We start from the raw sequence: 72,089 nt of genomic DNA, 5'->3' as shown, positions 1-72,089 counted from the left end.
TAAAGGTCCCGCCTCGCATCAGTCTAGTGGCCGAGTCAATCCATTTTGGCTTTGGGCCGTGCGAGGCTTCTTGCAGCCCTCGACCGTCGACTGTTTCGTATAATTGGCTTTTCCAATTGGTAATGTCACTTGGCTGCGCTGCGCGTAGATGGTCTTCAGCTATTGTTGCTACGAGCTGGTCGGGTGACTTGGTAAGACGGGTGAAGCATTTGTTGATTTCTCTTGGGGTCTCTGAGGTGAAGTTGTACAGCCCCAAACCACCGTCTTGAACGTCAGCGTAGAAAGCCGGTAATGGGGTGTCACCCGGTAGATGAAGAGCCTTCCTTATAAAGTTTCGTACCTCCAGATCCAGTTGTTTCAGGTGATACTTATGGAGTTCACCGTGGAGGACAAGGTGGCGAAGTCGGGGAATCGCCACGTTCTTTACTGCCCAGAGCTTCTGCTGGGGTTTAAAGGGGGCCTTTTGTAGATGTCCTAGCTCACTTCTTATTTTCCCGACGGCCTTTTTCCCATTGGTGTTAAGTTGGGTCCCGACTTCTATTCCTAAGTACTTATAGAGGTATTTAATCAGTTCATCCTTTAGGTGCACCCTACACCATGGGGAAGATTCTTGAGAGCCTTGTTAGCACAACATTAAAGAGTAATGGGGAGAGTGGGTCGCCCTGCATCACCCTCGGTTAATGTTGGCCTTCTGGTCGAGGATTTCAGTAGAAATAGTATCATAGAATGATGAGAGGTATTCCAGGGACTCACTGTCGAATCCACTTCATCTAAGGCCTCGATCAGTTGCGGGTGTCCAACTGAGTCGAAGGCCTTTTAAAGTCTATATTGCTGAAGTATGTGGTCTTGGACTTCGTCTTGGCTTCCTTAATCAGCTCCTTGAGTAGCATGATGTTTCAGCTGATCCTCCTCAGCCTTGAACCCTTTTTGTCGTGTAGATGAGGGGAATCATTCTTGAGAGCCCGTGCTAATATCTTGTGTAACCTCGAGTCACTACAGAGGTGACTGTTATAGGTCTATAGTCCCCGGGCCCACGGGGATTGTCGATTTTAGGAATAAGACTAGTTCGGCGCTCGCCCAGTCGGCCGTTGAGGTTCGATGTTCCAGTACATAGTTGTAAAATCCAGTGATGAGTGGGGTCTCGGCATTCCAAGATCAGATGGGCGAATTCCGTCTGGGCCTGGAGCCGAGTTCAGTTTCGTTAAGTCTCTTCATCCACTCTATTTCTTCATTAGTTATGGGTTCCAAAATAGTTGTCCTAGTAATGGTAGTTTGTCTCCTATGTGGATAGCTAGGCGGTCTTGCGTTTCGAAGAGGGACACCCAGAAGTCAGCAGTCCCTGGCGGATAAGACGTCCTGGTTAGGGGTCCCCTGCTCAGCGCATTCTGTACGACTCTACCTCGATGCTTCATCCATCCTCGCTGTACGACTGCATAATTGTCTCCGCCAGCGCGTGGAGGAGCTTCATTGCTGTTTGTTGATTCCTGATGTTGTTACAGAGGGGCTCGTACTCCATTTCTTCCAAAAGATCGTATTTCCGTTGATTTATCTGATCTTGAATAAGATCGTTAGAACTGGCGTCGCTGGAGCTATGCGGGGTGGTGGGTGGCGACGATGACGGTTCGCTGGGGTTGCTTGGTGGCTGCCCTCTCCATGCATCGAGGTATTCGTTCATACCGTCGTGTGGCCTGATGTTAGTAGGATCTCGGGTTAAGTTCAAATTCCGTTGGCTCGCTGTTAATACTTTCCCTAGTGGGCTCCCAGATGGAAGTTTCCTCCTGATCAGACTGAGTTGAGACGATGTCCTGGTTGTTGTTAGTCCTTCCTGAAGTCGTAGTAGGTCTCCGTGTACTCCTCCTAATTGCTCCAATTCCACAACTTATCTCTTCCGTTTCGTCGGTTGACTTATACATCGTCTCAAATTTCTGTATTTGTTCCGTAGTAAGACGGGTCAGCCTGATTTGGATGTTACCTGGTCTTGGTAGGCTCAATTTTCCTGCTGATGTTGTTGGTTCGATGATGGTCTTGTCCTCTTCGGCTTCTTTCTTGATGGTCGTATGGTTATCCACGTCGTCCTTCCCGCTAATGGATATAGATTCGACGGTGGTATTTTCCTCATCATCCTCAGCTATCAATTGGAGGTGGGGGGCAAGTCTGGTCTTATATGCGGTGGTCTTTCTCTTATTTCTAATACTCTCCGCTGTCCGCCATGGGAGCACATTCTCTTGTATCAATATATTAATTCTAGGGTGACTGGCTTTTGTTGCTTCATAGTTTAACATTAGAGCCATTTCTTCGTCGCTCCACTCAGCTCTTCCTTGTGGGGTGACAGTCTTCTTCAATGTTTGGTCATTATCCTGTGGGGTCTCAATCGGTGTACTGGCTGTATTTCGTAGTTCTTGAAGGATTCGACGATATTCCTGGGATTTCCTCTTTCCACTGATGCTGTTAATGGTTCTATGTGGAAAAAGGGCCTCTCTAATTCGTTGATTGATAAAGGGTTCGCTGCTATTCTGCGTTTCGTAGATTCCCATCATTTGAAGTTCCTCGTAACTCCATGCCTTGTTTCGTTGTTCTTCCAGGCGACGAATGTTGTCTTGATGGAAGTTCTCGGGGTGCAATCGCCTCTGATGTAATCTACGCCCATTATATGTCTTGAACGTGGAGCCGCAGTCCGGGCACGTCGAAGGGGTTTCGGGGCGTCCTCCAGCGTCGATTGTCTCGCTGCTAAGACGCACAGCACCATTGCTATCGGCACAGATGGCATTTCCGATAGGCAGGGTGACTGCGATTATGCTGCTTTCCTCACTTATCTCGACGCTGGGTCCAACCTGGTTTTGGTTGGATCCTGTGGCAAGGGTTGAGCCAGATTGTCGAGTTTCACTCCTCTTCGGGAGGGGGCACTTTGATGGCATGTCCAGGATTTAACCTGGAGGCCCGGTACACCCCCTACCTCTCTCAGTAGGGGGGTGAGCTTCAATTTAGCCTTGCTGTGCAAGCACAGCAAGTTACCAGCGGGAACCACGTGGAGGTATGAAGCTCTGTAACGTATGACTCTTTCTACGGCTTCGGCCAATAGCGTTCACTTTCAAAGAGAGTCATAGTTACTCCCACCAGTCATAGTTACTCCCGCGAGATGTTACTAGTCCTCTTGAAGGCGATGTTACTAGTCCTCTTGAAGGAAGCAGTCAAGAAAACACAACTTGTTGAGTAGCCACCACAGGACCAAGGACAAAGGTTCCAAGGGCCTGTGGACAAGAGCACAGGAAGACAAGAGTGTGACCTATGAGACAACGTCTTGCTTCCAGACCGACAGAAACTTCGGGAATGCAAGGGATGGACCAAGCCACTGACTTTGTGAGTTCTTGGGTGGAAAGTACTGGTATCGATGTCGCCAGCTGCTAAGTACCTCCTTTGATCATTTCATGAAGCCAGGAGAAAGATGTGTCCTAGACACTTCTTCCTTGGGAAAGATAGTACTAGTGAAAACGTCAATGACATCCAGGTTAGGAATGACGAGCCTTTTTGGAAAGTACCACAGATCCCTAATAGGACAAAGTAACGATTGATCTGGGTCATCGATACAAAGTCCAAGGAGGAGGGGAACAAGAAGGACTCAAACCCGACAATAGATCTCAATGGATTCGGAGTCCACCTATGACATCCGAGAAGGAGTCGAGGTATTGATCCAATTACCGGTTCTTCCATCTTCTACGCCAAGGCCGGAGTGAGATGAGAGATGGTCCTAAGAGGGCACAGCTCTATCTGATGACTCTCGTAAGGGTGCGTGCAGAGCATGGGACAGGAACCCTAAATGGGAGTCACATGCCACACAGGGAACAGTTCCCTGGGACAGCAATACCGAAGAAGCTTCTCATTTGTACCTAAATTTTGACTGAGGAGAAGAAGGCTACTTCAGAGATAAGACTAGGTCCCAAGGGCCTATGTTCTTCACAAATGAAGGGGAGAGAAGCAACCCTCGGTGGCGAAGACAAGGAAGTCCAGATTTGAAGAGCGACTCTGACCCGAGAAGAAGTTCCATCAATGACACCCAAGAGAGAAGAAGGGTTCAGTCACTGGAACAGTGTTGCAGAGGACTTGAAGAGATATCCAGCTATATCCGTTGCTGCTCGGCGAGAAAGCCTATGCTTGCAAGGAAAACTGGAAGGTCTCCCAGTCCTGAACACACAGGGATGTACTGACTGAAGAACCGCTACAGGAGGTTGGGTCAGGCAGAACTCTTCACGATGCCTCGGAAGCAGAGCTATCAGGTCGGGCAAAAGGCAAAGTCTTACAGCATTTGTCTATAACTCGGGGTGAGCAATGTTTGTGAACCCCTAGCGAAATATATAAATACGGAAGGAAAACGTAGATATCGAGTTTTCCCAAAAAGACAGCATGCATCACTGTAGCGGCCCCTGGGTCTGGTATGAAGGAGCGAGAAACAATACTGACTTTGTTGTGCAGGGAGGCAACGGAAAGAAGGTAGGGATCTCTCAGTCGAGCAGTCTCTTCACAGAGAAAAGAGTGAACAGCATGTTTCATCCCAATCACACAAACCCGAGGCCAAGCTTGCCTACCAATACATCCCCACCAGGAATGCATCTGGCTAACTGAGCTGTTGAGAGCACTATAGAACACTTGGGTACCTGCAAATGTCAACAGATGAAACAGGAGGAAAAAACTATTCCCTTGTTTGTCGACAAATGCCACCACTGTGGTTTTGTTGTTCAACGAAACCACTGAGTGTCCCAAAACTCATTCTGAATTCTCAGAAGGCCAAAAGCTGCCTTGAGCCCAGGATGTTGATGAGAAGGTACTAATTGTCTCGGTCAAACAACTTCAAGACAAATTGACGAAGTCTTACAGGTGTGCACCTATTCCTCGATCGGTGAATCAGGAAGTAGACACACAATGTGAGGGGAATATGCAAGCATATTCGAAGGTTCCTTCAATCAAGCATTAGCCTAACTCTTTCCTCATACTTTGAAGAGGAAAGAAGGACTCCATTCTCCACCATGGGAAGCTTCTGCAAGATGACAGGATACCAAGACGACTAGCTCTAGCCGGGCTGGCATTTCCCAAATCGGGAGCACAAGAGGAAGCAGGATGGAAGTTTGCTGAAAAGAGTTGCCAAGACCCAAGGGAAATAGATACTTCTATTGAAGGAATCCATTCCCAGCTCTCGGCAATGTCTCTGCCAGCTCCAGAGACTTGATAAGTATCATTTCATCCAAGCATCAGCAGTATAACTTTTTCCCGGTCGATACTTCTTTCTCTCTTCCCTTCTTCCCTCCTCCCTTACAGAAAGAGGGTGGAAAGGGACACAGTTACGTGCACTTTTCTAGAAGGGAAGACGAGGGCTACATGTTCTGCAATCTTCTAACAAAGCCTGGGACTTCTTAGAGTTTGAGTGGGGCTGGCTTGAACTCAAGGTCGAGTCAAGATGACTAAGAACCAAAGGCCTTGGCCATTGTCCAAGGGACAAGGCAGTGCCCTGCTACGAACCTTGATTACCAAGGTATCTGGCAAATCTCTGCAAGAGAAAGGCAGAACCAAGTAAAGGTTTGTTCCTAAGGGTTGAGCCAACTTGTGACATAAGAAACTGGAGATCCGAATTGGGACAAAGTCCTTCTTCTTAGCATCAGAACTGCCCACAGAACTGCAGTCGGCAAGACCCTCCGAGGCAAGAATTCATACTCTGTTGAGGCAGGGGAGAAGCTTTGTGTCTTGGCCTGAATGAACTCCTTCTCCGAAGAAAAGAATGCATCTGGCTGAGAACGCTATCGGAAGCAAGGACCGCAGCAGCCCCCGACACTCTAGGTCCCCCGGGAACTGCAAGGGTTGCGAGTGTGAAGATTATTCATTGGGGGAGCCGCACTCCTGCCCCATTGATCCTCGTGCTGACGAATCGGCGCAAAGTTCTCCGAAAAACGAGGGCAATCGCAACTTGAAGAGGAAGACCCTCACTGCTTCCAAAGCATGAAACTCCTGTACCTCTCTCCTTGGAGGGCGACCTTGACAGATCCCAAGAAACCCTCCTCGGCTACCTGGTTGTACTATGAGACAATCGGGGGACCGACACCCAAAGCATGCCAGGCAGCTGTACTCCGCAGACAAATTCGTCGAAGCTCTCTCTGTCCATCTCGCGCCTCTCAGAACAACCAAGAGGAGAAGAGAACAGGTGAGGAGAAAGAGTACCCCTACCTGTCCTGCCAGTAAGACTAGCAGGAGAGGTGGACCGTGAGCGATAATCAACCGAAGATTACTGCCACATGGGGGAAGAAAAGCGGTTGTGCCATGGCAAAGCGCTTTCCTGGGAAGAGCAGAAAGTTCAGTCGAACAGAGCCGGGAACCCGATTCGGAAAAACCGAGTGGGGCCGAGCTAAGCAGCACTGAACTGAGCCGATCACGCGAATGCGATCCCTGGATGGTATGTGGTGGACTGGGAGGCAAGCGGGTGGGGCAAGCCAAGCCAGTCTCAAAAAGCGCGACCAGGGGCTGGACGGGCGAGCAAGCCAAGCAAAGCCGATCACGTGAACATAGTCTGAATTGGACAGGGCGTAACTCAACTGCTGTGAACTAGCGCTAGTTTCCCGAACTCTAAACTCTTTCGAGGCCGAGACCCCTCGAGCAGAAGGTTCAAGGGGGAATTGTCTCTCTTGTATCCTGCATGCTTGAACCCTAAGGTTCAAGACATGAGGATGAAACCTGGCCAAGCAACCGAAGCAGCTGGGGGGCAGTATCAAGACACCTGGCATCTCAGCACCAAAACACCTGGGCATCTTGGCACTTTCTCTCATCCTGTGCCTCTCGTTAGGAGAGCACTCGTGATTCACAGGATTCGAGTGACCCACGAGACTCCCAAAAATCGGGAGCGGCTGCTTTCTGTTTCCTAAGAAATTGAAAAGAGCCAGGCACAGAACCAGTCTTAGACGCAGACTTCCAAGACTGGCAACGAGGGCGCGGCCTCTCGAGGCCGTGCTCTCACGGCTCCCAAAATCCTGACCCCAAAAGAGAATGCGAATCGGTTCCTGCCTTAGGGCAGAAAGAGCCAACAAGAGAAACTTGTCTCCCGGAAGAGAGTCAGTCCCTTACAAGTCCTGAAGGACTCCTGAAGGAAATCTCTTCCCTGCTTCTTCTGGTGTTCGAACCGATAGGATCGAGACACCAGGCTGGGAGCACAACCGAGCACTGGAAAGCTGAGACACCTAGGTGCCTTGGCCCTTTCTCTAGCACTGCTCCTGAATTGGGTTGGGGAGAGTGCTCTCCAGACCAGATCAGGATACTCGATATTCCACTGAATCTTGAGCACTCGGAGCGGCTCACAAACGTGCACCCAAAGCAGCCCCTGTCTTAGAGGAGGAACCTCTAGGACTGGGAACAGGATCGCAAACCAAGGTCTCATGTTCCCGCGGCTCCAAAAACACAAAACCCTGGGGTATGCGAATCGGTTTCCTAAACCAAAGGTTGGGAAGAGCCAACGAGACACCCACTGCCTCCTTGGAAGGAGGCAGTCCTTAGGCGTCCAAGGGCATCAAGGGGAAAGAAGCAGCCTTCCTCTCTTTCGGCCGATGGAGGTCTGTCCGGTTCCCGGGACCCCCTCGAACCTCGGGAGAGGAAGGGAAGAGGCAGCAGAAGATGAAATTGAAGATAAGATGAAAAAGATGGCGGCTACTTCCACATGGCGACTTCCTTCAACTTCACTTTGACATCTTTTACAGGATGGTGGACACGAAACATTGTAACCTCCAGGGCAGCTAGGCAGGAACACAACGGAAGTGGCCCAGGACACGACCACCAGGAGAAGCAGCAGGCACGATCAGGACAGCCGATGCAGGAGTTATGGAAGCAGTTCGGAAGGCAGGAGCTACAGCTACGGCCAGGAACGTTACCAGCAGTGACAGGAACGATCAGGACAACTGCAGGAGGAGACCAGGAAGAGCCGCCCAGAGACTGTCGTCGAGTTAACAGGAGCATAACAGAAAACAGCAGGAACAGATGGACCACAGATACACCAGAGGCAGTGTCACAGCATACATAAAGGCCAGCAATGACAGCGATTGATCCACATCTGCGGGAACAGAGTCAGAACGATCCCGATGTGGAACTATGCCATTCCAACCAAGTACTGTGGTCGATCCTGAAGCAACACTGAAAGAACGTCGGGACTCCTTCATGCAAGATATCCCCTGAGATGTCCAGCCAACTACTGCTGTGCCTGCAATGCTCACTGCCAATCTGAAAGAAAAAGGAAAGATGATCAGTAGAGGGAGACCCCTCTCACTACGAGGGGAACTGCCCTACGCAGTGAGAGGAGGCCCCTTAGAAGTGGTCACCCGACCATCCCCCCGCCTCCTCGAGGTCTTTGCCTGACGAGCGAGCGAAGAGAGTGAAGGAGAAAGATTTCTCCTGAAGGAGAGATAAGGAAGAACTTACAGGGAGAGAGAAGGAAGCAGGAGAGGCCACCAAGGGCGCTGTGGAAGAGGAACTTACTGATGATGCCTGCAACCTCCCGCCCCCGCAACTCTCTTAGACCGCAGGCGGCAGAAACAACACTCAGCACAAGTAGGAAGTAGTCATGCCCTTGTACACGGAGGGCAGAGCCCAAGAAGGGAAGCGAACTCTTATGTCCCGATCAACGAGGGGGAGCAAAGATATTACCCTATGTCCCAATCTAACATCTCCGAATGTACCGGGGAACACCTTCACTACCTGAATAATGGGATACTGGAAGAGAAGCATTACCACTCGGTTACGCTCCTCTAAATACGCCCTTGGCTGTCAAACCCAAGAAAGAGACGCAGGGGAACGACGGCTTATGCAGGGTTATTACAAATTGTGGGTTTGTATTAATATCAAACACACGCAATATATACACAAAAATACAGGAGCTCCCACCGGGGTAATAAAGAGCTTAACGACAGTCAGGCCAAGAGATCTGAAAACACATCTGCAACGCATGACGGCTGGCAACAAACTGGAATGTTTACATCCGGGTAGGCGGGTATTCCTGCCAACCTGGCGGTAGTTACTGCCTAACCTTCTTGTTCAAAAGTTTAACGGCCGTGTCCAGCTTCGCCGTAAAGTAATTCCTAATGTAAAGGACCGACAGTTTGTATATTGCGTCAGAACAATTCAAATTTTTAACTGCCGATCGAGAAGAAAATATGGCGCTATGTAACTTGGTAAGTTACATACAGGCAGTCCCCGGTTAACAGCGATCCAGTTTCCGGTTTTATGGGGCTTGTCTAGCGATGAAAATCTGCAATTTTTGGCGCTGAAAATCGCTGATTTCCGCTTATCGGCACCGATAACCAAAAATCTGCGCTTTTCGGCACCAATAACAACCAAAAATCGCCGATTTTTGGTTAGCGGCAATTTTCAGTTATCATCGCACCCTCAGAAACGGAACCCCACCAATAACCGGGGACTGCCTGTATATGAATATGTTAGTTGAGATTAGGAGAAAATATACCATTTGCTCTATATATTTGCCCATAATGAAAACATTTCATATGACGATCTTACCACAGTAATACACCAACTCCCTCACCCGTTCTTATTACTTGGAAACATGAATGGTAGACACCCATTATGGGGTGGTGTTTTAGCAAATACCAGGGGTAATATTATTGCTTCACTCACAGAAAATGAAGGCAGGGATCCTCAACACAGGAGATACAAACAGGCACCTTGTCATATATTGACCATTCGATAGCGAGTTCTAACTGCATTATAGACTTGAACGGGAGAACGCTGGATGATTGGCATAGTAGTGATCACACACCAATTATAATAAACACTAGCAATAGTCCACCAATGCCTAGATCCCCTCAGTGGAACCTGGACAAAGCTGACTGCATTAAATTTCAATAGCTTACTGAAATTGAAGGGAATGCAGATGAATTTCAAGGTACTGATGATGCTATTGACCTGCTAAATGGAACTCTTCATACAGCAGGTATAAACTCTATCCCTAAAACTACTGTACAGGTTTTTTCAGAAAGTGACCAGTCCCTTGGTGGTCATCAGAACTCCAGGTACTGCACAGGGCTACCAGACAAGCTCTTACGATACCACAGGCACCGTACAGAAGAAAATATGATTATACACAAGAAATCACGAGCACAATTCCGCAGTGCAACAAAAGCAGCAAGACGTCACTCTTGGTCATCCTTTGTATCCTCAGTTAACAACAGAACGCCACCTTCAGCTGTTTGGAGAAAAGTCCAGAAGATAGCAGGAAAATTCACACCAAATCCACCCCCAGTTCTCAGAGTGAATGGTCACTTCAGGACTGGTGCAGTAGAGGTTAGTAATGCTCTGGCAGAGCACTTTGCCAGTGTATCACAAAAGTCAGAAGCTGCCCCTGGTTTTCTTTTTATAGAAATTAAGAAGAATGGAAACCCCTTGACTTTACAGCAAATATAATATGCCTTTTAGTGAAAAGGAGTTTGATTCAGCTCTAGCTTGTAATGATACATGTTAAATGTATGTTTTTTGTCCAAAAGATGCGCTCGATCTTGTGTTTACGTTTGTTAAAATGTACGTTTAGCGTCTAAAAGAACGCTCCCTATTTGTTTACATTGTATCAGTATGTGGAAATTTAAGTAAATTTTCTGAGTATTGCTAAACTTTACTTATATGACAATTGTGGAGAGTGTTTAATCAGGTATATGGTGTTTGTGTTGTAAAACAATTATTTTCCCCTTTTATTAGGGTGACGCCTTTGGAAGTTCCCCGTTCCCTGTGCCTTGTCACCCACACCCTGTGCTGTGTCGTATTTATGCCCTTTCTTTTCAGAGTTTCTTGCTATTTTTATATTGAAGTTGTAAATTGATGTACCAATTGTGTTTTGTATCTTGTTTGTACCGTTATTGTGATTTTTGAGTGAACTGGGAATTATAAAAAAGAACTGTGGAACCTGTTACGTTCTCCCCAAGCTGTTTGAATTTTGAATTTTTTGTGAGAGTAATAAAGATATCAAGGAAGCACGCGTTTCCCTCTCTCCCGTGAGAAAGTTGAGTATTTGAGGAGATTATGTCTCACGATGAGGGGCCAGAGGCCCCAAATAACCTACATGGTGCCCAGAACCCGGGATCAGAAGGAAGTGATGAAGATTTTCCCGGATTTCCTGACATTTTGATGAAACTGAAAAGTCTTAAGCTGAAGAAAGTCGGAGCTGAAACATGGCTGCGTTGTGCTGCGAGAAAATTAAGTGGAGTTCTACAAGGCCAACCAAGCTGGCATGAGTTGACTAGCCTAATGGACGAATTCGACCACCATAAGTCCAAGTGGGTTGAACTAGATGATGCGGTGCAAGACTTGATCGAAAATCCTGAAGAAGTCAAAAGGTTAGTCTATGAAGCCGACGATTTCCTCAGTGAGGTAGACCAAACACGCATTGCTGCTGCAGAAGTTTTAGAAAGGTTAGGCAATGGTAGACTTGTGAACTTCAATAGCAGGGCTACTGAAGGCAGTATAATTTCTGCAAGTGAGCCTAGTAGTGAAGCACATAGTGTGAAATTGCCTAGGCTTGAGTTATTAAAATTTGGCGGGAAAATAACAGAGTGGATGCCGTTCTGGGATTAGTTTAAGGCTATTGTTGATGACAAGCCTATGCCTCCTGTTAACAAATTTATGTACCTGCGCTCTGTGTTGGAGGGCGAGGCGAGAAGAGTTATACAGGGTCTGGCTCAGACGGCAGCTAATTATAATTCAGCATGTGAACTGTTAAAAGAGAGGTATGCCAAACCAAACAAGATAATTTCCACCCACATTCAGGACCTAATGCAGCTTGTGTTGTCAAGGAGATCAAATACGACAATCAACTCTTGGCGTTGGAAGTTGCAAGACGACGTGATAGCCCATGTTCGCAGTTTGGAGGCTCTTGGGGTAGGAGGGGACCAATATGGGCTGGTATTGGTGCCCATGATCTTGTCCCTACTCCCCACGAGATTAGACTGGAGTGGTCTCGAAGTCAGCAAGAGGAAGGAGACCTTAAAGGGCTGCTGGAATTCCTACAACGAGAAGTTGAGGGGCGAGAAAGGGCTGAGGCCCTTCAGGGGCTGAACCACCGAAAGACTGAGGATCCCGGCGTGGAAAAAAGGCAGAAAAAGCTCATCCAGGGTTCAGCCTCAGCCCTTCAAACTTCGTCAGAAGATAGTGCCTCTAAGCAGCAGTGTGCATTCTGTGGAAAGCTGCATCCTAGTGATAAGTGTTTTGGTATAGTGAAGCTCTCTCTTCATGAAAGAGAAAAAGCCATTCGTGGAGAGCGACTGTGTCTTAAGTGTTTATCTCCTGGCCATTATGCAAGGGGTTGCTGGGCCAGATGTTCAAAGTGCAAGGGTGGCCATCACCACGCACTTATTTGCCGTAAGTCTGAAGCGATACCCCCTGCAACAGCTAGTGAGACAACCCCTGAAGGAGAAAAGGTGCGGGGGGAGAGTGAATCTGTTACACATGTGGGAGTGGCTCCTTGTGAGTCAAGGGCTAGGGCTATTAAGCAGTGTTGTGTATTACAAACAGCAAAGATAAGGTTGTAGGCTATCAGGGTATAATCTCTGCAACTGTAATGTTTGATATAGGATTGGATCGATCCTACATTTCCAAGGACTTGGTCAAAAGGGTCAGGCCCAAGTGGCTGACCTCTGAGTATTTATCATTTTCTGCCTTTGGGGGAGGTAAGGCCTCCAAGGCAGATTTGTGTAGCATTTATGAAGTGATGAGTTTAGGGGCTAATAACCACAAATATAGCTTTAAGGTAGCTGAGATTAATGTAATTTGTCCCCCTTTATGTAGGACCAAGGTGGATCCTAAGTGCTTAGAGCCTTTTGCGCATCTTAACCTAGCTGATGAGTATGGATCCAACCGAAAGATACAGGTGGATATGTTGATTGGATTAGATTTGTATTGGAAGCTGATGCTCCCTAACAAAATTGTGTGTCATGAAGGGCTTGTAGCCCAGGAGACTGTTTTTGGTTGGGTTTTGTCTGGATCCTCAATTAGGTCCAAAGATACTGTGATGTAGGTGTGCAACTGTTAACATTTTCTAATTTTCAGGAAGATAGCTTGAGTAACTTTTGGGAATTAGAATCTGTAGGTATTCAAGCCCAGGAACCACGTTCCGACGCTATTCTGGTGCAATTTGAGAAATTGGTAAGTTACAAGGAAGGCCGTTATGAGGTGGCCCTTCCCTGGAAATCAGAGTCTGTAAAGTTAAAGTTACTTGATAACAAACACCATGCCTTGAGAAGATTGGATAATCTGAGTCGTAAGTTAGATAGGGACCCTGGTCTGCAGGAACAATATTATACAGTGTTTGAAGAGTATGAAAAGGAAGGTATTATAGAAGAGATCCCACCCCACCAGTTGGAGGGTGGGTACCCAGTGTTCTATTTGCCTCATAGACCTGTGGTGCGGGAGGCGAGTATCTCCACCAAAATCAGGCCTGTGTTTGATGGGTCAGCTCGTGACAGTAATAGTGTGTCCCTAAATGACTGTTTAGAAAGTGGTCCTTCCTTAAACCCAGATTTAGTAGAAGTTCTACTGAGGTTTAGAAGATGGAAGGTGGCCTTAACTGCTGATATTACAAAGGCTTTCCTTCAAATTAGGGTGAGGAGGAGGACCGTGATGTTCACAGGTTTTTGTTGAAGAAAAAGGATATTGTAAAACATTTCCGTTTTGTAAGAGTACCCTTTGGAAATAAGAGTAGTCCCTTTTTGTTGAATGCCACTTTGAAATTTCATTTAAAGAAATACCCTCCCTCAGAGGTGGTTTCTGAATTGCTTGAGAATCTGTATGTTGATGACTGGCTTTCTGGGGCTGGTAGCCCTGCTGAGGCCTGTGCAAGATTTGATGAAGCCTGTGGTATGTTGAAGAAGGCTGGTATGTCCCTATCAAAGTGTACTTCTAATTATAAAACCTTGCCCATGACAAGATTCTATTGTAGAAGGTGTAAAGGTGTTAGGCTTACACTGGGATTCCTCCTCGGACTGTTTTACATTTAAGGTAGAGAATGTAGATCCCTTTGGGGATATTATTTGTACTAAAAGAAATGTGTTAAGCCTACTTGCTCGATGTTTTGACCCCTTGGGGTTCATATGTCCCTTTGTTATGCATGCAAAAATACTATTCCAAGAAATCTGGAGATTAGGTCTAGATTGGGATGAACCATTACCTGAGGCTATGCAAGGCAGAGTTAAGTTGTGGGTAGTAGGGCTTTCTGTACTTGAATCATTGAGAATTAATCGTTACTTATTTTCAGAATTGTCCTGGAGAGATCTCCCTGCTAATGAACTTCATGCCTTTGGTGATGCGTCGGAAAGGGGGTACGGTGCTTGTGTGTATGTGAGAGTGCCCGAAGAGGGTAATTTCAAGGTAACACTGATTGCTGCTAGAGGTAAGGTAGCCCGTATAAAGAAAGTTTCCCTCCCTAGGCTAGAATTACTTGGTGCCTTATTGTGTGCTAGACTGGTCGTATTTGTGAAGTCTACGTTGCGGCTGGTCCAGGAGGTTTCAGTTCGATGTTGGACTGATTCCACTGTTGCCCTAGCGTGGATTAAAGGAGAACCGAATAGATGGAAAACCTTTGTAGCCAACAGAGTTGTGGAAATTCAAGGATTGACTCCACCATCTTGTTGGCAACATTGTCCTGGAAAGGACAACCCCGCAGACCTGATATCGAGAGGTGTTTATGCAGAGCAACTCACACAGTCTGATGTTTGGTTAGTGGGTCCTTCTTGGCTCCGCACCTCATCTCTCCTACTTAAGGAAGATGCGAGAGAGGGATTCACACGAGAAGAGCAATGTGAAACAGACACTGTTTGTGTTGCTGTTGAGTCTGATCAGCCCTTGTTTGAGTTTTTCCGATGGAGCTCCTTTCCAAGGCACTCAATATAGTAGGTTGGGTGTTAAGATTTGTTGGTAATTGTAAAGCTTCATCCCTTAAGGCTGGTGGTCCCTTGACTTATGGAGAATTGATGAAAGCCAAGGTCAAACTGCTCTACTGTGCTCAAAGAGAGGCTTTTGCAAAAGAAATAAATGCTCTGGCTTTGTCTCAACCCTCCCTAAGGGGTCCCCTTTGGTCAAACTTGATCCTTATCTAGATGAGGAAGGGTTGCTGAGAATAAAGGGGCGCTTAGAGAATGCCGAATTGAGTTTTGAGAGTAAGCACTCTATCATTGTCCCTGGTACTTACATTGCTTTGTTGTTGGTTCGTTTCAGCATGGATTGCTTAAACATGCTGGTGTTGTTGTGCTTGTTTCCACTCTGCGAAACAATTATTGGATCATTCATCTTCGTCAGATTGCTAAGAGGGTTTGCAGAGAATGTGTCGCTTGTCGTAGATGTGAAGCCAAGGCCTGTTCCCAGCCTGTGGCTCCCCTTCCTGAGTTAAGAGTTAAATCTGCCCCTCCTTTCACTGTTACAGGTCTAGACTTTGCTGGTCCCTTATTTTGTGTTGATTTCCCCTCCAAGAAGTTGTATATTCTTTTTACTTGTGCTGTTGTCAGAGCTGTCCACCTAGAGCTTACTGAGCCTCTCTCGGTTACTGATTGCAATTTGGCAATTCGTCGGTTTACGGCTAGACGTGGTGTACCTTCTGTGTTCTACTCTGACAATGCTAAAACCTTTTTGGGTGCCTCCAACCTGTTGAAGCAACATTATGGCCCCATGGCCCCCCAATGGAAGTTTATTGTACCTAATGCGCCTTGGTGGGGAGGCTGGTGGGAACGCCTCATTAGATCAGTGAAGGTTGCGTTGAGAAAGACGTTGGGCACTAAGACATTGTCTAGGAGTGAATTAGAAACCACTCTTCATGAGGTGGAGGCAAGTATCAATTCTAGACCCTTGACATTTGTAGGTGAAGAACCTGATGTTGCTAATCCCCTTACTCCATCTCATTTTCTTATTGGTCGTTCAGCAGGTTTTCAGGTGGAACTGGCAGATGACTCTGCCTCAGGTGTGACCTCAAAGGATTTGTGTGTGAGAGAGGCTGTGCGTCTGAGTCAGTTGGAGAAATTCTGGAACACCTGGCAATCTGAGTACCTTAGAAACCTGCCTTGCATGGTAAAGGGGTTCAAAGCTAATTGTAATTTAACAAGGGGTTCTGTTGTAATAGTAAAGGAAGAAAGAGTGCCTAGGCTGCTGTGGCCACTTGGAGTTATTACTGAGTTGTACCCTGAAAGGATGGAATGGTGAGAAGTGCCAAGGTTAAAACTAAACGTGGATTTGTAACTAGACCTGTTCAAAACCTATACAATTTAGAGATTTCAGATATCAGTGAGGAAAGTGTTTGTAATTCCCTGATGAAATAATAAAGGAAAATCCAGTTGTAGGGGATCCCATGGACCCAGTTGAATCAATCACTGAGTCTGCTGTAGGTAAACCTGAAGGGGGAGATCTATTAAAGTACCTGTTAAACTTGACTTGTAATTTTCAGGTTATGAGATTGTAGTGGAAGTTCTTATGATGATAGGAGTGTTGAGACACTCCTATGGTGGGGAGGATGTTAAATGTATGTTTTTTGTCCAAAAGAATGCGCTCGATCTTGTGTTTACGTTTGTTAAAATGTACGTTTAGCGTCTAAAAGAACGCTCCCTATTTGTTTACATTGTATCAATATGTGGAAATTTAAGTAGATTTTCTGAGTATTGCTAAACTTTACTTATATGACAATTGTGGAGAGTGTTTAATCAGGTATATGGTGTTTGTGTTGTAAAACAATTATTTTCCCCTTTTATTAGGGTGACGCCTTTGGAAGTTCCCCGTTCCCTGTGCCTTGTCACCCACACCCTGTGCTGTGTCGTATTTATGCCCTTTCTTTTCAGAGTTTCTTGCTATTTTTATATTGAAGTTGTAAATTGATGTACCAATTGTGTTTTGTATCTTGTTTGTACCGTTATTGTGAATTTTGAGTGAACTTGGAATTATAAAAAAGAACTGTGGAACCTGTTACGTTCTCCCCAAGCTGTTTGAATTTTGAATTTTTTGTGAGAGTAATAAAGATATCAAGGAAGCACGCGTTTCCCTCTCTCCCGTGAGAAAGTTGAGTATTTGAGGAGATTATGTCTCACGATGAGGGGCCAGAGGCCCCAAATAACCTACAATACAGGCCCTAATGTGATTCCTTATGCTATGATAAGGCATGTACAGTATCAATAAACACAAAGCTTTTTATTTTAAGTATTGTAAACAAACAGGATATGGCATGACATTAGTTACCCAACTGTATGGGAACCAGCAATTATTTTAGTCTTTATAAAGCCTGGTAACGATAAGTTTTTACCATCAAGCTACCGACCAATTGCACTAACTTGTTTTTTGTGTTAAGATAATGGAAAAGATGGTCAATGCAAGGCTTGTCTGGATCTTGGAAAAAAGGGGCATTTTATCACCTGCACAGTGTGAATTTCGAAAACTGCACTCAACAACAGACACCCTAGTCTGTCTTGAGCTATCTATTTGTGAGTTGTTTGCATCCAAGCAGCATCATGTGACTGACTGATTGATTATGAAATTTAGGTCTTGAAGACAAAGCGCCGGAACCCATCAGGATTATTCAGCGCCATAATGAAGGTGAAATATGTAAGTTAATATGCTTTTGACCTTGAAAAGGCATATGACACTACTTGGAGATGTGGAATTCTTAAAGTTATTCATGAATGTGGATTAAGAGGGGAGTTGCCATTATTTCTGAGAGCATTTTTAACACAGTCTCTTCCAGATAAAGAGTATGTACTACTCTGAAAGAAAATGCCAAGTAGAAGGGGTCCCTCAAGGTAGCGTGCTCAGCGTTACTCTGTTTGCCTTGGCAATAAGAGGCATCTCTGCAATTATTCCTCATGATGTCCTTCATGCAATTTTTGTGGATGACATTTCTATATCGTTTTCAAGAGCAAGAATGCCCACAATTGAGAGAAAACTTCAGTTGACAATTGAGCGAATAACCAAATGGGCAGATTTAAATGGCTTCTAGTTCTCAAACAGCAAAACTGTTGCTGTTCATTCCTGCTACATTCGTGGACTACACCCAGATCCTGATGTATATCTTAAAGGCCAAAGAATCCCATGTGTAGAAGAAAACCAGATTTTTAGGCTTAGTTTTTGACCAACAACTGACATGGGCTTCACATCTTAAGATGCTGAAAGCTAAATGCCTAGAAATTTTAAATATCTTTAAAGTCCTAGCACACATATCCTGGGAGCTGATCGCATAACACTTCTTAGATTGTACAAAACCCTTATACTACAATATAAGTTATTATATGGATGTAAAGAATATTCTTGGCCACCCCTAGTCATTTAAGAATTTTAGACTCTCTGCACCATTCTGGCATTAAACTAGCCACAGGTGCTTTTAAAACTTCACCCATTCCAAGTCTGCTTGTTGATGCTGGAGAACTGCTGCTGGAACTGTATCATCAGTCTTCTGTCATTAGATACTGGTATAGGTTGCAAAGACTTCCAGAGTCTAATGCATCTCAAACACTGCACACAGGGAATTTCTTTAGCTATTATGACTGATTGATGATGAAATTTAGGTCTTGAAGACCAAGTGCCGGAACCCATCAGGATTATTCAGCGCCATAATGAAGGTGAAATATATAAGTTAGTAATATGACTGATAATGAATAGGTGAATGATGACATACTAGAAAATTTAACGTTAAAATATGAACGTAAAAAACGAAGAATGATATTGGATAGAACCAACAAAAAATAAATATATATTAAACTTTTAAATTCAAATTTTATACTTAGTATATAAAATAACTATGACTAAAATCTTTATTGAATATACTAAGAACATCTCTCAATAAAATGACCAGATTCTTTCAGATAACCCATAAGGTTATCTACCTCAATGTGACCACTTAAATTTCTAAAATAGTCTTCCCAGTTAGTAAGTACTTTGCCCTAAGGCAATTAAATTTAGGACAGTGCACCAGCATGTGCTCAACGGATAGCTAACCACCACAGAGAGCACAAACTGGGGCACTGGTTGCCCCTAAAATATAGCTATGGGTGAAGCAGGTAAGGCCAATCCTAAGCCATGTGAGGATGATCTCAAATCTTCTGTTACAAATAAAACAGGAACTCCAAAAATCGATACTTTCTCTAATGTTTCTGTACTTCCTATTTGTGGATAAAATGGGGGAAGTCCATCTCTGCCGTCATTTTGTACGAATGTATTGTCTGATAACTGTACGCATACCCAAATGTGGCACCTTATTAGTTAAGAAATAACATCTTGCGGCATCCTCTGCTTTACTATCAGCCAGTTCGTTCCCTTCTAGACCAGTGTGCTCAGGAATCCAACAAAACTTTACTGATTTGTGGCAAACAGAAAGATAAAAAAGCCATTCCTGAGCCTTTTGTATTGAGGGATGGGTAGGATTTAAACTTCTTTAGGGCTTCTAACACACTCCTTGAGTCACTATATATTACTGTAGATTTAAATTTCTTATCAGATGCAAGATTTAAAGCATCAACTGTGGCTGCTGCTTTAGCGGTGAATATGGATGAGGAGTCTGATAACTTTTTTATATATGATTCCCCCTCACACACCACTGCACATCCTACTCCATCTTCCGATTTTGATCCATCAGTATAGATTTTCTTGTTATTTATATGCCTCTCATCATGCTCAACAAACTTGTTTCTGACTTCTTCTTCCGGACGATCTTTCTTCTTTGTCTCTTTTATGCAGACATCTATTGCTGGAATAAACCATGGAGGGATAGCAAGATGTTTCACTTGTAGGATCTTCTGCATTTTTATACTTTCATCCTCCAGTTCACCCAGCTGTCTGATCTGAAATGGTATTGAAGATCTAGATCCAAAAAGCCTTGAGTCACACTGTTTTAAGATCTCAAAAGAGGGATTCTCCTTTGAGCTTTTCAACCGCAAGATGTGTCTCAGACCTAGCTCATATCTCCTCAAGTCCAGTGGTAGCTGATGGGAGTCTACATAAATACCCTCAAATGGGTGAAGTTCTAAAAGCTCCAGTGCAGATCCTTAGCCCCATATTATGCACAGCGTCCAATTCCTTAACTTTAGTCTTTGAAGCAGATGAGTATGCTTGGCAGCCATAGTCTAACACTGATAAACATACTGCATTATAAAGCCTTAACAACGATCTCTTATCAGCACCCCAATTAAAATTAGATACTACTTTTAAAATATTTAGTGACCTCTTCACTTTCACTTTCCACTGGTCAATATGCTTATTCCAAGTGAGCTTTTTAACAAATACCATTCCTAAAAATTTCACTTAAATAGAGTAAGGTAAAATGATTCCATTTAAGGTAAGAGTTGGAATGGTTTCCTTAGTTTGGTGTCTGCAGAACCAAACAGTGACAGTTTTAAATTTGGAAAATCGAAACCCTTGCTCATTAGCCCACTTACTTACTTTATCGATGGCTCCTTCCATGAACCTGCTAGTAGATGCTGCATCATATCCTGTGCAGTAGAGCCAAATCATCTACACATAAAGACCCTTTTACTGGTGATGATATCTTTTCTAATATTCCACTAATGACAACAGCAAAGAGAGTGACACTAAGGACACTACCTTGAGGAACTCCCTCTTCTTGTAAGAAAGGTTGTGATACATGATTCCCAACTCTTACCTTTATATATCTTTCTGATAAAAACAAATTTATAAATCTGATCATTTTTTCTTTAATGCCCATCTTACACAACTTTTTTTATAATACCATAATGCCATATGGTGTCATGTGCCTTTTCCAAATCAAAGAAAACTCCTGTTGTTTTGCTCTGTTTAGCAAAACCTTGTTGTATTTGGTTTGAGAGCCTCAGCAAAGGATCTAGAGTAGATCTACTTTTCCGAAAGCCAAACTGGAATAGAGAAAGCAATTCATTTGTTTCTAAGTGATATACAAGTCTGTGTTAATAATCTTTTCCATCAGCTTACAAACACAACTGGTGAGAGCTACTGGTCGGTAGCTGCTGGGTAAAACAGGATCCTTGATTGGTTTCTTCATAGGGAGGATAATTGATAATTTCCAGCTCTTAGGAATAGTACCAATTTCCCAGATTTTATTTATTATTATATCTAAAAGAAATTTCTTTGACTTTTCTGGGAGATATTTCGGCATTTTATAGAGTATTTTATCTCCACTAGGGGCTGATGGTTTGGTATTCTGCAAGGCATCTTTGAGTTCCTGCAGTGTAAATTTTGCATTATGTGCTTCAAAATTGTTTTCACTTAAATCACGAGAAATCTGAGCATTTCTAATGTCCTGGAATTCTACAGAACAGTTCTCACTACTCGATATTCTCAAGAAATGTTCTAATTTTCTGTGACCCTCTCTGGTTGGGTGATCAGGCCACCATTTATCTTAAGGGTAGGCAGAGGTTCAGGGACAAACTTACCATTTAGTTTTTTAACTTTCTTCCAAATCATTTTGGATGGTGTTTTTGAGCTAATGCCATTTATGTAGTGCATCCATGACTCTTGCTTTGCTTTTTATAATATTTATTTTGTTTGGCCACAGCACCTTGGTAAATAACTTTGGCTTGGGAAGTTCCACTCTTATACTTTTGTAGCATTTTCTAGTGATGTTTCTCATACTACTGCAGGTTTTGTTCCACCAAGCAACTGCTGGTCTAGAGGGCTTCCCTTTTGTTGTTGGAATAGAGGCAATTGCACCATTGATGGTGGTGTCACTGAAGTAATTATATGCTTCTGAGATTGATGGAAATGATTTTACATTCTTGTCCATGAGAACAGACTCACTAAATTTCTTTCAGTCTGCTTCATCTACCTTCCATTTGGGAGGTGACTCAGAGGGCTGATTCTTAACTGTTTTATATGAATTGGGAAGTGGTCACCCCATTTGGATATTCATTTACTGACCATTCATAATCAATGTGAACACTAGATGAACAGCTCAGATTGATAGCTGAATAAGTATTGGAGTAGATGTTATGGCACGTCATGGCTCCATTATTGAGTATAGTGATATTATGATCATCCATAATATCCTCCAACATCCTACACTTGGCATCTGTCATGTTCCCACCCCATATGGGGTTGTGAGCATTAAAATCACCAGGGAGGAGGAAAGGAGTAGGAAACTGATTGATCAGTAAATGAATATCATTGTAAGTGAAATCTAAATCAGGAGGAAGATAGATGGAGCAAACAGTAATTCTCTTGTCTAAAATGAAAGTTACTGCTACAGCTTGGAGATGAGTATTAATTAATAGCAAGGAGTGATGCAACAACTTATGTGCAATAATTGCCGCACCTCCCCTTAGCTCTATCTCCGATTGGTGGTGGAGAATTATATATGCTGTAATTCAACACAGGATTATATTGTGTGCTTCCAAGCTTAGTTTCCTGAACACACACAATACCTGGGCTATGGTCATGGAGCAGTGCCTTCAGCTCTTCACTTGAGCCCCAAGACCTTTACAGTTCCATTGTAGTACTGACGTGAAAATTATTTTTGGGTTTGGTGGAAGGCCCTTTGGATGGAGCCTTCTCATTCACTCTCTTTTGTTTATGAGTATTATCAAGAGATGATTTGGAAAGGACTGGTCTTGACAGGTTTGGTTTATTATCTCTTGATTTACTGGTGTCATTTAGTTTCCCTTCTTGTCAGTTTAAATTCAGGCTGGGGTTCTTGCATGTTTAATTGGAGGAAAAGATGAGGGGGAACGTCTCCTCTTTTGGTGGTTTTGCTCCTCAGTCTTCATTAAATCAGGCACAGACTCTGCCTCAGACAATCCCAAGGTGGTTGGGTTAAGTGCCATCTTATCCTCCTTGGAAGCTTGTGCTCTAGCCTCAACAGGCCAAGCACCTGACCCACATGGCTGGGTCACTACCACAGGGGTTGATACACCTGCTACATTAGAGGGTACTGCCACTGCACCCCTAGTGGTAGATAGGGGTAGTGGCCTAAGAACTTGAGCATAGCTCCTAGGTTGTTGTCCTAATTGTCTTTTTGCAAAACTATACTTATATGCTCTGCATTGGCTTTATTTAGTGCAAACAGTTCAAATTTATAAATTTCACAATTTTTGTTATTGGATTTATGTTCCAGTTGACAATTAACACATTTTGCTTTTCTATGACATTCATCACCATGATGGACACCAGAGCAGTAAATATTTCATCATTTTTGCAGTTTTTTGATGTTGTGGCCGAACTTACAGGAATGATAGCACTGCATCGGTCTTTGCTGGAAAGGGCGTACTTGTACCCTTACATTTTCAATTATGACATGAGAAGGTACTTCAGAGTCTACAAAGGTTAAAATGATCATGTTGGCAATAGCTGCACTGAGATACCTGGCATCCTGGCACCCAGACACCTGGGTGTCTCGGCACTTTCTCTCGTCCTGTGCCTCTCGTCAGGAGAGCACTCATGATTCATAGAATATGAGTGACCTACGAGACTCCCAAAAATCGGGAGCAGCTGCTTTTGGTTTCCTAAGAAATCAAAAAGAGCCATGCACAGAACTGGTCTTAGACGCAGACTTCTAAGACTGGCAATGAGGGCGTGGCCCCCGAAATGCGATACCACAGAGGAGAATGCAAATCAGTTCCGCCCGAGTATATAGAAGAGCCAACGAGAGAAACTTGTCTCCTGAAGAGAATCTCTTCCTGCTTCTTCTGGTGTTCGAACAGATAGGATCAAGACACAAAGCTGGGAACCCGATCAAGCACTGGTAAGCACTCGGGGAGCGCTAGTAGTGCTGGTAGGAAGAGCTGAGACACCTGGGTGCCTTGGCCCTTTCTCTCGCACTGCTCCTGAACTGGGCCTGGCAGAGTACTCTCCAGACCAGAACGGGATACTCAATATTCCACGGAATCTCAAGTATCTCAAGCAGCTCACAAATAAGTGCCCAAAGCAGCCCCTGTCTTAAAAGCGGAGCCTCTAGGGCTGGGATGGGATCGCAAACTGAGGTCTGTGCGCCGCAGCTCCTGAAACACAAAACCCAAGGGTGTGCGGTGGTTCCCTGACCTGAAGGTCGGGAAGAGCCAACGAGAGACCCACTGCCTCCTCGAAAGGAGACAGTCCCTAGGTGTCCAAGGGCATCAAGGCTAAAGAAGCAACCTTACTCTCCTCTGGCCAACGGAGGTCTATCCGGTACCCAGGACCAACCCCCCCCCAAACCTTGGGAGAGGAAGGGAAGAGGCAGCAGAAGACGAAATCGAAGATAAGTTGAGGAAGATGGCGGCTACTTTCAGGGCGACTTCCTTCACCTTCACTCCAACATCATCCACAGAATGGACATGAAACATCGTGACCTGCAGGGAAGCTAGGGAGGATCACAATGGAAGTCATGTCACTTCTGGTCAATGGTCATTCCCAAAAATTTTACTTCCTTTTCATATAATGATAGATCCTTTAAACTAAGGGGGTGGGGAACCTCTTCCACACGCTGGCACCTAGTAAATCTTACAGAAACTACTGAGAAGAGAATTTAAACCATTCTCATCAGCCCACTTTGTAATAGGCATTAACAGACCTTTGCAAATGTTTACCATACTGACGAGGCATCATATCCTGTGCAGGCGGTTGCAAGGTCATCAACAAAAGCGAGCATTTAACAGGTGATGACATTTGTTGCACAATACTGTTTATTGCAACTGGAAAAAAGTGTCACACTTAACACTTCTTTGTGGAACACCTCCTCCTAATAAAAGGTTGGGAGAGTAAAATATCTACCTAACCTTTTAAAAATCTCTGTTAAAAAGGAATATATGAATTTAATCATTCTTCCGCTACTATACCATTTTTGTAAATTGTTTTAAGATGCCAATTCTCCAAGTAGTGTCATCATATGCTTTCTAGGTCGAAAAACAATTCGATAGTCTGAGACAAGGCAAATCCTTGCTGGATTTGGATGGTCGTCTCAGCAGTTGACTGGCAGCGGAACGATTTTTCCTGAAACCAAATTGAAATGGAGTTATTAGTCCTTTAGTTTCCAGGTGCCAAACTAATCTGGTGTTTATCATTTTCTCCATCAGCTTACAAACACAGCTGGTAAGAGCTATTGGTCTATAGCTGGTGGCTTGGGAAGCGTCTTTATTAGGCTTTTTTATGGGGACAATTATGGATATTTTCCAGTCCTTGCAAAATTCCAGTTTCTCATATTTTGTTTATAATCTTGAGTAGATACTTTTGGCATCATCTGGGAGGTGTTTAAGCATTCATATAAAAATTGAATCACCCTCGAGCTGTTGATTCAGTTGAAGAGAGTGCTTCCGAAATTTCTTAAGGAAAATTTGTGGTTATGGTTCAGATTTTCCCGGAATCAAATTTTGTCATTTCAGCCTTCCGAATTTCTGAAATTCTAGAGAATAATTATCAGGGCTGGAAACTTGAGAAAGTGTTTTCCCAGCTCACTGGCAACTTCAGTGGGCTCTGTGGGGATCAGGAGTGTTATTGACTTTAATGAGGGTAATGGTGACTTAAACAAATTTTCCAATTAGTTTCCTAATTTTGCGCTACACCACTCTCAATGGAGTTTTGAATTGATTCCATTGGCTATAATAAAGCCAACTCTCTCTTTGGCTTTCTTTATAAAAACGCCGCTAAGCTTGGCTAACGCATTTAATATAGATTAATTTAGACTGAGGGGAGTCACTAGTTTTGTATCGTCGGTAGCACTTCCTAGACTTTCTCAGAGTAAATACCACATGTCTTATTCCACCAGGGAACCGCAGGTCTGCGAGGTTTACCTTTGTCTTAGATGATCGAGTTCCGGCACTCTTCAGAGTGGGATTCAATGAAGTGAATTACAGGCATCCAGGTGAGAACAGAAATGACTCAAATTCCCTATCTAGATTGACCTTGACTGAACTGTCCCAGTCAGCATCCTCTACCCCACTTAGGTAATGTTTCAGATGGGGCATTTACAGCATATTTCAGATGACTGCAATGATCACTGCCATTCAAATCTTCATTAACAGACCAGTTAAAGTCAAGGTGGATATTTGTTGAAGAAATACTAAGGTCCAGTGCAGAAAGATGATTATGATGAATATTGTGGAAGGTCATTGGACCCATTATTATATAGTGCAACATCATTCTGTATCAATAAGGTCCTCAATTATTTTCCCTTTGCCGCCTAAACACTGACTTCAAAGGGGTTAGGCAATAAAATTCCTAATACGAGAAAAGGAGCGGGAAGTTAGTTAATCAAGGACTGAATAATATCTCCAATGTTAAAAGAAAGGTCTGGTGGGAGGTATATGAGCAGACCGCATCCTCTTGTCTAAGATGGCAGACACTGCAACCACTTGGAGAGTTGTGTATTTAGTTGCATTGTGGAGTGCTGCAAAGATCATTGATAATAATTGCAGCACCTCCATGAGCACGATCACCAACTGGGGGAGTAGAATTAAACATGGCATAATCGGGTCCAGGGTTGTAAGGAGAGTTTCCTATCATTGTTTCTTGCAGCATACGATCCCTGGGCTGAATTCATTCATTAAAACTTTAAGATCTTCAGAACGGGCTTGAGACCTTTGCAGTTCAATTGGAGGATGTCGTATGAATGTAAAAAGTTAAAGTACTACTTCCCACTCACTGAGGGGAAGTGCCATCCCAGTTGGAGAGGAAATTTCTCCTTATCAGAGGTGGTTTTTGGATCCCTTCGTCCTTGTTAAAGGTCGGGGCTTTTGGCTTACCATCAGATTTGTGTTATGCCTTTGATGGTCAGGGTGTTCACTGGTCTTCTGAATATTGTCGTTGCTGTTGCTTTGAGTCTTAGGGACGGCATGACTGGTAAGCACTCACCTGACGGCTTTATATACATTTGGACTCACCTTTCTGGGTGGGGAGATCTCTTCCAGCGCACTGAACCCATTTGATGTTTTTATTATAAAACCCCTCATCACTGGGGATGTGTTCCAGCGCCAGCAGAAGCAGCTGCTACCTTATCCCTGTTGTTAGTGGTAGTACCCACCGTAAGGGTTAGAGTTTGCTCTCCTTATTTGGGCTGTTCCTTCGATTCTTTCTTGTGGAATGTTCAGACATGTTTGCAAGCTTTGTTTGGGTGCTGAATCTCCTGCCTTTACTTTTGTTTCCACTTGTGGTGTAGATTGTCCATGCTTTTTGAAGTGCAGTGTTTGGTACTAGGGCTTCAAAGTACTTGTGATTCAGGGTTCTGATTATTGTTTTCGGCCGATGTAGAAGCAGGTTTCAGAGCCTACTAGTAGATGTTATTGAGGCTTTGCTTTATTAGATTCTTCATCAACTTTATGACAGAAGCATAAGTGGAGTTGGCACTTCTATTCGCACACACACCCGCTTTGCTGCAATTCAAGGCTGATGTGTTCGTTGTCTGCCACTGCCAGCACTTCTTCTTCGAACCTGTGCCTGGGGCAGGTCCTAGAATTTGGAGTGTGGTCGCTCGCACTGAAAACAGTACCGGGCTGCTTCACACTCAGGGGGTTGTCAGGTTTCTACAGAGCATACAGAACATCTTTTTATTAATATATAGATTTGGAATATGGCTGTATTCGTAACATTTAATGCATTGTTTTGGTTGCTTGTATTTTTTTACCTGTGCATCCTTTCGTGGCTGACAATGAAATGCGTTGCCAGGTAAATAACTAGAGGAGGTTAGTAGGATGGCTGACTAGTTCCAGTTTTTAACTTGGTATATGCAAGGGGGCATCGTTTGAGAATCTCCTCCTAAAGGCATGAAGATCTCTAGAGTATACCACCCTCTTAAAGTGTTAAAGAATTTATGGACGCATATGTTCAATATTCCCATCTTCAGGTGGTTTGAATTTGGTTAACACACGCGGCGCCTCGTTTCCTGCTTTTATTAATGCCTTTCCCATACTAAATTTCCGATGGGGATAGTACCCACTTTGTTCTCATAATGCATTCGGCACCTTTGCGAGATTATCCCTTCCTCCTAAAGCCAGCAACATGCCAAATTGGGGGAGTGTCTGCTGCATGGAGACGATTCACGTTCTTCATCCTTGGTACAAAAATCAAATAGATCGTCATTCACATTTCACTGAAAACACCTTCGTGCTGAGTACTGCATCGTTGAGGACATGGCCATGTAATTTCTTCTGAGCCTCACATGCTTCCTGGGAAGAAGGAGAATTTATTATAAGCAGAAAGTCCGCTTGTCTTCTTTTCTAGATTCAATTTTATTCTTTCTACTTTTCCAAATTGCTTGGCTACACTGAACAAGCATTCATAGTCCAAATGATAGCTAACAGCAATAGAGCACTCTATCTAAGTCAATTCCACCAGTTTTGATACCCTCCCTGGTGTCTCGGAGTCTGTTAAATCCAAATGATCGAGCTCGCGTCCATGTCTACGCCAGAAGTCGTTTCCCGTGCCAGTAAGTCGCCAGATCCAGGGGAGGGAATACATGAGGCCAAATCCATTTTGAGAGACATTTTCAAAATACTGCTTGGTTATATCAAGAAGGCACTGTGACTGGGTCAGGTGTTGACCTCCGCCAATGGCACAAGTGAGAGTTGACTCCCAATGGTCCACCCCATACCCTACCCTGACGGGATAGCACCAACACGCTTCAGTGGCCAGCCCAGGTATAAGCCTATCCGCCTGCTGAGAGCTCCTTCTGCCCCACCAATGGGACCGACTTCAATCGTAAGCATGTTGGTGGGCTTCCTCGGACAAAGCCAGAGTCCATCCCAAACACCAGCCCTCCCTGGATTCAAGGGCTGATGCCTGAGATGGTTCTGCCCCTCAAGATAGCAATGGGAGGTCCACTACCTCTTGGGTCCAAACTACGTCAGGTGGTGACTTAACCACCACAACTCCCACAATTAGCTTCAGATGCCAACCTCCCAAAACACGGTCCCTTCTCAGACCTTTACCTTAAGCAGCGAAATTTTGCAAAAGTGGAAAATCTCCACATAATTAATCCAAAATGTTAATAAAAAAATGTGTGACATGGAGGAGAAGGATGTAAGAATGAAAATTTCTAGAAAGAAGAGATAGTTCTGACGAATTTAGTTGATCGGCAGCAGAGTCTCAAGACTAGTGGAGAGGAATCCCAATCAGGTGTCAAGACCCTTCTGTTGGTCCCTGCCCCCTACCCACGACAAAGTGGGTCAGGAATCTAGGGGGAAATTTGATGAGTTGCACTGGTAACCATTATCGTTAACGTTCGGACGATCACCTTGTTTGTTGGAACTGGAGGACCCATGGGAAATTGGATCGATTTTGTATTGTTTGATAACAGAATTCAATGCATTGAATAATAAAGCGGTAGTTCATTTCCTTCGCCCTCGCTTGGCTTCATAGTCTCCTTTGCTTTCGTTATTTACTGGATTTCTTAGCAACTATGGCAATGTCAAGAACACATAAAGTGGTAGTGATAGGACACTCACAGGTGGGATATATGAAAGATTACTTCCGAAGAATAAATGACTTGGAGCAAACTAAATCTAATGTTCCATTGGAGTTTATAGTACACTCGAATCTCGTGTCAAGCAGATGATATATCATTGATGATATTGCAGATTATGACTTAAAGTAGTAGTGTTAGTTTGATCGGAAGTAATATAGATAATGAAGATCCTTGTTCGATAAATGACATCATGTAGGAATAATATTACTGGTCTCATAGATGATTTTAATGAACTTGACACAGTTCAAATGTCATACATAGTCACAATAGAACCACTAACATCGACAAGATATTTGGACCCTGATGAATACCGCAAGGGTAGGAATAAATTGAACAAAAAGTTAAGGCAAACTAACTATGACATAATAGGCAATGGCCTCACAGAAGCTGATTTGGCCAACGACGGAGTCCATTTGAATTATGAAGCCAGTAAAGAGTTAGCAAAGAAAATCTACAGGAGAATTAGAGATGATGTACCACAAGGATGGCGGTAGCATAAACAAAGAAAGGATCGGCACTGGTCGACCTATCCAATGTAATATACGTTTATGGGGTCATGGTGTGGGATTTGAAAACTACTCATAATAAAAATTCAATTATTTGAAATTCTTCTTTGATATATTCATGATTGGCGATAATTGTTGTAGGGAATAAATTTTTGAACTTCTGAATTTGGTGTTTGGGTAATGAAATTTTGTGAATTTTGTAAATTTTATTGGTCTTGATTGTTTGATAATTTTTGAGCAAGATGTCTGAGTTGGAAACTTTAGTGAAGAAGGAGGTCACAAATTCAGATCTCTAATTGGTTAAAAAAGATGGAAGCTATCATTGCTGATGGTGACGCCAATACAATTTACTCCCTGGGAGACCTTATAAGTAAACAATGGAAAATTGTACAAGAGTTGGATGAAAAAATATTAGCTTTGACTAATGAAGATGGTCAAGTGGATGAAATGATAAAACAATCCGACTATGAAATGAATATTGGTGTTCACATACGTAGAATGAGTACCGCTGTTACTAACATACAAGGTAGAAATCCATCTCAACCAACGTTGCCTGTTACAACCGGTATAAGACTGCCAAAATTAGATCTTCCACATTATAAAGGGGATGTGTTGGAATGGAGTACATTCTGGGAATTGTTCAATGTCAGTACATCAGCGTTTCTGGATCTAGAACCAATTCAAAAGTTTTCGTACTTAAGGAGTATACTTGAAGGTGAAGCCTGACATTGATATCAGGTTTTCCGAGAGTGATAAGTACTCACTGCGCTGTAAAACTACTTCAGTCTACGTATGGCAAAAAGGACGAGATTAAACCCGTCTAGTGAAGAGACTTTTTGGAAACAGAGTCTCCTAATGCCGATGCTGAATCGCCCAAAAAACTTCACAGAGCTAACTTTGAGTGCCTCGATTAGATCGCTTGAAAGTGAAAATTTAGACGAAACGAGCTTTACACAATTCTTCTACACCAAGCTGCCTAGAAATATCAGTGAGGTGGTAAACGCAGAAGTGGAGACGACTGGTTGAAGTTCGACACTTTTAAGAAGTACTTAGAAGAAGAAATTCATAATTTGAAAGTTTTTAATCCAATGGAAACAAGTGAACCTGGAACATTGTCTTCTGTATCTACTTTTACCATCAAACAAGCTCAGTCGGTGAGGCCAAAGACAAAGAACTTGAAGATAAATGTGAATAAGTCAGGTTCAAACCAACGCAGGGAATGTGCTTTATGTGAAGGCTTAGCATTGTGACGCAGTGCAAGACCTATGCTAACAGAGAAAAGAAGTTGAATCGTCTCTGGTCTTTGCGATTGTGTTACTGCAGCGCCATTAAGCAACATTTCAGTGTGTGGATTGTGAGAGGCGGTTGTGGTAACGGTTGTAAAACTGAAACATCATCAGCAGGTTCTTTGTGATAAAATTCAAACCAGTGGACCAAATAAACCAACACTAAAAGTGGGAGTACAGGTAGGAGACTTCTGTAAAGGAACAAAGCCAAAAACCAGTAAAGATCTATACTCCCAACAGCCACAATCGCTGAAGGGTAAAAGAAGACAAGAGTGCGTCTGAGGCCTATTGGATACCTGTGCTGAAAGATCCTTTATCAAAAGGTCAGCACTTACAGAACTACAATACAAATCTAAAGGCATTGAAAAGATAGCCTTAAGGGGTTATTTAACAAGCAAACCTGTAGATGAATACGAAACAGTAAGTGTTCGTACTCCTCAAAGGGTAGATTGATCATAATGGATTGTATTGTGGTGGATGAGCTGCCAGAATATACAAAAAGGTTTAATGTCAAAGGGAATTTGAGAACTTTGTGTAAAATTAAGATCAATTTGGCCGATAAGGATTTCGATTTACCAGTTGATGTCAGGCACCTATTGAGTTACTGATAGGTGTAGACAAATGGGGTGTATAATTTATGACTTTCTCATGACCAGGATTCAGAAAGTTCAGACAACTAGTGTTGTTACCAACTATATTTGGCTATGTGGTAACAGGATTCATAGTGCTCCCCGTGAAGGAAACTCATGTAACAATTTTAAAGCTAGCAGTGAATGAAGAAGTTATTGGGGCTACTAATGAATATGAACCTAATGTGAAAATGATTTGGATACCTTGCGGAATTTGGATAAATGGCATTGATTGCAGCGAACTGAAGGAACAAGATCGCGCGTTCTAGCGATTTTGAAAGACAATAACCTTTTCTGAGACTGATAAACAATATGTTGTGCCTTGCCATGAAGACTAATAAATTAAGGCTTCCATCCAATTATGGTATAGCACTGAGCCGGTAAAACAAATGTGTTAAGTTTCAGAAAAATAATGAATACCTGACCACTATCAAAAATCCTGAAGGATCAGGAAGATAGGGGGGTTTATAGAAAGGGTAGAAGAAAAATAACACGGTTGTGAATTGTCATTACTTTGGATTACATCATGGCGCATTTGAAGGACAGTAGTCAGCACAACCCAATAAGAATAGTATTTGACTGTTCCCAAGACAAGGCAAGACAGGATTGAGCTCACCCACTGTTTGTGACCACCACACATAACCACAGATTTACTCAAAGTCCTACTGCAATTCAGAACGGACACCTTGCTTGCATCAGTGACATCGAGTAAAGGTTTCTATGGTACAACTGCGAGAAGAAGACCGAAATTACACAAGGTTTCTATGGTTGAGAATCCAACAGACCCAAATAGTAAATTAATAACATTCAGATTCAGAGTTGTATTGTTTGGTGCCACTTGTCTGCCTTTTCTTAAACGCCATCAAATCGCATTTAGCTTATACAAGGAGTGGCACTGGTCACCCTGGAAATGGCAAATATAAAGTGTGGCACTGGTCACTTTGATTTTGATAGGGGATACCATAAGAGGCTTATAAGTGTGGATAACCTGCAATCACCCTGACAGTGAAGATGAACTAGTCGACTCATTTCTTCAAACTAACAAGACTTTTTGCTCAGCACATCTATACATGAAAGAGTGGATTAGCAATAGTGACTCACTAACCACTGTGGCTCAAGCCTACCGTATTGCGTCTGAAAAAAAAATAACACACAAAGTGTTGGGTTTGAAATGGAACATACAGGAAGATATACTAACCGTAACTCCTGAACATCTTAAGTCCGGTCGGACTAAACGCGAAATATTAAGTGCAGTTGCGCAAATCTATGACCCATTAGGAATGCTTATCCCGTCACGATAAGAGTAAGGATATTCCTACAGAGTAGCGTGGAAACAACAACTAAATTGGGATGAACAACTTACCGTTCCTTTGGAAGAACAATGGAAAGTTTTATCCAAAGACTGACGACAGTCTAACAATTTTTCCTAGAAACACGAGTCTGGGGAAAGCAGACTCCCTTCACATATTCTGTGATGCTAGCAAAACATCGTACGGTTGCGTGGCATACAGGACAAATGGCAGATCCTCTCATATAATAATAGCAAAAGGTAGAGTAGCGCCCATGAAGGAATTAACCATTCCAAAATTGGAATTGATGGCATTATTAAGGTCTGGGAGGCTGTGTAAGTTTATAATCGAATCCTTTAAGGAAATGAACGAGAGAAAGGATAATTATCTGGTCAGACAGCAAAGTCGCCCTAGGGTTGGCTAAAGTCAGCACAACACTTGCCTGTGTTCGTAAAAACAGAGGAGTGGAAAATAAACCCCCTTCAATTCCGGGGCACCTTATCCTATAAAACTCAGAAACCCCAGTGATTGGATAACACGGGAAAGAGGGCTGAAGAGATCACCAACAACTCTTTGGTGGAGGACCCTCCCACAAAAATCATGACCACAATTGATAGGACATGGTGGCAGATGCACAAACGCAGGTTGAGATGTTCTGGTCCATACCATAGGCAATGAAGAGAAACTCACCTGCTGAATTGGGAAAGGTCTAGCAGGGTAGGTAAATTTTATAGAACTGTCGCATGATAATGCTTTTTAACAAATTGTAAATTAATTAATAATAGAAAATTAGGAATTTATCCTGGAGTACTTAAAAGCAATCCAAAGGACGATTGTCCTTACAAAAGGAATATTTCAGAAGGAATAAGGAAAGTTTAAGAAGGGGGATAAAACCCAAACAACTCTCATAGCAGTTAACTTATTTGGACAGAGATATAATAAAGCAGAGGTAGATAATTGATACAGCTAATAGAGAAAGCAGTTTCCAGTTTTACTGCCAAAAGGTTGTTTTTTTACAAAACTAATAATAAGGGAACATCATGATATGCAAGCTCATATGGGAGTGAACGCAACTGTGGCTAGCGTGAGACAAGAATTTTGGATCCCACAGCTTAGACAGTTGACCAAGAGCGTAATCCATCATTGTGTCGCTTGCAAAAGGACACAGGGCAAACCCTATAGAGCAAATGTTGTTCCACCCTTACCAGAATTGTAGTAACTGAAACAATGTCATCACAGGCGTGATTATAACTACATTGTGACGAAAGGAAAATCAAAATCCAGAAAGGCATATGTTATCTTATTTACATGCCCAGTGACTAGAGGCGTATCCATGTGGAGCTAGTGAAAATCAGTCCTGGCGAATGTTCCGCTGGTCTTAGGAACTTTTTGCAGCCGAAGAGATTCCTTCATTAATGTTGAGTGATAATGCCACCATCGCTTGTTATGCCTCGAATATCTAAGGTGATGGCAGAAAACATCCTAGTGCCAAGAACATCTGAATAAAGGAGTGCCAATAAAGTCTATCCCGGCAAGAGCAATTCACACCGGAGCCATCTGGGAGATTGATTGGGCTTTAGCGCATGCCTGAAAAGGTGGTGGGTCGAAGCTCTGCTCAGGTATGATGAATTATCTTGCTTAATGATAGAGTTTCGAATCCATTATCAATGATAGATTCATTGGAGTTATACTCAGGACTGACCACTGGAATCTTGGACCCAAACCATTTGGATCCTAGGAAGGAAACTGATCCTTCCCCTAGAGAAGTAGTAATTGGGAGGGGAAGTCTCTAAAGACCTCTGTATGGCCGACAACAGTACAGGAAAAGATTTTTATACATCACCAAGCTATGTGATGATTCAGGAAAGATGGGAGAGGAGCACTGACTTCTCTCCGTGAATCTCATCGTACAGGAAACAAACATAGTTCCTGGCCTAAAGTGTGATGGGTACTTATCCAAGACGCATGCCAAGGAATAGGTGGTACGCTCAGGTTATTCAGCCGCATGTGGGACCGACAATATATTGTTTAGTGGTTACACTGACCACACATGGTCAACCATGCGACCTGTCGTCAAGTTGTACCCCTGAACTGTGGCAGGAGTTGGAAGACACTGTCTTCGCTGAAATGGAACCGTGCTGCACCTGTCCAATTAGAAAACTGCTCAAAAGGCTGCTGAGGCCGAAAGGCCCTCATTGATGCAGGACTACTGTAAAGACCTTTTGCTTGTTGGGAGTGTATCGGGACCTCGATAGGAGATCTATGAAAGTCCTATGGCGTTGTGTTTTTGTTGTGGTCATTATTATACACAGTTGGTTTGGTATTATTCTGTAGTTTCGTATTTTCTTTGTTGATAGTGCTTGCTGTTGGTTTAGGATGTTGTCACTCCTTGTTTGTTGATTTAGTGACAAAAGACGTTTTGGGATGAGTAACTGCGACCACTTGGGGGCGCATGCGCCTTTCTCCTTGGTTGAAAAAAAAAAGCCGGGGCAGAGAGATTCAGCAAAGGAGGAGCGCCGTGTTTTAGTCCTGGTCACAGATCGTGATAAATCATACATATATCTCAAGAAGTATTCCTTTTAAAAGTGTTTTATTACAATTCAGCTAAGTATCAATTGGTTGTTATATCTTTGTGTTATTTGTGGTATGCATACTGTCGAGGTGACATAATTTGTATTAATTAGTTGAGCAACTTAGTTTGTACCTGGCAAACTGTAAACAGTTGGCTGTTAGTAAAGCATGGTAAGCCTATGATTACTGTCGATTGTTTTGAATATTTAATGAAGTAGCATAGAGAAAGAGTCCATTTTGTCTCTTTAATAACGAGCCTGGGGCGTGAAATAGAAATTTAATATAGTTTAACATCAATTATTTCACGCTTATTGAAATGTTTGTTTAGTTATTTATTTGGCTCTTATAAGTAACTAAAGAAGTAATTATATGCTTCTGAGATTGATGGAAATGATTTTACATTCTTGTCCATGAGAACAGACTCACTAAATTTCTTTCAGTCTGCTTCATCTACCCTCCACTTGGGAGGTGACTCAGAGGGCTGATTCTTAACTGTTTTTATATGAATTGGGAAGTGGTCACTCCCATTTGGATATTCATTTACTGACCATTCATAATCAATGTGAACACTAGATGAACAGCCTGATTGGGATAGCTGAATAAGCATTGAGTAGATGTTATGGCACGTCATGGCCCATTATTGAGTATAGTGGATATTATGATCAACCATAATATCCTCCAACATCCTTACACTTATCTGTCATGTCTCACCCCATATGGGAAGGTAGAGCATTAAAATCAACAGGAGGAGAAATAGAGTAGGAAACTTGATTGATCTGAAAATGAATATCAGCCAGGTGAAATCTAAATCAGGAGGAAGATAGATGGAGCAAACAGTAATTCTCTTGTCTAAAATGAAAGTTACTGCTACAGCTTGGAGATGAGTATTAATTAATAGCAAGGAGTGATGCAACAACTTATGTGCAATAATTGCCGCACCTCCCTTAGCTCTATCTCCGATTGGTGGTGGAGAATTATATATGCTGTAATTCAACACAGGATTATATTGTGTGCTTCCAAGTTTAGTTTCCTGAACACACACAATACCTGGGCTATGGTCATGGAGCAGTGCCTTCAGCTCTTCACTTCGAGCCCCAAGACCTTTACAGTTCCATTGTAGTACTGACGTGAAAATTATTTTTGGGTTTGGTGGAAGGCCCTTTGGATGGAGCCTTCTCATTCACTCTCTTTTGTTTATGAGTATTATCAAGAGATGATTTGGAAAGGACTGGTCTCGACAGGTTTGGTTTATTATCTCTCTGATTTACTGGTGTCATTTAGTTTCCCTTCTTGTCAGTTTCTAAATTCAGGCTGGGTTCTTGTATGTTTAATTGAGGAAAGGATGAGGGGGAACACTTGCGGTTTTGCTCCTCAGTTCATTAAATCAGGCACAGACTCTGCCTCAGACAATCCCAAGGTGGTTGGGTTATGCCACTTTTATCCTCCTTGGAAGCTTGTGCTCCAGCCTCAACAGGCCAAGCACCTGACCCACATGGTTGGCCACTACCACAGGGCTGGATACACCTGCTACATTAGGAGTAACTGCCACTGCACCTAGTGGTAGATAGGTAGTGGCTCAAGAACTTGGAGCACAGCTCTCAGGTTGTTGTCCTAATTGTCTTTTTGCAAAACTATACTATATGTCTCATGTAGCAGTGCATGGGCTTCTGTATCACACCTCTCTCGCTGGGACTTTGACATTGGGAATCTCTATAGGATAAGGTTCCGTTTTTGTAGTTCACTCCTTTTCCATACACTGGGACTCCATCTAGTGGAGTCGCTCTGGGGGTAGTAACTCCAGCATTTCATTTAGCTTTCTCTGGTATCTAGCAACGGAATTACCTAGAAATAAGTGCTGAATGGACTATTTCACCGGGTGACACGGGCCCCTCTCCAGAAATAGATTTTTCCTTTGTCAAAATCCTTTATTTAGTGCAGACAGTTCAAATTTATAAATTTCACAATTTTTGTTATTGGATTTATGTTCCCGTTGACAACACATTTTGCTTTTCTATGACATTCATCACCATGATGGACACCAGAGCAGTACATATTTCCATCATTTTGCAGTTTTTTGATGTTGTGGCCAAACTTACAGGAATGAGGAAAATTGCATCGGCCCTGCTGGAAAGGGGCGTACTTGTAACACCCTTACATTTTCAATTATGACATGAGAAGGTACTTCAGAGTCTACAAAGGTTAAATGATCATGTTGGCAATAGCTGCACTGAGATGGCCTGGCGCTCCTGCACCCAGACACCTGGGTGTTCCCGGCACTTTCTCTCGCCCTGTGCTCTCAGAGAGCACTCACAGATTCGCAGAATTTGGAGTGACCCACGACTCCCAAAATCGAGCAGCTGCTTTTGGTTTCCTCAAGAAATCAAAGAGCCACGCGACAGAACTGGTCTTAGACGCAGACTTAAGACTGGTGCAATGAGGGCGTGGCCCTCGGTGCGATCACCACAGAGGAGAATGTACCAGTTCCCGCTCGAGGGCGAGAAGGTCTGGACTGAAGAGAATCTCTTCCCTGCTTCTTCTGGTGTTCGAACAGATAGGATCAAGACACAAAGCTGGGAACCCGATCAAGCACTGGTAAGCACTCGGGGAGCGCTAGTAGTGCTGGTAGGAAGAGCTGAGACACCTGGGTGCCTTGGCCCTTTCTCTCGCACTGCTCCTGAACTGGGCCTGGCAGCAATTTCTCCAGACCAGAACGGGATAATCAATATTCCACGGAATCTCAAGTATCTCAAGCAGCTCACAAATAAGTGCCCAAAGCAGCCCCTGTCTTAAAAAGCGGAGCCTCTAGGGCTGGGGATGGGATCGCAAACTGAGGTCTGTGCGCCCGCAGCCCTGGTAGAAACACAAACCCAAGGGTGTGCGAACGTTCCCTGACCTGAAGGTCGGGGAGAGCTAACGAGAGACCCACTCTGCCTCCTCGAAAAGGAGACAGTCCCCTAGGTGTCCAAGGGCATCAAGGCTAAAGAAGCAACCTTACTCTCCTCTGGCCAACGGAGGTCTATCCGGTACTCCAGGACCCCAACCCCAACCTTGGGAGAGGAAGGGAAGAGGCAGCAGAAGACGAAATCGAAGATAAGTTGAGGAAGATGTGGCGTAAGCATTTCACAGGGCTTACTCTAGTCACCCAACATCATCCACAGAATGGACATGAAACATCGTGACCTGCAGGGAAGCTAGAGATCACAATGGAAGTAGCCCAAGACACAACCACCAGGAGAAGCAGCAGGCATGATCAGGACAGCTGATGCAGGTGTCCAGAATATTACGAATATAATTCGTAACTTTCCATTTTTGTTTGTGTTAACCGCATATTTTGACTCAAAGGGAGTAAGTGGTTGTTTGATAGTTTTAAGTTGGTATTGAATAAGCTTGTTTTCATTTTTAACCCTCTTCCATTGGTTCCCTTATTACCTTGTTATTACTATACAAGCCGATATGGTTATGTACTGAAAGACAGAAAGTCAGTCATCACTCCGTCCGCAGTATGGCAGCAACTCCTCCTCTATTCCTCTAAGTCAGAAATTACTAATCTTCGTGTTCGCGTTTTTTCGCAGATGCGTTTCTTCGTCGATAATTATACAGTGAGGAATATAAACAATATGTGGATGTTGTAAAACCCCCACTGGACCACTGGATAGCTTCTTTGATTGGTTAGCCACGACCATGTGCCACGTCGAGACGTATGCAGTTCTGAAGTCCTCGTCCTCGAGTTATGACCAAGGGTTTACTTTGATGTATTCAGCATCGTTGTGTGATTGAGCCCAAGTGGAGTCCTAGCTTTACGTCGCATAACTGGCTCGATTCAAAATTTGCTCTTGTGGTGAACGTCGTCGTCACTCCATTTATATGCCTCTCTGGACAATAACAGTATGGGGTTCAAATGCAGGAAGCGGGTTTTAGTTTGACTCATTGTTATTGCCAGTACTTTCATTTATAATTAAGTAAAGGTCTTGCTAAATCCTTAAATATTAAATAACTATTCTTGGTCCTTTTGAGTCAATTTATTCATATAAAATTTCCAGATTATTTACGTCAAAGGTTGCATTATTATGAAGTTTATGGCTTTGGTTAATTTTATTTTGTGCGAAGCCCTGTAAAAATTTATGCAGCTTAATTCTGAGTAATTCTGGGGAAATTTAATTTGACTTACTGTTTCCATGTCACTAATAGTGATATTGTTCATAATTTTAGGACAGAGTGGTTACGTGAGCTAAACATATTCACTGAATAGGACTTTCGCTTCGTCTAATGTGCTGGATGAGGTCCCTCTGGTTTATACAGGAATTCCATTTAACTATAAAGCGTCTAACATACTAACGTACTCATTTGGCTTGCCACCTTCAGCGTGTATTGTTGTTAATTGTAAGGTGTTAATAATTATATTAATCTGTGTGTTAAGGCTGTTTAAATTACTTTCCTACATATTGTTTAAGTAAATAAGTATAAAAATGAAGTTTAGTTCATGGCGACCGTGACAGGATCTTTAGCGAGAAGGTGGCAAGTGTTGACGGTCAGGCATAGCTCGTTGCGGAGTTTCCAGTGGTCCAGTAAATTTATGTAGTTGCTGTTAAACGCTAATATAAATAGATCGCGAAATATCGTGTCTTCTTATGCGGTGAGGTAATTGGCATATTGTAACGTGCTTGTTTGCATTATAGTTGTAGTTCGGTGAGATTTTAGTTATTTCTCAAGAGTGTATAATAATTTAGCACTTTTTTGTTTTCGCACATTTATTGTTTTTTTTTTGGGTGTACTTATATTTAGCACGTGTTTAATTGAGAGTATATTGAATGTAGCGGTTTGTTTGTATAGCTCCATTTACAGGTACTAATTCGCGTTCAATTAGTTTTATATATAGATTTACGCGATCTGTTTTTTGCTTTTGTTTAGGTAACTTTATTCAGCTAGATTAAAATGTCAAATTTAAAAGCTGTAATTTCCAGGCGCAAAACGGTTCGTAAAAAAGTTACTGTTTGTTGCGATAAACGTGATAGTTATGTGGGTTTAGATCCAGCCTTGTGAATGACCGGAGGGGTCTTCTGCCTAATTCAACAGAAGAGTTTATTGAATTGGACCAAAAATTTTGGCTAAAATGGTTTTAGATGACGGTGTACAGAAATTTTTTTAGATAATTTGTTGAGATATTTTTAAGTCAGAGCTTTATTCAGTATAAAAAAGAAGTAATTTAGATTGTAGTTTAAGGCTTGTTGCATTAAAATTTTAATGTTAGCAGCAATTTGCAGTTTCTTATTAAATTGTCAGCCCACTGGTTCTTTTGCATTTGCAAGGTTTTTTTTTTTAAAGAAATTGTCAACATTTTCGTCATTTCTTAAGGAATTTTTTGCACTAGTTCAATTAAACATAGATTTTGATATTTGAGGTAGCTCACAGGTATTTGACGGTCGATTGTAAATTGTTGTTAAAAACAAGTCTTATGTTCTGAAAATTTGTTTTCTCAATCAAGTAGCTTATTAACCAAGACATAATTTGTACGAAAACCAAAGTGTAAAATACGATTGCAGTTGACAAGACTTAAGTTAGGGCTTTGATGATCCATTAGTTCACAATGAAGAAAATCATGGAACTGATAATCCTCAAGTCTGTTTCAGTGTCTAAATTGCAGTTTGAAATTTTATACAGTATCATATTTTGTGGTAGGTGAAGGACATTTTTTCTGTATGAAGTTTTCAGCTTAAAAACAAACTATTTTCTATGCTGTAATTATATTATATATGCTTTTATGCCTTTCTACATATGCTGTAATCATGCTAGGTTGATGAATTTTCAACGTTATGAAAATGTACATTTCAGGAGAAAAACCAATAAAAAACAGAACTTCAAACATTCTTTTATTTCTCATACAGGTAAAAACATACATGGAAAAATATTATAAATTTTATTATAATTTTTTTTACCAATACATTAGTGTCCCCCCAAGATAGGGGCTGGCCTCATAAAACACATTGTGCAGGCAAAAATGAGCCCTTTCATTCAGCCCTGTAAACCAAAGGACCTATATACAAGTCCCAAAACGTCCCAGAGAAATTTTAAATGGGTTAAAATGTTCGTTTTCCCTTAAGTGGAAAGTTTGATTTCAGTACTTAACAACTGTTTAGTCACTGGAAGCTTTCTGTCACCTGGAAACTTTCCAGTTGGTTCAACTTTGACTGAAATAGGTCTATTGCAAAGTCTTTTATGAAGCTGTAGAGATTTATTACTTGAGACAGTGTTACTTACATTTTGTTTCCTTACTTGTAAAGCCATTATTACTTGAGCTGAAATTTGTAAAGGTGTTCAAACCAGAAATAATCTTGGACACTGAAGGACTCGAGAAAATTTGCGTCACACTTGTAACTTGACTAGAAGTCACTTGTCTTTCCAAGTTCTGAAATTTAAACTTGGAGCAAATGTTACCTTGCAAGAGACTGCTTCAAGTAACAAATGGAATGAAGGCTGAACTCATTTCAGTGACCTAAGACCATTTTTGAGCTGTTTAGTTGGTAATCCCTTGAAGAAACAGTCAAAATGCTTTCCTACTTAACATTATGATGTTTAAAATAGGTCTACTTACATGAAAAGCATGTTTAGAACAAGACCGAAAAATCCTTAGTAAAAATACCATGAAACCAAAAGGTTTCCTCTTTATACGATGTTTTACAGAATGTTGGGTCAATATCTAGTCTTGTTATATAATGAACCCTCTATAATGTCATGCACAGACTCCAGACTGCAAGTCCAGTTTATGAAGACAGAATATTTAGAAAGCTTTAGAATTAGTACAGGTATTTTCTCACACTTCTTTGACAGTACGATTTGGATAAGCAGAACACTGATTCAAACCAGCGATGCCAAATTTTTCCAAAGAACGTGGCATATTCCAAATACAGCCTTCAGTATGCAAACATTTTTATTGTGTTTATGATTAAATCATTTTTGATATAAGGGAAAGCATTTCAGTTTTTAAAGTATATATATTGTAATTTGACCTGAATTGAACCACTTTTAAATGTGTGCTCAATCAGACGTGAATGAGGTAATACTGTATTGAATTCTTATGATTTATGAGTAAGAAACCTTTGACCTATTTAATATCATTACATCCGCAGGAACATTTGAAAGCAACTTATTCTGAATACTAAGACTATACCTAGGCCATGATACTCTAAAGAATATCTTCACCTATTTAATGCAAGTTTTTAAAATCACATGGGCCTATTTTACGTTATCTTAGCTGTTAAATATCTTTAGGTGTAGTTACAACTAATTACGACTGACATTTGAAAACAGAAGCTTGTTGAATGGGTCATTTTATTTATGGAAATTTACAAATGACACAGAGAAAAAGTTTTATTAAAAAGTACTTTGAATATGAATGAAATATATTATTAATAATCAGACACTTTTTCAGTTTATTTGTCCTCAAGTCACCATTGTAGGCAGGGAGTTTATTTCTCGCACATTTTGTTATACCAGGTTACCAAAAGCTCTGAAGCAGTTAGACCAAAAACACGTCCAAGAGTTTTGAATTCACGAAAATGTTGTAACGTTGAGCAAATACTTGGAAAAGGGGATGACATCAATGCAAGTACTTGATTTGACACCTAAAGCTTCACCCCATGTTAACAGGTGCGAGATCGATGCTGTCACATTCCCTACATTGACTGAATTAGTAATGTTAGGAAAGATGCCTATCAAGGTATAGGTTTTGCAAGGATAGACTGAATGGTATTAAGTTCACCTTTTAGATTATGATAGTACCATTCAAATATTCCTTGTGGGACTCCAACCTGACTTTGCATTGAACTAAAACATCTGTAAAAGTTGTTGATGCGTGTTCTGTGAATCATGGAAAAGGCTTAAAAATATTAAAAATTTGTCCTTTTAATGGTTTTCCTTTGTGCAATGGCCATTTTTAGTCTCTGGTTTGTCACTTAATATGTAATTTTAAACCTTCAAAACATATATTTAAGCTTTCAACACCAAACAAAACTGCATTAAGTTCCAATGACGGAATCGACTTATTCTTCAAATGTGTATTAACCATACGGTTTTTAGCTTGTAGGAAACGACACTGATTTGACTCAACATGACATATAAAAACTACAACACCATAAAGAGAACGACTGGCATCTGTAAATGCTATTAGTTTGTATTCACCGTCCCTAGGACCAACAAACCTTGGCACTCTGATTATGGGGGAGGAATTTGCCTGCCTACATATGTTTTTCCATTCACGAACCAAGTCATTATTAAGAGGTTTGTCCCAATCAAGATCTTTACAACATTGGAGCCTGTGCATGAACAACCTACTTCTGTTCATGAGTGGCAAATTAAACCCAAATATATCAAACTGTGCAGCTATGGTGGTCAAAACCTCACGTTTAGTACTGGCATCAGCATTAAGATTGATAGGCTTGTTGAAAATTTCATCACTTACCCTATTCCAAGTCAAACCAAACAATTTATTCTCTATAGGTGTCTCAATTTTCATATCTTTATCAATTCTACTCTGCAAAGAAATATCATTAGTTATTAACTGCTGTACTGAAATTTTAAAGGACTCGAAAATTTTGGGTAAAACCGAATAAGCCCACTGAAGGGTATCAAGATTTTCACAAGAATAGGCTCCGTTGTCCATGTATGTTAATGAATAGATCAACCTCTTACATTCTTTTAGTTTGTCATCATCTTTATCAGAGTTGATAATCAATATATAAAAAAGTGATATCATAAGGAGAAAAGGACTGCAACGTAAACCAAAACTTAGTCTGACATCTTTCCTAACATTACGAAACCAGTAAAATAGAAGTTTTGCCTGATCGTTCTCGCTCAAAGTAAACATATTGAATGCCTTTTTCAAATCAAATGTCAATAATTTCTCGTCGAACCGAAGATGAATGAAAGCGGACAACATTTTCTGGTTCAGACTAGGGCCCGGGAACATACACTGGTTATGGGACAAATTCAGAGCTTTATTACGTTCATTTTCACTCCAAATTCGAGAGATAAACTATCCCTACATTTCGTTGTCTCATGTTGAGGCTTGAAAACAGCCATGGGGGAATGAAAGAATAATTTGGGTGTTCTAATTTAAATTGTTCAAGATTATCTACAGGTTCAATAATACCCTCAGCTAACTGATCTCTGAAAGTCTGATCCATCAATAGCAAATTCCCTTTATCTTTCTTGTGTTTCTTTAATGTAGACTTTAAAATCAATTTAGCTAACCTCTCATTCTTGAGAGTAAATGAGATAGTTTACCATTCCACAACAAAGGAACCCTAATCCTGCCATCTGTTTCCCTGAAAAGATTCTTTAGCATGAAGTCAATTAATTTCCTATTCAGATCAGTTGTCTGCTCATCACATTCAGTCTGATCATAACTAAGATAATTACGGCATTCTGCCTCAAGTATATTGTTAGTGGCCTCTCTTAACTTTTCCTCTATGACCTTGCCTTTAGTGTTCAATACATTAAAGTTACAACTAGTAGCAATATTACCAAAATCAAGGTCTTTAATTTCATCACTAAATGAGGGACTAAAATCATCACAACCCAATAAAAAAGAATGTGTGCATATACTTACAGACGAATCCACAACTGGGAAAGATAAGAATGGGTCACTGGAATCAGTGTTCATGCAATAGAAATTACTGTCGCGAGTCTGCAAATAATCCACATTATTGATCAATCTGTCAAGATTACCTGTTAGCATAATGCCATGCAACGTATCAATATATACAGAGGGTTCATTATTGCCAAATACAACATCTTTTCCCAACAAACAATGAGAGGAATCTGAACCTAACAAGACATTAATGTCACTAATTTCACTAGATTTTTGGTCTAGAAAGGCATCAGCAAAGGAATAACCTTTATCTTTAAAGGCTTTAATAACCTTCCCTAAACCAGGTAAGGACAACTTGATATTTATTGAGGGCACAACCATAGCAAACACCTCAACTACACCAGTGGTAAAAGTAATAGGCAACTGTACTATTCTAGTTTTATAGACCTTGGGCCCATTAAACCCATTAACTGTCGAGTCAACATCATTGCATATAACTTTAAATTTACCAAAATTGGCTAGTCTCTCCGATACAAAAGTGCTTTGTGAACCGGTATCTTTGAGCCCTCTGAATAATCTCCCTTGACCTGAAACTTGGAAAGTAAAAGTTGGAAGAGCAGATCTACTAATACAATTAGGTAGTACAGGCGGTCCCCGGCTTACGACGGTTCCGGCTTATGACGTTCCGAGTTTACGACGGTTTTTCAGATATATTCATTAAAAAATCCAGGCCGGCTTATGACGTTTATTTCGAGTTTACGACGCAGCCCGTTTACGACGCAGCCTGCCTGTTTACGACGCTTTTCAATTACGTATATTTATAAAAATCCGTTTCTGGTTTAACAGTAATCATCAAAAATCAGTTTCTGGTTACAATTATTAAAATACATTGCAAGGTTATGACTTTTTTTCGGCGCTTTTTACGCCGCTTTGTAAGCGGAACTAGTTTCGTGAGCGTAGCTGCGCTCTGTATGTAACTGCATTGGTACTGTACAGTAGTTGACCGGACAACGACCTTCCTGGGTCGATCACGCAGGCGCGCGTAACAATACCAAACAACCCTTTCCTCACTCACGTGTTTGCCTCCGCAGAGTTAGGTACGTTGCCTCATTGTTGCTTTTCTTTAGCTGCAGTTTTTTCGTGAATTGTGCCTTCACTATGGCTCCAAAACGGCAGAATTTATCATCTGATGCTAGTGCATCCAAGAAGCCGAGGAAGAGCATCACCATGGAAGTCAAGTACGACGTAATTAAGCGTTCGGAGAAGGGTGAAAGTAACACCGAGATAGGCCGTGCCTTGGGCCTTAGCAGAACGGCGGTTGTTACCATAGTGAAGGACAAGCAGCGTATTCTGAAACATGTGCAAGACGCTGCACCAATGAAGGCAACGGTGATTAACGTGAAGCAACGTAGCCAGAACGTAGTGGAGATGGAGAAGTTATTGTTGATCTGGCTGGAAGACCAGAACCAACGGCGTGTTCCAGTGAGCCTGAGTGTGATTCAAGAGAAGGCTAGGGAGCTGCATGCGGCAGTGGTGAAGAAAAATGGGAAGGCAGTGCTAGTGAAGAATTTTCTGCCAGTAGGGGTTGGTTTAACCGCTTCAAGGCTCGTGCAAATTTGCACAATGTGAAGTTGCAAAGGTGAAGCTGCTAGCGCTGATGACGTAGCAGCAGAAAGTTTCCCTAGTGGTTTGGCTGAGATAATTAGGAAGGTGGTTACACTGCTGACCAGGTATTTAATGTAGATGAGACAGGGTTATTTTGGAAAAAGAATGCCAAATCGTACATACATTTCAAGGAGGAGAGGTCAGCACCAGGCCATAAAGCTGGTAAGGAGAGGCTGACTTTACTCTTTGGGGCCAATGCTAGTGGTGATTTGAAGCTTAAGCCCTTGCTAGTGTACTTGGCAGAAAATCCCAGGGCTTTTAAGGGCATTTTCAGAGTCAACTCCCCGTCATTTGGAAGTCCAATAAGAAAGCTTGGGTTACCTTGATGGTCTTTGAGGACTGGTTCAATGACCACTTTGTGCCCGCAGTGGAAAGGTATTGTGCCTCGAAGGGTCTGCCTTTTAAGGTCCTGCTTGTCTTAGACAATGCCCCTGGTCACCCGGCTAATCTTAGTAATATGAACCCTAATGTGAAGGTGGTGTATCTACCACCAAATACTACATCCCTCATACAGCCGATGGACCAGGGAGTCATTGCTAACTTCAAGGCATACTACCTGAGGAGGACAATACGCGCTGCTTTACGGGCCGTTGAAGGTAACAAGGAGTTGACTCTGAAAGATTTTTGGAAGGGCTACAACATTGCAGATGCTGTGACGAACATCGCACGTGCTTGGGAAGTAAAGGTGTCGACTCTGAATGGTGCGTGGAAGAAACTGTGTCCGCAGTTTGTGAATAGTTTTAAGGGGTTTGAGCAGGCAGAAGATGTTGAGGCTGTGACAAGGAAAATTGTTGGGCTAAGCAAGAGGCTGAAACTGGACTTGGAAGCTGAGGATGTCACCGAGCTGCTGGCATCCCACGGAGAGGAATTGTCATCGGAGGACCTCATTGAGCTGGAGAAGCAGATGATCGAGGAGGAGGAAGAGGCACCACAACCAAAGGTCAAGGAATTAACAGTCAAGGGCTTGACAGAGGTTTTGCTCACCTGGAGAAATGTTTGGCAGCATTTGAGGGTGAGGACCCCTAACATTGCCAGGTTTGAGAGGATTCGCAGAGGAATACTGGATCTTACTACGTGCTACAGGGAGGCGCTGAAGGAGAAGCAGCTGAAGAAGAAAGTGCAGTCTAGGCTAGACTCTTTCTTCGTGAAGAAGTCTTCAGCACCACCTGCCACTCCTAGTCTAGGTAAGGATTTCTCAACTTTATTTTTATTAACTGCTGTAATATAAATTGTTATAACTTGTAATAATATTTATAAAAATGTTACTGCAATTTATATTTACATACTGTAGATACACAGCATAACCCAATAAATTTTATCATTTGTATCATTGCAGAAGTGACTCCTAATCCAGATTCCCCAGAACCTCTACCTGGCTATGAATCAGAACCTGACCCTGAACCTGTACCTGCAGTAACCTCCCCAGCAGCTTTTCCAGCTATCAGGTAAGGAATTCCTAAGTGTTTAATTTTTATAATTTTCATGCATGAAATCATTTGTACATACAGTACTGTACATATGGTACAAATTTTATATTTACTATCGCATAACCTAATTAATTTCATTATGTGCCATTCCAGATCTCTTTGGTAGTGATGACAGTCCTGACCCCCTGAAGAATTCCAGGGTTTTGAAGTTATGGGACCTCCTGTCTCTCTCCAACTTCACCAGGTAAGGAATTCTTAATGTTTTTTTAATGTTTTATAAATTTTTATAAATGTTACAAAAAGTGTACTGCACTTCACCCACTGTACAGTACACTATTGCTTTAGTATTTGCTGTAACTTTACATAATCATTATCATTCCAGATCCACATGTTACAGCCTCCTCCCGGCCCAACTCAGCTGACCTTATCCCCTCTCCAGCCCCATCAGGTAAGGATTTCATGACTTTTTTTCTTTCAAATCACTTTATAAAACTGTATACAGTACAGTAGCTTATTGCATACATACCCTGTGTGGTAATTTCTATCTTTATCATTCCACAAATGACAGGTGTCCCCTGCTCAACTTCAAATTCACCTGCACCAGTAGCACCTGCACCCATTTCATGTCCACCAGGTAAGGAATTCTTCACTTTTTAGAAATTTCTATTAGCCTACATTGTTTTAATTTGTGTTATTATACTTATACAGTACAGTACAGTACTGCTGTGTACAGTATCATTTCTATCTTTTCATTGCAGACTCCCAAGCACCTGCAGATGCCACACCATAGCCCCCTGTTCTCATCTACCATATGCCCATCCCAGTAAGCAAGCCAACCACTAGAATTTGGTAAGAACACTTTCTGTTTTATAAATTGTTATACATTTTATAAAATTAGTGTACTGTTTATGAAATCCACAGAAGTACTTTATTCTAATCTTTATCATGTACATTATCATTCCAGACTGACATGCACCTTTAACCTGACCTCTACTGGAACTGTACAAAACCTTCCTCATGTAGCCTACATCTTTCAAATCACTCAAGGTATTGAATTCTTCACTGTTTTTAATGTTATAAATGGTCATATGTACAGTACATTTGATAAATATAAAGTAACGTCTTCATTCTAATATTCCAGACTGCCCAGCACCTTTACTAGAGCTCCCTCATCCTCGCCTCCATCTTCTAAAAATCACTGAAATTAGGTAAGGCATTCATATTTTTATTTTGTACTGTTGAACATAGGTTTGTGAAATACTTGAAGTGATACAGAACAGTGTAACACATACAGTACAAACTCTGCAGCAATTTTATCCTTATCATTGCAGGCTCCCCACGCATACAATCTCCATCTCCCCCAACCTAGCCTGCGGTTGTAACAGCTTTGACAATCACTGAATGAGGTAAGGAATTCCTAACTCTTTATAATTTTTATATATTTATTATTCTACTGTAAAATACTGACTGTTCTGTATTTATACAGTACAGTACTGTACTTTGTTGCATGCAGGACTACTGTACAGTATTATATGTACACTAATACTAAATTTTTACATTCCAGAATCCCCCTGAATCATGAGGCCACACCATTTTTCCAGGGTTAAGAAGCACGGGGTTTCCAAAATAAAAGTAAGGAATTCACTTTTTTTTTTTATCTTTTATAAACTCTTTGGTATAAATTACAGTACAGTACAGTGTACTGTACACCTGTGTTACTGTATAACATGTTGTATTTTACTTTTTTGTGCAGTATATGTACAGTACTCTATACTTTACTGCATACAGGATTTACTGTACAGTACTGTACTTTGTAGTAAATTGTAAATTTTTACATTCCAGAACCACCAGTTTTGGATACACACCACATCAAAATGTAGGTAAAACATCAAGAAACAACATGCAGTATACCCAAAGGATTAAAAGTAAGGCTTTCATAACTTTTGTTTCAAATTTTTTATACAATTTTCTGGCGTCGTATGCCATCGTTCCGCTTTACGACGATTTTAGATTCTGACGCGAAACGGCGCAAGAACGGAACCACCGTCGTAAACCGGGGACTGCCTGTATGGCTACTCCACTGTTCGTCGCTGTTTTAACTGTAACAGAACTAGACTGCTCCTTTTTATTTTGGGTGGAGCTTGTCTTTATGCATAAAAAGGAGAAATGCCAACCGCCACAATGATAGCACTTTTTGCGAAACCTGAAAGAACACTTAGTAGTCGGGTGCATAAAACTTCCACATTTTACACAGCCCTTACACTCGGACAATTTAGATACTTTCTCCTGTGCAGTAGGGAAATTTAGACATTTGGACATAAAATGATTAATATCCTTTGAATCTACCTTTTGGCATAAGTTGCAGCTTTTTGATGCATTGTTAATATTAGAGTCAACTTTGATAGCCAAACTAGTTGAAGTATCCTGATTCTTCCCTTGAAAATGTCCAGAAATAGCGGGACCTTTAAACTTTGAAATTTTCCTAGCATTCTCATACCTTTCAGTAGCAATAAAGAAGTTATCCTTAATATCCTTACAGCTAGGACGAGTTTGATTGGTAATCTGAACCAACTCTTTCTTAAATTGTTCATTAAGGCCTGACCATGCAAAGTACTGTATAAAATCATCTGCCGTTATTCCTAGTGTACTAACAGACTGAAATATAGTCCTGAATTTTGAATTATATGAATATGGATCATCTGAAAGCCCTAACTTAAGTTCTGTCAACTGCCTGATCGTGTTTACCTTACGAGTGCTTTCCGAAGCAAATGCTGCCTTCAAAAGCTCTACTGTATCATTAAAGGTTTGCTTGTCTGCCTCTAAAGAATCTAACAACAATTTAGCACGACCGTCTACTTGCTGCTTGAGCAACAACAAAAGATCACGATCTGGGTATGTAAAGGAACTAGTGGTACTTCGGAATTCCTTAAGAAATGACGTGAAGTCCTCGTTTTCTTTACTGGTAAACCTGGGTAAAGGAGCAGTGGGCTGCTTTAACAAAGAACGAGCATTATCAATGCTAACATTAGAATGATTAGAGAGAGAAGCAGGCAGCAAAGACAAGCAAGTCTGGATTCTATCCTGGTATTCCTGACATAAATCACTCTCGGTATCTAAAGCCGCCTCTGTTACACCGTCATCTGAAAACTTCAATTCAAAAATTTTTTGGTCCAATTCCAATAAACTCTTCTGGTAGTTAAGCAGAAGACCCCTTTCGGTCGTTTGCAAGGCTGGATCTAAACCCCTGTAACTATCACGTTTATCATAACAAACAGTAACTTTTTTACGAACCGTTTTGCGCCTGGAAATTACAGCTTTTAAATTTGACATTTTAATCTAGCTGAATAAAGTTACCTAAACAAAAGCAAAAAACAGATAGCGTAAATCTATATATAAAACTAATTGAACGCGAATTAGTACCTGTAAATGGAGCTATACAAACAAACCACTACATTCAATATACTCTCAATTAAACACGTGCTAAATATAAGTACACCCAAAAAAAAAAACTTAATGAATGTGCGAAAACAAAAAAGTGCTAAATTATTATACACTCTTGAGAAATAACTAAAATCTCACCGAACTACAACTATAATGCAAACAAGCACGTTACAATATGCCAATTACCTCACCGCATAAGAAGACACGATATTTCGCGATCTATTTATATTAGCGTTTAACAGCAACTACAGTAAATTTACTGGACCACTGGAAACTCCCGCAACGAGCTATGCCTGACCGTCAACACTTGCCACCTTCTCGCTAAAGATCCTGTCACGGTCGCCATGAACTAAACTTCATTTTTATACTTATTTACTTAAACAATACTTAGGAAAGTAATTTAAACAGCCTTAACACACAGATTAATATAATTATTAACACCTTACAATTAACAACAAAACACGCTGAAGGTGGCAAGCCAAATACTACATTCGTATGTTAGACCGCTTTATAGTTAAATGGAATTCCTGTCGACGAAGGGACCTCATCCAAAACGTAGACGAAGCGAGAAAGTCCTATTCAGTGAATATGTTTAGCTCGTAACCACTCTGTCCTAAAATTATGAACAATATCACTATTAGTGACATGGAAACAGTAAGTCAAATTAAATTTCCCAGAATTACTCAAAATTAAGCTGCATAAATTTTACAGGGCTTCGCACAAAAATAAAATTAACCAAAGCCATAAACTTCATAATAATGCAACCTTTGACGCAAATAATCTGGAAATTTTATATGAATAAATTGACTCAAAAGGACCAAGAATAGTTATTTAATATTTAAGGATTTAGCAAGACCTTTACTTAATTATAAATGAAAGTACTGGCAATAACAAGGAGTCAAACTAAAACCCGCTTCCTGCAGTTGAACCCCATACCTGTTATTGTCCAGAGAGGCATATAAGTGGAAGTGACGACGACGTTCACCACAAGAGCAAGTTGCAGATAAAGGAACCAATTATGCGACACATCAAGCTAGGACTCCACTTGGGCTCAATCACACACAACGATGCTGAATACATCAAAGTAAACCCTTGGTCATAACTCGAGGACGAGGACTTCAGAACTGCATACGTCTCGACGTGGCACATGGTCGTGGCTAACCAATCAAAGAAGCTATCCAGTGGTCCAGTGGGGGTTTTACAACATCCACATATTGTTTATATTCCTCACTGTATAATTATCGACGAAGAAACGCATCTGCGAAAAACACTTGAACACGAAGATTAGTAATTTCACAGAAGGCTTAGAGGAATAGTGGAGGAGTTGCTGCCATACTGCGGACGGAGTGATGACTGACTCTCTGTCTTTCAGTACATAACCATATCGGCTTGTATAGTAATAACAAGGTAATAAGGGAACCAATGGAAGAGGGTTAAAAATGAAAACAAGCTCATTCAATACCAACTTAAAACTATCAAACAACCACTTACTCCCTTTGAGTCAAAATATGCGGTTAACACAAACAAAAATGGAAAGTTACGAATTATATTCGTAATATTCTGGACACCTGCATCAGCTGTCCTGATCATGCCTGCTGCTTCTCCTGGTGGTTGTGTCTTGGGCTGCTTCCATTGTGATCCTCCCTAGCTTCCCTGCAGGTCACGATGTTTCATGTCCATTCTGTGGATGATGTTGGAGTGAAGGTGAAGGAAGTCGCCCTGTGAAAGTAGCCGCCATCTTCCTCAACTTATCTTCGATTTCGTCTTCTGCTGCCTCTTCCCTTCCTCTCCCAAGGTTTGGGGGGGGTTGGTCCTGGGTACCGGATAGACCTCCGTTGGCCAGAGGAGAGTAAGGTTGCTTCTTTAGCCTTGATGCCCTTGGACACCTAGGGACTGTCTCCTTTCGAGGAGGCAGTGGGTCTCTCGTTGGCTCTTCCCGACCTTCAGGTCAGGGAACCGATTCGCACACCCTTGGGTTTTGTGTTTCGGGAGCTGCGGGCGCACAGACCTCAGTTTGCGATCCCATCCCCAGCCCTAGAGGCTCCGCTTTTTAAGACAGGGGCTGCTTTGGGCACTTATTTGTGAGCTGCTTGAGATACTTGAGATTCCGTGGAATATTGAGTATCCCGTTCTGGTCTGGAGAGTACTCTGCCAGGCCCAGTTCAGGAGCAGTGCGAGAGAAAGGGCCAAGGCACCCAGGTGTCTCAGCTCTTCCTACCAGCACTACTAGCGCTCCCCGAGTGCTTACCAGTGCTTGATCGGGTTCCCAGCTTTGTGTCTTGATCCTATCTGTTCGAACACCAGAAGAAGCAGGGAAGAGATTCTCTTCCAGGAGACAAGTTTCTCTCGTTGGCTCTTCTCGCCCTCGGGCGGGAACTGATTTGCATTCTCCTCTGTGGTATCGCATTTCGGGGGCCACGCCCTCATTGCCAGTCTTAGAAGTCTGCGTCTAAGACCAGTTCTGTGCATGGCTCTTTTTGATTTCTTAGGAAACCAAAAGCAGCTGCTCCCAATTTTTGGGAGTCTCGTAGGTCACTCATATTCTATGAATCATGAGTGCTCTCCTGACAAGAGGCACAGGACGAGAGAAATTGCCGAGACACCCAGGTGTCTGGGTGCCAGGACGCCAGGTATCTCAGTGCAGCTATTGCCAACATGATCATTTTAACCTTTGTAGACTCTGAAGTACCTTCTCATGTCATAATTGAAAATGTAAGGGTACAAGTACGCCCTTTCCAGCAAAGACCGATGCAGTGCTATCATTCCTGTAAGTTCGGCCACAACATCAAAAAACTGTAAAAATGATGAAATATTTACTGCTCTGGTGTCCATCATGGTGATGAATGTCATAGAAAAGCAAAATGTGTTAATTGTCAACTGGAACATAAATCCAATAACAAAAATTGTGAAATTTATAAATTTGAACTGTTTGCACTAAATAAAGCCAATGCAGAGCATATAAGTATAGTTTTGCAAAAAGACAATTAGGACAACAACCTAGGAGCTATGCTCAAGTTCTTAGGCCACTACCCCTATCTACCACTAGGGGTGCAGTGGCAGTACCCTCTAATGTAGCAGGTGTATCAACCCCTGTGGTAGTGACCCAGCCATGTGGGTCAGGTGCTTGGCCTGTTGAGGCTAGAGCACAAGCTTCCAAGGAGGATAAGATGGCACTTAACCCAACCACCTTGGGATTGTCTGAGGCAGAGTCTGTGCCTGATTTAATGAAGGCTGAGGAGCAAAACCACCAAAAGAGTAGACGTTCCCCCTCATCTTTTCCTCCAATTAAACATGCAAGAACCCCAGCCTGAATTTAAACTGACAAGAAGGGAAACTAAATGACACCAGTAAATCAAGAGAGAATAAACCAAACCTGTCAAGACCAGTCCTTTCCAAATCATCTCTTGATAATACTCATAAACAAAAGAGAGTGAATGAGAAGGCTCCATCCAAAGGGCCTTCCACCAAACCCAAAAATAATTTTCACGTCAGTACTACAATGGAACTGTAAAGGTCTTGGGGCTCGAAGTGAAGAGCTGAAGGCACTGCTCCATGACCATAGCCCAGGTATTGTGTGTGTTCAGGAAACTAAGCTTGGAAGCACACAATATAATCCTGTGTTGAATTACAGCATATATAATTCTCCACCACCAATCGGAGATAGAGCTAAGGGAGGTGCGGCAATTATTGCACATAAGTTGTTGCATCACTCCTTGCTATTAATTAATACTCATCTCCAAGCTGTAGCAGTAACTTTCATTTTAGACAAGAGAATTACTGTTTGCTCCATCTATCTTCCTCCTGATTTAGATTTCACTTACAATGATATTCATTTACTGATCAATCAGTTTCCTACTCCTTTCCTCCTCCCTGGTGATTTTAATGCTCACAACCCCATATGGGGTGGGAACATGACAGATGCCAAGTGTAGGATGTTGGAGGATATTATGGATGATCATAATATCACTATACTCAATAATGGAGCCATGACGTGCCATAACATCTACTCCAATACTTATTCAGCTATCAATCTGAGCTGTTCATCTAGTGTTCACATTGATTATGAATGGTCAGTAAATGAATATCCAAATGGGAGTGACCACTTCCCAATTCATATAAAAACAGTTAAGAATCAGCCCTCTGAGTCACCTCCCAAATGGAAGGTAGATGAAGCAGACTGAAAGAAATTTAGTGAGTCTGTTCTCATGGACAAGAATGTAAAATCATTTCCATCAACCTCAGAAGCATATAATTACTTCAGTGACACCACCATCAATGGTGCAATTGCCTCTATTCCAACAACAAAAGGGAAGCCCTCTAGACCAGCAGTTGCTTGGTGGAACAAAACCTGCAGTAGTATGAGAAACATCACTAGAAAATGCTACAAAAAGTATAAGAGTGGAACTTCCCAAGCCAAAGTTATTTACCAAGGTGCTGTGGCCAAGCAAAATAAATATTATAAAAAAGCAAAGCAAGAGTCATGGATGCACTACATAAATGGCATTAGCTCAAAAACACCATCCAAAATGATTTGGAAGAAAGTTAAAAAACTAAATGGTAAGTTTGTCCCTGAACCTCTGCCTACCCTTAAGATAAATGGTGGCCTAATCACCCAACCAGAGAGGGTCACAGAAAATTAGAACATTTCTTGAGAATATCGAGTAGTGAGAACTGTTCTGTAGAATTCCAGGACATTAGAAATGCTCAGATTTCTCGTGATTTAAGTGAAAACAATTTTGAAGCATATAATGCAAAATATACACTGCAGGAACTCAAAGATGCCTTGCAGAATACCAAACCATCAGCCCCTAGTGGAGATAAAATACTCTATAAAATGCCGAAATATCTCCCAGAAAAGTCAAAGAAATTTCTTTTAGATATAATAATAAATAAAATCTGGGAAATTGGTACTATTCCTAAGAGCTGGAAATTATCAATAATCCTCCCTATGAAGAAACCAATCAAGGATCCTGTTTTACCCAGCAGCTACCGACCAGTAGCTCTCACCAGTTGTGTTTGTAAGCTGATGGAAAAGATTATTAACACAGACTTGTATGGCACTTAGAAACAAATGAATTGCTTTCTCTATTCCAGTTTGGCTTTCGGAAAAGTAGATCTACTCTAGATCCTTTGCTGAGGCTCTCAAACCAAATACAACAAGGTTTTGCTAAACAGAGCAAAACAATAGGAGTTTTCTTTGATTTGGGAAAGGCATATGACACCATATGGCATTATGGTATTATAAAAAAGTTGTGTAAGATGGGCATTAAAGAAAAAATGATCAGATTTATAAATTTGTTTTTATCAGAAAGATATATAAAGGTAAGAGTTGGGAATCATGTATCACAACCTTTCTTACAAGAAGAGGGAGTTCCTCAAGGTAGTGTCCTTAGTGTCACTCTCTTTGCTGTTGTCATGAGTGGAATATTAGAAAAGATATCATCACCAGTAAAAGGGTCTTTATTTGTAGATGATTTGGCTCTACTGCACAGGATATGATGCAGCATCTACTAGCAGGTTCACGCAAGGAGCCATCGATAAAGTAAGTAAGTGGGCTAATGAGCAAGGGTTTCGATTTTCCAAATTTAAAACTGTCACTGTTTGGTTCTGCAGACGCCAAACTAAGGAAACCATTCCAACTCTTACCTTAAATGGAATTATTTTACCTTACTCTATTGAAGTGAAATTTTTAGGAATGGTATTTGTTAAAAAGCTCACTTGGAATAAGCATATTGACCAGTTGAAAGTGAAAGTGAAGAGATCACTAAATATTTTAAAAGTAGTATCTAATTTTAATTGGGGTGCTGATAAGAAATCGTTGTTAAGGCTTTATAATGCAGTATGTTTATCAGTGTTAGACTATGGCTGCCAAGCATACTCATCTGCTTCAAAGACTAAAGTTAAGGAATTGGACGCTGTGCATAATATGGGGCTAAGGATCTGCACTGGAGCTTTTAGAACTTCACCCATTTGAGGGTATTTATGTAGACTCCCATCAGCTACCACTGGACTTGAGGAGATATGAGCTAGGTCTGAGACACATCTTGCAGTTGAAAAGCTCAAAGGAGAATCCCTCTTTTGACATCTTAAAACAGTGTGACTCAAGGCTTTTTGGATCTAGATCTTCAATACCATTTCAGATCAGACAGCTGGGTGAACTGGAGGATGAAAGTATAAAAATGCAGAAGATCCTACAAGTGAAACATCCTGCTATCCCTCCATGGTTTATTCCAGCAATAGATGTCTGCATAAAAGAGACAAAGAAGAAAGATTGTCCGGAAGAAGAAGTCAGAAACAAGTTTGTTGAGCATGATGAGAGGCATATAAATAACAAGAAAATCTATACTGATGGATCAAAATCGGAAGATGGAGTAGGATGTGCAGTGGTGTGTGAGGGGGAATCATATATAAAAAAGTTATCAGACTCCTCATCCATATTCACCGCTAAAGCAGCAGCCACAGTTGATGCTTTAAATCTTGCATCTGATAAGAAATTTAAATCTACAGTAATATATAGTGACTCAAGGAGTGTGTTAGAAGCCCTAAAGAAGTTTAAATCCTACCCATCCCTCAATACAAAAGGCTCAGGAATGGCTTTTTTATCTTTCTGTTTGCCACAAGTCAGTAAAGTTTTGTTGGATTCCTGAGCACACTGGTCTAGAAGGGAACGAACTGGCTGATAGTAAAGCATAGGATGCCGCAAGATGTTATTTCTTAACTAATAAGGTGCCACATTTGGGTATGCGTACAGTTATCAGACAATACATTCGTACAAAATGACGGCAGAGATGGACTTCCCCCATTTTATCCACAAATAGGAAGTACAGAAACATTAGAGAAAGTATCGATTTTTGGAGTTCCTGTTTTATTTGTAACAGAAGATTTGAGATCATCCTCACATGGCTTAGGATTGGCCTTACCCGCTTCACCCATAGCTATATTTTAGGGGCAACCAGTGCCCCAGTTTGTGCTCTCTGTGGTGGTTAGCTATCTGTTGAGCACATGCTGGTGCACTGTCCTAAATTTAATCGCCTTAGGGCAAAGTACTTACTAACTGGGAAGACTATTTTAGAAATTTAAGTGGTCACATTGAGGTAGATAACCTTATGGGTTATCTGAAAGAATCTGGTCATTTTAATGAGAGATGTTCTTAGTATATTCAATAAAGATTTTAGTCATAGTTATTTTATATACTAAGTATAAAATTTGAATTTAAAAGTTTAATATATATTTATTTTTTTGTTGGTTCTATCCAATATCATTCTTTTTTTTACGTTCATATTTTAACGTTAAATTTTCTAGTATGTCATCATTCACCTATTCATTATCAGTCATATTACTAACTTATATATTTCACCTTCATTATGGCGCTGAATAATCCTGATGGGTTCCGGCACTTGGTCTTCAAGACCTAAATTTCATCATCAATCAGTCATAATAGCTAAAGAAATTCCCTGTGTGCAGTGTTTGAGATGCATTAGACTCTGGAAGTCTTTGCAACCTATACCAGTATCTAATGACAGAAGACTGATGATACAGTTCCAGCAGCAGTTCTCCAGCATCAACAAGCAGACTTGGAATGGGTGAAGTTTTAAAAGCACCTGTGGCTAGTTTAATGCCAGAATGGTGCAGAGAGTCTAAAATTCTTAAATGACTAGGGGTGGCCGAAGAATATTCTTTACATCCATATAATAACTTATATTGTAGTATAAGGGTTTTGTACAATCTAAGAAGTGTTATGCGATCAGCTCCCCAGGATGTGTGTGCTAGGACTTTAAAGATATTTAAAATTTCTAGGCATTTAGCTTTCAGCATCTTAAGATGTGAAGCCCATGTCAGTTGTTGGTCAAAAACTAAGCCTAAAAATCTGGTTTTCTTCTACACATGGGATTCTTTGGCCTTTAAGATATACATCAGGATCTGGGTGTAGTCCACGAATGTGGCAGAAATGAACAGCAACAGTTTTGCTGTTTGAGAACTAGAAGCCATTTAAATCTGCCCATTTGGTTATTCGCTCAATTGTCAACTGAAGTTTTCTCTCAATTGTGGGCATTCTTGCTCTTGAAAACGATATAGAAATGTCATCCACAAAAATTGCATGAAGGACATCATGAGGAATAATTGCAGAGATGCCTCTTATTGCCAAGGCAAACAGAGTAACGCTGAGCACGCTACCTTGAGGGACCCCTTCTACTTGGCATTTTCTTTCAGAGTAGTACATACTCTTTATCTGGAAGAGACTGTGTTAAAAATGCTCTCAGGAATAATGGCAACTCCCCTCTTAATCCACATTCATGAATAACTTTAAGAATTCCACATCTCCAAGTAGTGTCATATGCCTTTTCAAGGTCAAAAGCATATTAACTTATATATTTCACCTTCATTATGGCGCTGAATAATCCTGATGGGTTCCGGCGCTTTGTCTTCAAGACCTAAATTTCATAATCAATCAGTCACATGATGCTGCTTGGATGCAAACAACTCACAAATAGATAACTCAAGACAGACTAGGGTGTCTGTTGTTGAGTGCAGTTTTCGAAATTCACACTGTGCAGGTGATAAAATGCCCCTTTTTTCCAAGATCCAGACAAGCCTTGCATTGACCATCTTTTCCATTATCTTACACACAAAAAACAAGTTAGTGCAATTGGTCGGTAGCTTGATGGTAAAAACTTATCGTTACCAGGCTTTATAAAGACTAAAATAATTGCTAGTTCCCATACAGTTGGGTAACTAATGTCATGCCATATCCTGTTTGTTTACAATACTTAAAATAAAAAGCTTTGTGTTTATTGATACTGTACATGCCTTATCATAGCATAAGGAATGTCATTAGGGCCTGTATTGTAGGTTATTTGGGGCCTCTGGCCCCTCATCGTGAGACATAATCTCCTCAAATACTCAACTTTCTCATGGGAGAGAGGGAAAACGTGCTTCCTTGATATCTTTATTACTCTCACAAAAATTCAAAATTCAAACAACTTGGGGAGAACGTAACAGGTTCCACAGTTCTTTTTTATAATTCCCAGTTCACTCAAAAATCACAATAACGGTACAAACAAGATACAAAACACAATTGGTACATCAATTTACAACTTCAATATAAAAATAGCAAGAAACTCTGAAAAGAAAGGGCATAAATACGACACAGCACAGGGTGTGGGGGACAAGGCACAGGGAACGGGGAACTTCCAAAGGCGTCACCCTAATAAAAGGGGAAAATAATTGTTTTACAACACAAACACCATATACCTGATTAAACACTCTCCACAATTGTCATATAAGTAAAGTTTAGCAATACTCAGAAAATTTACTTAAATTTCCACATATTGATACAATGTAAACAAATAGAGAGCGTTCTTTTAGACGCTAAACGTACATTTTAACAAACGTAAACACAAGATCGAGCGCATTCTTTTGGACAAAAAACATACATTTAACATCCTCCCCACCATAGGAGTGTCTCAACACTCCTATCATCATAAGAACCTCCACTACAATCTCATAACCTGAAAATTACAAGTCAAGTTTAACAGGTACTTTAATAGATCTCCCCCTTCGGGTTTTACCTACAGCAGACTCAGTGATTGATTCAACTGGGTCCATGGGATCCCCTAAAACTGGATTTTCCTTTATTATTTCATCAGGGGAATTACAAACACTTTCCTCACTGATATCTGAAATCTCTAAATTGTATAGGTTTTGAACAGGTCTAGTTACAAATCCACGTTTAGTTTTAACCTTGGCACTTCTCACCATTCCATCCTTTCCAGGGTACAACTCAGTAATAACTCCAAGTGGCCACAGCAGCCTAGGCACTCTTTCTTCCTTTACTATTACAACAGAACCCCTTGTTAAATTACAATTAGCTTTGAACCCCTTTACCATGCAAGGCAGGTTTCTAAGGTACTCGGATTGCCAGATGTTCCAGAATTTCTCCAACTGACTCAGACGCACAGCCTCTCTCACACACAAATCCTTTGAGGTCACACCTGAGGCAGTCATCTGCCAGTTCCACCTGAAAACCTGCTGAACGACCAATAAGAAAATGAGATGGAGTAAGGGGATTAGCAACATCAGGTTCTTCACCTACAAATGTCAAGGGTCTAGAATTGATACTTGACTCCACCTCATGAAGAGTGGTTTCTAATTCACTCCTAGACAATGTCTTAGTGCCCAACGTCTTTCTCAACGCAACCTTCACTGATCTAATGAGGCGTTCCCACCAGCCTCCCCACCAAGGCGCATTAGGTACAATAAACTTCCATTGGGGGGCCATGGGGCCATAATGTTGCTTCAACAGGTTGGAGGCACCCAAAAAGGTTTTAGCATTGTCAGAGTAGAACACAGAAGGTACACCACGTCTAGCCGTAAACCGACAAATTGCCAACTTGCAATCAGTAACCGAGAGAGACTCAGTAAGCTCTAGGTGGACAGCTCTGACAACAGCACAAGTAAAAAGAAGAATATACAACTTCTTGAGGGAAATCAACACAAAATAAGGGACCAGCAAAGTCTAGACCTGTAACAGTGAAAGGAGGGGCAGATTTAACTCTTAACTCAGGAAGGGAAGCCACAGGCTGGGAACAGGCCTTGGCTTCACATCTACGACAAGCGACACATTCTCTGCAAACCCTCTTAGCAATCTGACGAAGACGAATGATCCAATAATTGTTTCGCAGAGTGGAAACAAGCACAGCAACACCAGCATGTTTAAGCAATCCATGCTGGAAACGAACCAACAACAAAGCAATGTAAGTACCAGGGACAATGATAGGGTGCTTACTCTCAAAACTCAATTTGGCATTCTCTAAGCGCCCCTTTATTCTCAGCAACCCTTCATCTAGATAAGAATCAAGTTTGACCAAAGGGGACCCCTTAGGGAGGGGTTGAGACAAAGCCAGAGCATTTATTTCTTTTGCAAAGGCCTCTCTTTGAGCACAGTAGAGCAGTTTGACCTTGGCTTTCATCAATTCTCCATAAGTCAAGGGACCACCAGCCTTAAGGGATGAAGCTTTACAATTACCAACAAATCTTAACACCCAACCTACTATATTGAGTGCCTTCGGAAAGGGCTGATCAGACTCAACAGCAACACAAACAGTGTGTTTCACATTGCTCTTCTCGTGTGAATCCCTCTCTCGCATCTTCCTTAAGTAGGAGAGATGAGGTGCGGAGCCAAGAAGGACCCACTAACCAAACATCAGACTGTGTGAGTTGCTCCGCATAAACACCTCTCGATATCAGGTCTGCGGGGTTGTCCTTTCCAGGTCAATGTTGCCAAGAAGATGGTGGAGTCAATCCTTGAATTTCCACAACTCTGTTGGCTACAAAGGTTTTCCATCTATTCGGTTCTCCTTTAATCCACGCTAGGGCAACAGTGGAATCAGTCCAACATCGAACTGAAACCTCCTGGACCAGCCGCAACGCAGACTTCACAAATATGACCAGTCTAGCACACAATAAGGCACCAAGTAATTCTACCCTAGGGAGGGAAACTTTCTTTATACGGGCTACCTTACCTCTAGCAGCAATCAATGTTACCTTGAAATTACCCTCTTCGGGCACTCTCACATACACACAAGCACCGTACCCCCTTTCCGACGCATCACCAAAGGCATGAAGTTCAATAGCAGGGAGATCTCTCCAGGACAATTCTGAAAATAAGTAACGATTAATTCTCAATGATTCAAGTACAGAAAGCCCTACTACCCACAACTTAACTCTGCCTTGCATAGCCTCAGGTAATGGTTCATCCCAATCTAGACCTAATCTCCAGATTTCTTGGAATAGTATTTTTGCATGCATAACAAAGGGACATATGAACCCCAAGGGGTCAAAACATCGAGCAATTAGGCTTAACACATTTCTTTTAGTACAAATAATATCCCCAAAGGGATCTACATTCTCTACCTTAAATGTAAAACAGTCCGAGGAGGAATCCCAGTGTAAGCCTAACACCTTTACACCTTCTACAATAGAATCTTCTGTCATGGGCAAGGTTTTATAATTAGAAGTACACTTTGATAGGGACATACCAGCCTTCTTCAACATACCACAGGCTTCATCAAATCTTGCACAGGCCTCAGCAGGGCTATCAGCCCCAGAAAGCCAGTCATCAACATACAGATTCTCAAGCAATTCAGAAACCACCTCTGAGGGAGGGTATTTCTTTAAATGAAATTTCAAAGTGGCATTCAACAAAAAGGGACTACTCTTATTTCCAAAGGGTACTCTTTCAAAATGGAAATGTTTTACAATATCCTTTTTCTTCAACAAAAACCTGTGAACATCACGGTCCTCCCTCCTCACCTTAATTTGAAGGAAAGCCTTTGTAATATCAGCAGTTAAGGCCACCTTCCATCTTCTAAACCTCAGTAGAACTTCTACTAAATCTGGGTTTAAGGAAGGACCACTTTCTAAACAGTCATTTAGGGACACACTATTACTGCCACGAGCTGACCCATCAAACACAGGCCTGATTTTGGTGGAGATACTCGCCTCCCGCACCACAGGTCTGAGGCAAATAGAACACTGGGTACCCACCCTCCAACTGGTGGGGTGGGATCTCTTCTATAATACCTTCCTTTTCATACTGTTCAAACACTGTATAATATTGTTCCTGCAGACCAGGGTCCCTATCTAACTTACGACTCAGATTATCCAATCTTCTCAAGGCATGGTGTTTGTTATCAAGTAACTTTAACTTTACAGACTCTGATTTCCAGGGAAGGGCCACCTCATAACGGCCTTCCTTGTAACTTACCATTTGTTCATGACACTTACCTGACAGATATATATATAGCTGTATTCTCCGAAAGGGACCGACAGAAATTCAAAAACTTACGGCACACGCAGATGGGCCAGGTGGTTAGTACCCATTCCCGCCGCTGGGAGGCGGGTATCAGGAACCATTCCCATTTTCTATTCAGATTTTCTCTGTCGCCGGTATTGTCAACACCTGTTGTCAATACCTCCGCCGTTGGATTTCGTAAACTTTTCCACTGAGTATTCTGATTGTCTTTTGGTTTTTTGACTTTGGCTTTGTGGATAGGCATACGCTTCTTTGGACTGATTTGATTTTGGTTTTGGCTATTTCTTGAACAAGATGTCTGGTTCTAGTTCTGCTAGTTTCAGGGTGTGTGTTGTGAAGGAGTGTAAGGTGAGGTTACCGAAAGCTTCGTTAGACCCTCACACAGTATGCATGAGATGTAGAGGGCATGTCTGTATGTTGGATGATCGCTGCAAGGAGTGTGAATCGTTGCCTGATTCTGATTGGAAGGCTTACGATTCTTACGTTCGCAAGCTAGAGCGTGATCGTGTAAGGAGGTCTTCCTCCAGGAGTGTGTCTGTAGGTGGGAGTCAGGGTATTAATTTATCTCCTGTTAATCCTACTAATGCTTCTCCTTTCCCTGTAGAGTCGCCTTCGAACCCAGTGATTGCGTCTGCGGAAGGTAATGCCCTTGCACAGATTTTAAACTCCATTCGTACTTTGGAGTCTAAGGTGTTGGCGATCGAAAGTGCAGTGAAGTGTAGTGATCCCCCCAGTGTTGTGGAGGGGGCGTCAGATCGGCCCTATAATGCCTCTAGGCCTGGACCTCTGCCGAACTCCCAGGACTTAGGGAATGGGCATGTCGAAAGCCGCAAGAGGGTTACGGGGACCCCCCACCGATCTGGCGTCCCTTCGGCAGGCCTTGTTGACGTCTCCCAGGCTGCCAAGGATCGTGCTCGCGCACGGATCCTTAAGGATTGCTTCTCGTCCTCCGAGGCGCCCTCTCCACTTAAGGGGTCGCGTTCTCGGTTGGACTCTCGTCCGTTCAAGAGGAGCCGCGTTGAAGAGGACGCTTCTTCTCCTCTTTCTCGTGCTTTGGAATCTTCTCCCGACTGGCTGCGCGATTTGCCGCCGCAGAAGAGGACCAGGACTTCTTCGGAGGAGGACGTTGCCGAACGTCCCAGCCGCACCAAGAAGAGAGCTCTTGTCGCCCTTGGTAGAAGGAGGAGGACGTCTCCTTCCCCCTCTTCTTCTCATAAGAGCAGCCCTTCTCCTGAGAGGGCTTCCTCTCCTTCGAAGCGTCTTATCCAGGATTTGCAGCGGCAGTTAGCTTCCCTTCTCGCTGCTAAGGAGAAGGAGCCTCGTAGGCGCCGTAAGGATTTGACGCTGCCAGTTAAGAGATCTAAGAGGTCTCCCTCTCCTTCTCTTCGTTCGTCTCTCTCCCCTGCGGTTTCTCGTAGTCGCCCTCATCGTTCATCGGATCATCAGCTCTCCTTGCCCCGTCGTGACGCGCTGGTTGATCAGGACGCTCCTCTTGCAGCTCGGCTTGCCGCTAGTAAGAGTTCGCGCCAAGACGCTCTTCTTGACTCTCCTCCTGCTTCGCTCGCTCGTTTTGACGTTCGGCAGGACGCCCCAGGACTTCTCTTTATTCCCGATCTCTGCACAACGCTCTTCAGGACTCTCGTCAAGAAGCTCGGCGGGTCGCTCATCAGGACTCTCGTCAGGACGCTCAGCAGCTTGTGAGACAGGACGCTCTTCAGGACGCTCGGCTGCTTGTGAAGCAGGATGCTCGTCAGGACGCTCGGCAGGACGCTCGTCAGGACGCTCGGCAGGACGCTTCTGTATGAGTTGTTCCGGATTTTTCTGCTGCTTCTTCCCACGAGAAGAGGTCTCTGGGCCGAATTGGACCCAAAGGTCTTAGTCTCCCTCTAGCCCCGGAAGACTCTCCTGTCGCTCCTGTCGAAGAGGCTGGTTTGTCTCAGGAGTCGGACTCTGCAGAACAGGAGCAGCCCCCTCTGTTGTCTTTCTCCGACTACCGGGTTTTGGCTAGCATGCTTAAGGAACTTTTTCCAGATAAATTTCAGCCTACTGCTCCTCTTTCCCCTCCTTTGCAGTTAGCTTCCTCAAGGGTGAGGAAATCGCCCGGCTTCCTACAAATGAAGACTTCTCTGGCTACTAGAAAAGCTCTCAAGAGAGTCAACTCTTGGATGGAAGATAGGAAGTCTCAAGGAAAATCTTCCTTCGCTCTACCCCCTTCTAGATTGTGCGGGAAAGCTGGAATGTGGTATGAGACGGGAGAGGAAATTGGCTCAAGAGTTCCTTCTTCCTCTCAAGGCGACTTTGCGAGCCTCGTTGATGCTTCAAGGTGGTCTCTTCTTTCTTCGGCGAAAGTGTCCTGGACTCTTTCTGAGACCGACCACCATCTGAAAGGCCTTTTCAAGTCTATGGAGGTTTTTAACTTTCTGGACTGGTGCTTGGGGGCCTTGGACTTAAGGACTCGTAGTCCAGATTCTATTTCTCTGGGGAGCTGTCCAGTGTACTGTCTTGCATGGACAAGGCCGTCAGGGATGGCGCAGATGAACTGGCTTCGCATTTTGGTACAACCCTCCTAAAGAAGAGGGCTTTGTACTGCAATTTTGCTGCCAAGTCGGTTTCTCCTGTTCAGAGGGCTGAGTTACTTTTGCCCCTCTGTCTAGCCATCTCTTCCCCCAGCCGCTTGTCAAGGATCTCGCCTCCAGCCTTAAGGAGAAGGCTACTCAGGATCTCCTTGCTCAGTCTTCCAGACGTCCTAGTGTCCCTTCCACGTCATCGCAAGGACTTCCCTCGAAGAGACAGAAGCCCTTTCGTGGGAGATCTTCCTCCTCTAGACCCCGAGGAAAGCCCCTTCTTCCCAAAGGGCAAGAAGTGACTTTCTCCACCTCCAGACACCAGTAGGAGCCAGGCTTCTCCTGTTTTCGGAAGCCTGGAAAGTAAGAGGGCGGATTCCTGGTCCTCAATGTAATCAAGAAAGGTTACAGGATCCCGTTCCTCGAAAACCCCCCCCTGTCCTCAACTCCCAGAGATCTGTCGCCTTCTTACCGTCCGGAGAAGCAACAGATCCTTTTAGATCTGCTGGAAGAAATGATCGAGAAGAGAGCCATAGAGCGAGTCCTGGATCTGGAGTCTCCAGGTTTTTACAATCGTCTCTTCCTAGTTCCAAAACAGTCAGGGGTGGAGACCAGTCCTGGACGTCAGCAGACTGAACAATTTTGTGTCAAAGAAAAGTTCAAAATGGAAACGCCAGTCAGTCTGTTATCAATGCGCTGCGATCAGGCGATTGGATGGTCTCTCTCGACCTCCAGGACGCTTATTTTCATGTCCCCATTCATCCTCAGTTGAGAAAGTATTTGAGATTTGTCCTGGGGGGAAGAGTGTACCAGTTCAGAGCTCTCTGTTTCGGACTGAGTACAGCTCCTATGGTGTTCACAGTCCTGATGAGGAACGTTGCCCGGTGGCTTCATCTTGCCGGTATAAGGATCTCGCTCTATCTGGACGACTGGCTCATCCGAGCCACATCGGAACAAAGGTGTCTGGAGGACTTACATTCAACTTTGAAGCTGACAAAGTCCCTGGGACTTCTTGTGAATTTAGAGAAGTCGCATCTGATCCCCTCTCAGTCCATTCTTTATCTGGGGATTCAGATGGATTCAGTGGTTTTTCGAGCCTTTCCATCCCAGGAACGTCAGCAGCACTGCTTCGTAAAAGTTTCGGCCTTCCTGGGGAAAGAAACATGCTCGGTGAGGGAATGGATGAGTCTGCTGGGGACCATTTCATCACTGGAGAAGTTTGTTTCCCTGGGGAGGTTGCATCTCAGACCCCTACAGTTCTTTCTTGCGGACAACTGGAAGAACAAGGAGGATTTGGAGGAGTCTCTCAGGATTTCTCTCTCTGTCAAGGACCATCTTCGGTGGTGGCTCGATCCCTTAAAGTTGGCAGAAGGGGTCTCTCTCTATCTTCAGAACCCCGACCTAGTGTTGTTTTCCGACGCGTCCATGTCGGGATGGGGAGCAACACTAGGGGAGGAAGTGTCAGGCACCTGGAAAGGGGGAACAGGTGTCCTGGCACATAAATCTAAAAGAACTGAAAGCGATTTTCTTGGCTCTTCAGTTCTTCGAAGATCAAGTTGCAGGCCGGGTAATTCAAGTCAACTCAGACAACACCACGGGCCTGGCGTACCTCAAGAAACAGGGAGGTACTCATTCTCGGTCCCTGTTCTTGATCGCCAAGGAGATCCTGCTGTGGGCACATTCTCGTCGGGTGACAATTCTCACTCGTTTTGTAGCAGGGGTCGAGAATGTACGCGCGGACCTTCTCAGTCGGCAGCATCAGCTTCTGCCAACAGAATGGACTCTGAACGCGGAAGTGTGTCAGGAACTTTGGAAGCTTTGGGGATGTCCCCTGGTGGACATTTTTGCAACTTCAAGGACCACCAGGCTGCCCCTTTACTGCTCTCCCGTTCTCGACCCGGGAGCCCTAGCAATAGATGCCTTTCTCTGGGACTGGAAGGGTCTAGATCTGTATGCCTTTCCCCCATTCAAGATTCTGGGGGAAGTCGTCAGGAAGTTTGTAGCCTCAGAAGGGACGAGAATGACTTTAATCGCCCCCTTTTGGCCTTCAGTGGAGTGGTTCCCAGAGGTCATGTCTCTTGTGGTGGATTTTCCAAGAACGCTTCCTTTGAGAACAGATCTTCTCAAACAACCCCACTTCGAGAGGTACCACAAAAACCTTCCCGCTCTGAGTCTGACTGCATACAGACTATCGAGAAGTTGCTCAGAGCGAGAGGTTTTTCTAAACCAGTGGCTAAGGCGATCGCTAACGCCAGGAGAGCCTCTTCCAGCGCAGTGTACCAGTCTAAGTGGGTCATTTTTAGGAAGTGGTGTAAACTTAAGGGAATTTCCTCTACCACAACCTCTCTGTCCCAGATAGCGGACTTCCTTTTTTATTTGAGAAAGGATTTAAAGCTGGCAGTCCCTACCATCAAAGGCTATAGGAGTATGCTGTCAACGGTCTTTAGGCATAGAGGCCTTGACTTATTGGACAATAAAGACCTTCATGATCTTCTTAGGTCTTTTGAGACGTCTAAGGTAGCCTCCCCTAAGTTACCTTCGTGGAATTTAGATGTCGTTCTAAAATTCCTGATGTCCAAGAGATTTGAACCTTTACATTCTGCTTCCTTCAAAGATGTAACCAAGAAAGCTATTTTCCTAACTGCTCTGGCGACGGCGAAGAGAGTTAGTGAACTTCAAGCGATCAGCAAGATTATAGGTTTCAGAGGCCCTGATGCTGTCTGTTCTCTGAGCCCTATGTTTCTTGCCAAGAATGAAAACCCGTCTTCCCTTGGCCCAGGTCCTTTTGAAATTAAGGGCTTGACGAACATCACTGGACAAGAACCTGAGAGAACCCTGTGTCCTGTCAGGGCTCTGAAATTTTATTTGCAGAGGACCCAGGATTGTAGAGGTCCTTCTAGCAATCTTTGGTGCTCGGTTAAGAGGCCTGATATACCTCTCTCGAAAAATGCCCTGGCGTTCTTTTTATGAAGCACCATCATAGACGCCCATTCCAGTGTGCTAGACGAGGATTTGAGAACTTTGAAGGTCAAGGCTCACGAAGTGAGAGCCATTGCTACCTCAGTGGCCTTCCAGAAAAACCAGTCTCTCAATGACATTCTGGGTGCCACTTTTTGGCGAAGCAATTTTGTCTTTGCTTCTCATTATCTCACAGAAGTGAAAACGTCCTATGAGAATTGCTGTGCGCTGGGGCCTTACGTTTCCGCAAATACGATCTTGGGAACAGAAAGCGACTCTCATCCTCTCCTTTAGTTTTGTTTTTGTGTGTTTTTAAATATTTTATGTGTTGTTTTTTATGGTTGTTGGGTCTCCACCAGTGGTGGTCGCCCCAGTCCTTAGTTTATGTTAATCTTTATTGACGTAACTAGGCTTGGTCAGGTGGTTGTTTAGTTTGTCGCTTACCCTCAAAGTAAGGTCATATGGTCTAGTCACATTGTGGTCTCGCCCCCATTGACAGATCATCTAGATTTCACCAGCTTTATAGGTCTCTACCTCGCTGGAGTTCTCTAGTAAAGCAGAAGCAGACTTGGGTGACAGTAATCACGAAGTCAGCAATGCTAACAGGTAGGTTTGTTTCCTAAATCCTATTCTGTCTCTTCCCACCTCCAATGGTGGGATTCAGCTATATATATGTCTGTCAGGTAAGTGTCATGAACAAAATGATATTTTTATGATAAAATAAAGTTTGTTCATACTTACCTGGCAGATATATATAATCATAGTACCCGCCCTCCTCCCCTCAGGAGACAGTAGTTCTAGTTTCTAGGAAATCTGAATAGAAAATGGGAATGGTTCCTGATACCCGCCTCCCAGCGGCGGGAATGGGTACTAACCACCTGGCCCATCTGCGTGTGCCGTAAGTTTTTGAATTTCTGTCGGTCCCTTTCGGAGAATACAGCTATATATATATCTGCCAGGTAAGTATGAACAAACTTTATTTTATCAAAAATATCATATTTCTCAAATTGCACCAGAATAGGGTCAGGCTTAATAGCGTCAGAACGTGGTTCCTGGGCTTGAATACCTACAGATTCTAATTCCCAAAAGTTACTCAAGCTATCTTCCTGAAAATTAGAAAATGTTAACAGTTGCACACCTACATCACAGTATCTTTGGACCTAATTGAGGATCCAGACAAAACCCAACCAAAAACAGTCTCCTGGGCTACAAGCCCTTCATGACACACAATTTTGTTAGGGAGCATCAGCTTCCAATACAAATCTAATCCAATCAACATATCCACCTGTATCTTTCGGTTGGATCCATACTCATCAGCTAGTGTAAGATGCGCAAAAGGCTCTAAGCACTTAGGATCCACCTTGGTCCTACATAAAGGGGGACAAATTACATTAATCTCAGCTACCTTAAAGCTATATTTGTGGTTATTAGCCCCTAAACTCATCACTTCATAAATGCTACACAAATCTGCCTTGGAGGCCTTACCTCCCCCAAAGGCAGAAAATGATAAATACTCAGAGGTCAGCCACTTGGGCCTGACCCTTTTGACCAAGTCCTTGGAAATGTAGGATCGATCCGATCCTGTATCAAACATTACAGTTGCAGAGATTATACCCTGATAGCCTACAACCTTTATCTTTGCTGTTTGTAATACACAACACTGCTTAATAGCCCTAGCCCTTGACTCACAAGGAGCCACTCCCACATGTGTAACAGATTCACTCTCCCCCCGCACCTTTTTTCCTTCAGGGGTTGTCTCACTAGCTGTTGCAGGGGGTATCGCTTCAGACTTACGGCACCCTTGCACTTTGAACATCTGGCCCAGCAACCCCTTGCATAATGGCCAGGAGATAAACACTTAAGACACAGTCGCTCTCCATGAATGGCTTTTTCTCTTTCATGAAGAGAGAGCTTCACTATACCAAAACACTTATCACTAGGATGCAGCTTTCCACAGAATG

The 72,089-nt window shown here is 42.4% G+C and overlaps 2 protein-coding genes and 1 long non-coding RNA gene across 3 annotated transcripts; 1 reads left to right on the top strand and 2 right to left on the bottom strand.

Moving 5' to 3' along the window:
• The first annotated feature begins 49,141 nt into the window (after positions 1-49,141).
• LOC136825570 (uncharacterized) lies at positions 49,142-50,303 on the top strand. The gene is made up of 6 exons (XR_010849377.1): positions 49,142-49,200; positions 49,316-49,398; positions 49,493-49,559; positions 49,683-49,757; positions 49,916-49,983; positions 50,194-50,303. It is a non-coding gene; the product is annotated as an uncharacterized lncRNA (long non-coding RNA).
• Positions 50,304-50,346: 43 nt separating this feature from the next.
• Positions 50,347-54,047, bottom strand: LOC136825590 (uncharacterized). The gene is made up of 2 exons (XM_067082173.1): positions 52,729-54,047; positions 50,347-52,405 (listed from the first exon to the last, which is right to left on the bottom strand). The coding sequence occupies exon 2, from the start codon at positions 51,679-51,681 to the stop codon at positions 50,347-50,349; it is 1,335 nt and encodes a 444-aa protein (XP_066938274.1). The 5' UTR covers positions 51,682-52,405; positions 52,729-54,047.
• An 8,160-nt stretch (positions 54,048-62,207) lies between these two features.
• On the bottom strand, positions 62,208-62,939 carry LOC136825589 (uncharacterized). Its single transcript, XM_067082172.1, has one exon. It carries the CDS (start codon positions 62,937-62,939, stop codon positions 62,208-62,210), a length of 732 nt encoding a protein of 243 aa, XP_066938273.1.
• Positions 62,940-72,089: the final 9,150 nt, after the last annotated feature.

This window comes from Macrobrachium rosenbergii, chromosome 39 (assembly GCF_040412425.1).
Source record: "Macrobrachium rosenbergii isolate ZJJX-2024 chromosome 39, ASM4041242v1, whole genome shotgun sequence".
In the NCBI taxonomy this organism is placed as follows: domain Eukaryota; kingdom Metazoa; phylum Arthropoda; class Malacostraca; order Decapoda; family Palaemonidae; genus Macrobrachium; species Macrobrachium rosenbergii.
The sequence above is the reverse complement of the archived record's forward strand: the minus strand, read 5'-3'. Positions and strand labels throughout refer to the sequence as shown.

What these genes read in the sequence shown, in the direction of transcription:
- LOC136825589 (XM_067082172.1), bottom strand. Translation starts at nt 62,939, where the DNA reads ATGCGAGAGAGGGATTCACACGAGAAGAGCAATGTGAAACACACTGTT.
- LOC136825590 (XM_067082173.1), bottom strand. Translation starts at nt 51,681, where the DNA reads ATGTCAAATTTAAAAGCTGTAATTTCCAGGCGCAAAACGGTTCGTAAA.